General features: G+C 51.8%; 2 protein-coding genes across 3 annotated transcripts; both read left to right on the forward strand.

The window, feature by feature from the left end:
• On the forward strand, positions 523–15,207 carry CACNG8 (calcium voltage-gated channel auxiliary subunit gamma 8; the record flags this gene model as incomplete). The annotated part of the gene is made up of 4 exons (XM_018063231.1): positions 523–988; positions 11,077–11,160; positions 12,311–12,451; positions 14,199–15,207. Coding segments are annotated over 4 exons (1,458 nt in total), but the record flags the coding sequence as incomplete, so codon positions are not given.
• Positions 22,510–36,881, forward strand: CACNG6 (calcium voltage-gated channel auxiliary subunit gamma 6). Of its 2 annotated transcripts, XM_018063038.1 has the most exons (4): positions 22,510–22,926; positions 27,395–27,469; positions 29,184–29,321; positions 36,164–36,881. In XM_018063038.1, exons 1-4 carry the CDS (start codon positions 22,593–22,595, stop codon positions 36,400–36,402), a joined length of 786 nt encoding a protein of 261 aa, XP_017918527.1. In that variant the 5' UTR covers positions 22,510–22,592; the 3' UTR covers positions 36,403–36,881. The 2 variants fall into 2 exon arrangements, with proteins under 2 accessions (XP_017918527.1, XP_017918529.1); XM_018063040.1 differs by lacking the exon at positions 29,184–29,321.

The following is a 54,095-nucleotide window of genomic DNA, read 5'->3' on the forward strand; positions in this document are numbered from 1 at the left end:
AGTAGAGGCCATGGTAGGTGAAGAGGTGGGCCTTGCAGGGGCAGACAGAGAAGGGGGAGAACTTTATGAGAACATTTTGTAAGAAATGAGGAGCAGGACAGGGGTTCCTTGGGAGGAGGAGGCTCTGGGGGCTGGGAGTGAGGGATGGTTTCCCTGTGTGTGTGTGTGTGTGTGTGTATTGGGGGTGGGGGACAGTGAGACCAGGGGGCGGAGTCAGGGGGGCCTGGAAGAGTGTCCTACCCACTGGCAGGGATGCAGGGATGGGGGGTGGCTTTTTCTCAGAAGGAGGTTAGTGGGAAGACTATTGGACACAGGGAAATGTTTTTCAGAGCGAGGGAGGCAGAGGTAAGCATCGTGGAAGGCGTTTCTTCAACCTAGGAAACAGTAGGGGTATATATATACATATTTAGCGTGGGGAGGGGTGCAGGTGCGGCCGTATCCAGGCGAGCCCCTGTCTAATCCTTCTCTCGCCTTACCCCTGCCCTCCACTCGCAGGCGACCATGGCGGCCCTCTGACCCCGTCCCCGGCCTGCAGCCTCCTCCTCGCCGGCCCCCTCCCCAGCCGCCCCCCTCCCCGGCCCTCCGCCTCGGGGGGGGCCCCCACTTCTGCCTGCGCTGTGCCCCCCACCAGCCGCCGGCACGGCCCCGCCCCCGCTGCCCCGGTGGTGGCCCGCGGCCCCCCGGCTGCCCGTGGTCAAGCTGGAGTCGCTGAAGCGCTGGAACGAGGAGCGGGGCCTCTGGTGCGAGAAGGGGGTGCAGGTGCTGCTGACGACGGTGGGCGCCTTCGCGGCCTTCGGCCTCATGACCATCGCCATCAGCACCGACTACTGGCTCTACACGCGCGCCTTCATCTGCAACACCACCAACCTCACGGCGGGCGCCGGCGGCGACGACGGGCCCCCCCAGCGCGGGGGCGGCGGCGCCGCGGAGAAGAAGGACCCCGGCGGCCTCACGCACTCGGGCCTCTGGAGGATCTGCTGCCTGGAAGGTAGGGCCCCGCGCCCCCGCCCCCAAGCCTCCCGGGTCTCCCGCGGCCTCCACCCTGGGTGGCCCTTCGTGCCCCGCTGCTCCTGCCTGGCCGCCGCCCCCCGCCACGCCTCACCCTCGGCCCCCCACCCTTCCCACCCTCCTCTGGGTCCTGACCCTCGCCTGAACCCCGCCCCCGGCTCGCCTCTCCATCACTCAGCAGGGCCCCTTGAGCCTTTTCCTCTTCCCTCCCTTCGCGGGGAAAGCGCCCCCTCCTCTCGCCCTCCCACCCCTCCGGGGGTCCGGCCTCCCTCTACCAGGGGACCCCCTCAGCCTGGACCCCAACGCTGGCACCCTCTGCCTTCCCGCCCTCCTGCCCTCTCACCCCTGATCTCGAGGCTGCTCCTCCTTGCCCGTGGCATCGTTGCTCCCCGCGTCCTGGCTCTGAGCGCCCCGACCTCGGATGACCCCGTTTCCAGCGCCTTCCTCATCCCCTTTGACCCTCTGGCCCCACGTGGGCTGTTTGTCCCCTCAAACATCATGCCCCGTGGACCGGAACTCGTGGTTCTCCTCCTCTTTGCTTTTGGGGGCTTGTCTTCCGGGAGTCTTGTCCTGGCTTCCTCTCCCCGCCTCCGCCTCTGGTCCTTGTCTTTCCTGGCCCTTTGTGGGGCTCTGCTTCCCATTGTGTCCACTCAGCCTCCCTTTGGCCTCTTCCTCTCGCAGCGGAGGCACTGCCTCTTCCAGTCTCCGTCTCCGCTCTTTCTCTGGTCCTGCTCTTTCCCTCTTGCAGCCTCCCTCCCAGCTGGTTGCCCCTGCCTCCCACCTACCCCGACTGTCCCCCTGGGCCAGCCCTCTTCCTCTTAGCAACCCCTCCGTCCCATTCTCAGCTTTGCCATTTCTTTCCACATGGCATGGAGGTGCTGGGGCGCAGGACACCTGAGTCCCAGTCCTCTCGTGCGTCGGTCCCCGCTCCCCTGTGTGGCCACTACCTGCTCACCTCCCCAGCCTCCCCAGCCCTGGTCTGCAACGCGAAGAAGGAACCAGCCAATCCCCAATTTCCCCCTACAGGACCCAAAAGATCACAATTTGTCACTTCTCTGTTTTTAATCCTTCTGTTTTCCCCATCATTTCCTCCTCCGTTTTGCTGGGTGCTCTCAATAGGCCAGAAATGTTATTCTCTTATTTAATCCCCTGGCGGGGGCAGGATGCTATCCTCTGGTTGGGGATGAGGAAACTGAGGCTCAGAGAAGTTAAGCCACTCGCCCAAGGTCACCCAGCTGTGGCTGGGGGCAGAGCCAAGAGAACTCGGGTCTGAAGGATGGGATTTACAGATATGCTTTGTCTGGCGTGTGGAGCGTTTAAAACCGAAACCACAATCGGAATCGGTTGCCAACATTTAAAAATAGGGAGGCTGCACGTTGAGAATCCGATCTCCAGCTTCTTTTGAACTAGTGGGAGATCTGATGACATGGGGCTGGCATTGTTCAGCAGTCCTGGTCGGCCAGGTCCCAGTAGCAGCTGCTTCTTCAGATCACGCACGTGGGTCTCCTTTTCCCCAGTCACCTCTGCTCCCTATTGCCTCACACCCATCCAATTTCCCCATGATGTTACTCTCTTCCTCGTGCGGGCATCTGACTTCATCTTCATTCCCTGGTCTGACCGAGCATCAGGCACAGAGCCGTGTGTGGGGTCTTGCCTCTTGGAACCCCCAGGACAATGTACTGTGAATCATAATATTTCCATGTTTTCATCCCCTCCTTCAAAAGCACTGTTTATTGAGTTTCTACTATGTGCCAGGCACCATTCTTGATACTGGAGCTACAGCTCAGTGCAAGGAAAAACAGCAACAACAAAGATTCCTGTTGTTATGTGTCTTACATTCTAGAAGGAGAGACAGATGATAAGAGAGATGAGTAAATACAACATCTAGGGTGTTAGATGGAGCTGAGTGCTAAGGAGGAAAAAGAGCAAAGGAGGGGATAGGAAGTGTTAGGGGCAAGAGTGTGAAGCTTTAGAAACTGGAGATAAAGGAGACCGAGCGGCTGACATCCGAAGGGTGGGCTGAATGGACCCAGAGATGGAGCCATGTGGCTTCTGGAGGGAAATGCTTTAGGCTGTAGAACCCGGCTCATCAATAGGAATGTGCCTCGTGTCTGACTGCCAGGGGAGGCCCACCACCCGGCCAGGGCAGAGCTGGTGAAGGAGGAACGCGGTAGGAGGTGCCAGCAAGGTGCACGAACTTTCAGGTCCTGGGATGTGATCTGCTTTTCCCGTCATAGGCTCCTGGGCAGAGGAGTGATAGGAGCTGGCTGAAAGGTTAAGGGGATCGCTGTGCTGTGTCTCTGAGAGGGAGGTGGGAGGGAAAAGGGAAAACAGGAGCTGGCTTATCTGGGGTGGGAGACGTAGAATTAGGGTTTGAATTGAGAGCACTTTCTGCAGCTACAGCGGGCAGGCGGGAACTGCTGATGGGGACAGTGGCGGAATGTGAGAGAAAGGAGTCTGGATGTCTTGAAAGCAGGGTTTTCCAACCTCAGCCTTGTTGACCTTTTGGGGGATGGATAATTCCGCATTGCAGTGGCTGGTGGTGGGTGGCAGGTGGAAGGAAGGTCCTCTGTGTTGTAGGAGGTTTAGCAATATTCCCGGGCTCTGCCTCCAAAGACCAGCAGCATCCATCAGCGTGGCCACCAAAATCGCCAGCTGTCTCTGGACTAGGAATAAAACTGCCCCTAGTGAGAATCACTGCTCGAAGTCTATGGCCTGAGCCCCGGACAGTGTGGTAGGGGTGGAGGCAGGGGGTGTTTATCAGTTGAAACAGTTCGTATTTTATGTATTTGTCTTACTTTCTCTCAGTTGTTTAGTCGCTCAGTCACGCCCGACTCTTTGTAACCCCATGGTCTGTAGCCCACCAGGCTCCTCTGTCCATGGGATTCTCCAGGCAAGAATACTGGAGTGGGTAGTCTTTCCCTTCTTTCTCTAGGGGATCTTCAGGACCCAGGGATTGAACCCGTGTCTCCCGCATTGGTGGGCAGATTCTTTACCATCTGAGCCGCCAGGGAAGCCCCAATATATCGTAAGGAGGGCCATCATGAGCTCAGGTTTGGAAATGTTAAATTGGGGGTGCCTGCTGGTCATAATGTCTAAGACAGGAGTCCGCATAGGAGAGGCCCCACAAAGCGCCGCACAGTCGATCTTTTAGGCTTCGTGGGGCGTGTGATCTCTGTCATCGCTACTCCTAAAAACAACCAGAGACAGTGCGTGAGTGGATGAGTGTGGCTGGGTTCCAATTAAACTTCCTTTACGGGCACTGACATTTGAATTCTATATCATTTTCTCATACCACGAGAGTCTTCCTTGACAGTTTTTCAATCTTTTTTTTTTTTTTTTTAAATAAGTAAAACCTACTCTTCACTGGGTTTGGCCGTTGGGCCGTAGTTTGCTAACCTCCCCCGCCCCCGATCTAAGACATTAGCGATAAGACATATGAGGCCAGAGTTCAGGAGGCTGTCTGGGCTGGGGGGGCGGTGGGTCATGGCATGTGGATGGATGAGCAGAGGTGGAAACACACACAAAGAGTAGCTGAAGGGCCAATGACTGAGCTGGTCCAGTATTCAAAGACAATCAGACAGATGAGAAGAGCCAGTGAAGGGAGCTAAGAAAGGGGAGACCACAGAGGTTGGGGGGAAATAACGGGCTAAGTGGGGTCCCCAGAGACAAAGGAAGTGACTTAAGGACGGGTTAAAGGCAGGTCGGCTTTATTGTTACTTGATCGTCATTCGTGTGCCACTGGAGTCTCACGGTAACCCTGTGCACTCTTTACGACCAAAAGCTTAGGGCTCAGGGAAGGGAAGCAACTTTCCCAAGGTCACACAGCTAACAGGCCATCGAGTCCGCGCTGGAGTCTGCGTCTGTTTTGTTTCCTAAGTCAGCACATCCACCAGCCTCCATCCTATCCAAGGATCCAGGAGTGTAGAAACTGTTCCCCCGGGGCCACGGTCCCCAGAAGGTGCTGTCCCCCAGGGAATTCTTGGGTCTTATCCTGTCTCCTTCCAAGTGTCTCTGAGAAACGCAGTAGGAAGTGGTATTGGAGACCCAGACTCTGGAACAGAACTCACTGGGTTACCTCCTGCCTGCCAGGCACTGAAACGTGACCTTGAGCCATATGTTCAACATCCCTGCTTCTTTTCACCATCAGTGAGATGGTGAATAACCCCTAGGTGTTATAATAACCCCTAGCCTACAGGGCTACAGAGGGAGCCCAGTGAGTTATTCCATTCAGAAGGCCAGTAGACACAGCGTAAAGGCTAGACTGTGTGGCTTCTATCCTGTTCTTATTATTAGGAATTTGGGTGACCCATCCCTGAATCTCCCCTCCTCGATAACCAGGGAGTCCCATCCCGCCAACCAGCACTGCCCAACAGAAACATCACACAAGCTGCCTCTCTCTAACTTAAATGTTTCTGTGCTGTGTGCTTTGCTGACTCGCTCAGTCATGTCCGACTCTTTGCCACCCCGTGGACTGTAGCTTTCTACTAGTAACATTAAAGGGCTTCCCTAGTGGTTCAGTGGTAAAGAATCTGCCTGCCAATGTAGGAGACGTGGGTTCAGTCCCTGGGGTGGGAAAATCCTCTAGAGAAGAAAACGGCAACACACGCTAGTATTCTTGACTGGAGAAGCCCGCAGACAGAGGATCCTGGCGGTCTACAGTCCACGGGGTCGCAAAGAGTCGGACACGACTGAGTGATTCAACAACACTAAGTGACATTAAAACAAGTAAAAAGGGAAGGTTCAACGGATCTAATTTAATAAATGCAATTATACAATATAGTATATTAATATAAAGGTTAGTAATCAATTTTATTTAACCAAGCAGAGCCAAAATATTATTTTAGTATGTGAGTAATATAACAAATATTAATGAAATATGATGCTTTCTTCTTCAAAATGAATCTGAAATCTGCTGCATATTTTAAGCTCACCCTTCATCTCAACTGCCACCTTTCAGAACCAACCTCCTGGGGCTGGGGGCATCCGGATGGGTGTAGCCCCCCTCTCAGGAATCTCAGCGCCCAGAATTTGGACCTACAGCCCAATTTACTCTAGCAGCCTATTGAAAGCCCCTGTGCTCAGCACTTTGCAGGTCTTATTATCTCATTGAATCCTCCCAATTGCTCCAGGAGGGAAGGTATTATTATCACGAGAGTTTGTCAGAGCAGGAAGCTGATGGCCAGAAAGGGGAAGTGAGTCAGCTACAAGGCCACCCAACATGCGGGGGGCAGTGTGCGTCTGCAAGGGCCTTTACCTCCACGCCCGCCGGGGTCTGTGCTCTGCCGGCCCTTGGGGACGCGCCGGTTTGCATCACCACCATCCCTGCACGCACAGGGCTCCCAGCTCAGGCGGTTGGATAATATGCAGAGGCAAGCTGCATAAGCCCCAGGTTTTCTGCTCTTTAACTCCTGTGTTTCACGGCGTGTGCGTGCTAAGTCGCTTCAGTGTGTCCAGCTCTTTGCGACCCGGTCAACTGTAGCCCACCAGGCTCCTCTTTTCATGGGATTCTCCAGGCCAGGATACTGCAGTGAGTTGCCTTGCCCGCCTCCAGGGGATCTTCCCCACTCACGGATCAAACCTGCTTCTCTTATGTCTCCTGCATTGGCAGCCGGTTCTTTAACCATGGCGCCAGGTGGGAAGCCCCACACGTACGCAGAGTGAGCACTTGTCAAACCTTATCTGGTCATATCACCATCCTCATTTTCCAAGCCAGGAAGCTGAAGCTCAGAGCCACCCAACTGGGAAGTTACCGTCCTGGTATGCAGAGCCAGAGAATACACTTTCAAAGCCTGAGCTTGGGGCTGCCATAACCACTGGGTTCTGCTTCCCTAAAGACACTCCCTTCTGGGAATTCCCTGGCCGTGCAGTGTTCAGGACTCCCTGCTTCTACTGCAGGGGACACCGGTTCGATCCTTGGTTGGGGAACTAAGATCCCACAAGCTGCACAGTGTAGCCCGAACAAATGAACAAGCAGAAAGCTCACCTCTGAGGTCCAAACTCTCCTCCTCATGATTTAACTTCTACATGGGATTGAGCAACTTACGCCTCAGTTTCCTCACCTGTAATGCAGTGAAGTGAAGCAGTGAAGTGAAGTCGCTCAGTCGTGTCCCACTCTTTGCCACCACATGGACTATAGCCTACCATGCTCCTCCATCCGTGGGATTCTACAGGCAAGAATACTGGAGTGGGTTGCCATTTCCTTCTCCAGGAGATCTTCCCAACCCAGGGATCGAACCCGGGTCTCCCACATTGCAGGCAGACGCTTTACCATCTGAGCCACCAGGGAAGCTCAAGAATACTGGAGTGGGTTGCCATTCCCTTCTCCAGGGAATCTTCCTGACCCAGGGATTGAACCCGGGTCTCCCGCATTGTAGGCAGACGCTTTACTGTCTGAGCGACCAGGGAAATTTGCAGGAGTGCTATTATTTCCTGGTATTCTTAGGGTTGGTCATCCATGCTGAGGGTATTGTTCAGTCGCCAAGTTGCGTACGACCCTTTGTGACCCCATGGACTGCAGCATGCCAGACCTCCCCGTCCCTCACCATCTCTCAGAGTTTGCCCAAGTTCAAGTCCATTGAATCAGTGATGCCATCCAGTCCTCTTCTGAGAGTGTTAACAGCTGTCAAATGCTTGGAGTGGTATCTGGTGTGTGGTTAGCCCTCAGTAAGTTTTGTACTAGTTAAGTGGACCTCCCAGGTGATTCAGTGGTTAAGAATCCATCTGTAATGTAGGAGATATGGGTTCCATCCCTGGGTCAGGAAGATCCCCTGGAGAAGGGAATGACAACCCACTCCAGTATTCTTGCCTGGGAAATCCCTTGGACAGAGGAGCCTGGTGGGTACAGTCCATGGGGTCGCAAGGAGTCAGCCATGACTTAGTGATTAAATAACAACAAAGTACTAGTTATTATTACTTACAGCATGACTAGTCTGTGGAGAGAGTCTCCATGCTGTCTACCTTCCATGCTCAATCTCACTGAATTATCATTCATATTTTGAGAAAAGCACTATGATCCCATTCAAGAAAGGGAGAGCTTGAACCCACCTACCAGACCATAGCGGATGTGCTGTTGGGTAAGCATTTGCTCCCACAAGATGTATCTTCATTCATTCATTCAATTGCTTTTTTTTTAAGTGTAGTAAAATGCACATAACATAAAATATATCATCTTAACCCATTTTAAAAGCACAGTTCAGCAGTGTTAAGTATATTTACATTGTGTATCAAGCTCCAAAACACTTTTCATTGTGCAGAATTGAAACTCTACCCATTCTTCCCCACTCCCAGCCCCTGGCAACCATCATTCTTTCTGTCTCTGTGAATTTGACCGCTATAGACACCTCATATGAGTGGGATCATAGTGTTTGTATTCGTGTGACTGACTTATTACACTTTGCATGTCTTCAAGGTTCATCCAGGTTGTGGCATGTCTTAGAATTCCATTGTTTTTAAAAGGCTGGATAATATTCCATTCTATCCATATGCCATACTTTGTTTATCGGTTCATGCGTTGATGGACCCTTAGGTTGCTTTTGGCTGTTGTGAATAATGCTGCTACAAAAATGGATATATTTGTATATTTCTTAGAGACCTTGCTCTCAATTCTTTTTCGTATATACCCAGAGGTGGAATTGCAGCTAAGGTCCCCCACATGCCTCCTGGCCAAATAAACCAAAACCTAAAACTGAAGAATTATGGGATTCCCTGGTGGCTCAGGGGGCAAAGAGTCTGCCTGCAATGTGGGAGACCTGAGTTCAATCCCTGGGTCCGGAAGATCCCCTCGAGAAGAAAATGGCAACCCACTCCAGTATTCTTGCCTGGAAAACCCCATGGACGGAGGGGCCTGGAGGGCTGCAGTCCATGGGGTCGCAAAGACGGAGTGACTTCACTTTCATAGTAATTTTGTTTTTAATTTTTTGAGGCCCCTCCATCCTATTGTCCATAGAAACCAAACCAGTTTACTTTCCCACCAACAGTGCAGACAGGTCCCAATTTCTCCACATCCTCACCAACACTGGTTATTTTCTGTTTTGTTTTGTTTGTTTATAGTAGCCATCTGAATGGGATGGTATCTCATATCTATGAGATAGTATTTCATTGTTGTTTTCACTTGCATTTCCCTAATGATTAGTTTATATGGACCATCTTTTCATGCACTTCTTGCCCATTCAACCATTCTTATATACAAATATCAAGCATTTCCAATGCTCTAGGCATTGTTCTAGATGTTGGGACACCTACAGGCTTAGATTCCAGTGGGAGCAAACTGCTGTGTGTTTGAATTCTGCTTCCACCACCCATCAGCTGTGAATCAATGAACCCTTTGTATGCCTCTATTTCCTCATCTGGACAATGGGTGTATGACGTGGTATCAGTGTTCCCAGCAAAGTGCTAAATCTCTGTACCTGGATTCAACCCTTGTAAAAACCAGGGAGGTACATCCTAGTATCCCCCATGTTATAGGAAAAGGGACAGAAGCAAACTAGTCCAAATAAGGCCAACAAGGATGTGGTGTAAGGACATGATGGATTCAGGCTTCATTATCAAACCGTGCGACTCCAGTTCTTAACGTTCGGCCACTGCACGACACCAATACCATTATCTATTTCATGGGTCTCCTGGGAGCTCCGGGTGAGTTAATCTACCTCAGAAGCACTTAACAAATGTTAGCGCTTAGTGGAATTATTCACTGCCTTATAGTCCTTTCCAATCCTTTCCTTTACCCGCATTTCTTTCCCTGTCATCTTCTGCCTCGAACCTCCCTTTCTGCTATCCTTATGGTTCATAATCTAATTCTTTCAACACTTATTTCTTGACGCCTCCTTTGGTGCCAGGCAATGCTAGAGACACACGAAGGAATCAGACCCCATGCCCCACCACCCCATTCAGGAACTCCCAGCGTGCTGAAGAAGATCATAGAGCAACCCAATGCATGCTTAAAAAAAAAAAAAAAAAAAGAGCGGCTACCCCACCCAGAATGGGTGGGAGGGGTCTCTGTGAGGGAAAACTTCCTCAAGCAGGTGCCCGGGCGCTGCTCTCTTGCAAGGGTTAAGTTCTTCTCCAGGAAGAATGTGAGCTGAGTGTTCCAAAGCACTGGGCAGAGGCCTGGGGATGGGAAGGCGCCTGGAGAATTGAGGAAACGAAGTGTCTTTATACTGATTTATATGCCAGTCTCCAGCTAAGTAAGGATGCATGTTCTGGGAGGGAGGAGTGGGCTGTGACTCCACGACCCCTGGAGGCATACTTCACCCCTAGCTTGCCTTGGCTTGTTCCAACCGCTCCATCGCCTCCCTGAGGACTGCAGGTGCTGGGCGCCAAAAGAAGGGGAAGCCTACTCCCCAAACAGGATTGAAGAGATGACAACCCCAATGACCCACTGGGGCTGCTCTCTCCTCCAGGGGGAGTCAAGGCTTCATAGGGCCTCATGGGAGGTGGCTCAGACGGTAAAGCGTCTGCCTGCAATGCGGGAGATCTGGGTTCGATCCCTGGTTTGGGAAGATCCCCTGGAGAAGGAAATGGCAGTCCGCTCCAGTATTCTTGCCTGGAGAATCCCAAGGACCAAGGAGCCTGGTAGGTTATAGTACATGGGGTCGCAAAGAGTCAGACACGACTAAGTGACTAGCATACACACACACACAGGGGAAATGGAGTCCTTTTCGTCGTCTGTTGCCTCTCCGTTTTCCCACGTGTCTTCAACGGGTTTCGAGTTGAAGGGTCCTTGACATCACTGAAACCAACACCTTCTTTCTTACAGAGGGGGAAACGGAGCCCGGAGAGACTGTACCCGTCCAGGTTACAGGGCAAAGGTCCTTGTGGCCTTTTAGCGAGTGTTGGATGTTTTCCTTTGTCCTTGTTTTAAAACCTGGTTGGGAAACTGAGGCCAGGGAGTTTGAAAGTTTGTCCCAGGTGCGCAGACGTGTTCAGGAGCCAGTATTTCCTGTCTCCCAATCAGCCCAGAAAGAGAAGGGGTTTGAGGAAAAGGGGGGAGGTGTCTTTTCTCACCCAGAGTTCCCCAACTGTTAAGTGCCCACCACCATCACCCCCCTCCCCCCAATTCCCCTCCAGGGTTGAAAAGAGGCGTCTGCGTGAAGATCAACCATTTCCCGGAGGACACGGACTACGACCATGACAGCGCGGAGTATCTGCTCCGTACGTGGGGGTCTGGGGGGGAGTTGGGGGGATGCTGCTGGGCTTGGACACGTGGGAAGGGAGAGGGGGCTGTGCTCCCGCGCTTAGATCGACGCGCCTAGATGAGCTTGTCAGCCAATCCAAGCCAAGATACCGAGATTCTCTGGCCTCCGATTGGGTCACTGGGCCCTCTCCCGCCCCCTCCTCTCACCTCGGGGCGGGCAGACGGGGGGATCCCCAGAGCTGATTGGCTGCCGTGCCGGCCTGGGTACTCCGGGCCGTGACTGGTTGTCCCTCTCCGGGCAGGGATTGGCCAACCGCACACTGGGCCCGAGAGGCAATCTGCGGCGCGGCCTGGCCACTCCCGGGAGCTGGCTGGGGAAGCCCGCGGTGCGATTGGTAGCTACCCCGAGAACGCGGCAAACCCCGAGTTGGGATTGGCTGTGGCCTCAGCCGGGCTCAGAAATCGCAGAATCTGGTTGCCTGGGGTTTGGGGGAGAGTGGAAAGGACTGCAGAGAGAGAGAGAGAGAGAGAGAGAGGAGAAAGGGGGAAAGAGAAGGGAAACCCAGAGCTACGGATGAAGCAAGGCAGAAAAGGGAGGAGAAAAGAGACAGTAGAAAAAGAAGAGAGCGGGAGAGGGAGCGATGGAGAGGGCAGGGGAAGACAGAAGAGAGACAGGTGAAGCCAGGCGGACGAGGGGTGGGAGGGACAGCGGGATTTAGAGATGTGATAGAAGGATCTGGAGAAAGGGGGAAAGGCGCAGAAGGGAGGAAGGGAACGCGCGTGCGAGAAGGAAAGAGAGGGAGGTGGTCCACAAAGGAGATAGAGGCGTTCAGAGGCGGGGTGGGTGGAGTGGAAGAGAGGGAGAATGGTTAGAAAAATTAAAGGGCAGAAAAAATATGCCAGGAGAAACACAGAGGAAGAAAGAAAAGGACGAAGAAAAAGAGAGGTGGGGGGGCCATCAGATCGCGAAAGAGAGAAATCTTAAAGAGGAGAGAAAGTGAGACAAAAAAAAGAACCAGAACACGGGCAGAGGGGAGGAATGGGAGAACCAGCGAGAGAGAAGGGGGACAAGGCACAGAGGAGGCGCGGGGCCCCAGGGGCGCAGGCGGCTGTGACTGACGCCCTGGTTCCCTCCCCACTCCCCGCCCGTCTCCGGTCCCTCTCCAGGGGTCGTCCGGGCCTCCAGCATCTTCCCCATCCTCAGCGCCATCCTGCTGCTGCTCGGGGGCGTGTGCGTGGCGGCCTCCCGCGTCTACAAGTCCAAGAGGAACATCATCCTGGGAGCAGGGATCCTGTTCGTGGCAGCAGGTGAGAGGCAGAGGGAGGGGGCGGCCCACCTGCGCGCGCACGTGTGTCTGTGTGTGTGCGCGCGCGGGCGCGCCTGCAAAGCCACCTTGCCGGGGCGCTCCCTGGGGCCCGGAGCCTTCCTAGGCTCTATCCCAAGCTCCATCGCCACCCGCTGGGCGAGGGAGGTGTAGCCTTCCCGCCGTCTTCTCGGGGAATGAACCCAGCTCAGACAGGTGTCTACCGCGTAATCCGGGATTCCAGGAGTTCAGAATCCAAAGCCGGCGGTCCAGGAGATGGAAGGGAAGGAACCTGGAAGAGGGGGGCTTGAGGCTGAACTGAGGTCTTGAGGATCGGGAGGATCTGGAGGAAGGACCTGAACGCAGTTGGGGAGGAGTCTGCCCTAGGGGGCCGGACCTTGTGGTCTCCGGTGTATCCAAGAAGGGGCGGGTCCTGAGAAAGTTTCCAGGCCAACTCGGTAGTGAGGCACGGCTTTTTAAAGGGGCAAGACCCCCCTACTACTCGATGTGAGTAGTACTGGGCAATTCCGGAATTTAGAGTCTTCTCAAAGCGGTGGAATCCTGAAGAGGAGGAGGGTTCAGCGTAAATAGCAGGGGATGCTTTCAGAGAAGGATGTGACCTGCAGGGGTGGGGCTTGGAGGATTTGAAAGGCGGGGGTAACTACAAACTGGGCCTAGGGAAGTCTGGCCTCGATCCTCAGGGGGCGGGGCTTAGCAAGCTGGAGGTGGGGCTTAGACTAGAAGATTGTCTAGTTCCTAACTTGTGTCCCGCTCTTTCTTGCTCTAATTAGGCTACCAAGAGGAAAGCCTAGAATAGATGATAATCATGAGAGAGTTCAGATCAACCAGAGTTGGGGTCTAGAGAGTCAACGGGATTACCTTATTAACAGACTTAAAACGAGTCGAGGGTGAGGCCAAGATTTATAAAGTTACGGGGGAGTTAGACCAATCAGTATAGGGCCTGGGTCATCTTATCAAGGGCAGAGTTTAGGCCAGCCAGGGAAGGGCCTGGACCATCTGGGCAGGAGTTAAGACTGTCTAGGGCAGGGCTTGGGTTTTCCCGGAGGGATCTGGACCACTAAGGGTGAGCCTGAACCATCTAGGGTGGGCCCTGGACCAACTAGGGCTGCATTTAGATCAGCTAGAGTGAGCTTTAGAACAACAGACTAGGACCTGAATTAGCCAGGGATGATGGACCATCCGAAGCAAGATCTGAGGCCGTTTAAGGTGGGGCCTGAGCCAGCTGGGGAGGAATTTAGGCCATCTGGAAAGGGCTTGGACCATGTCAGGTCGAGCATAGATCAACACAGGTTGGGGCCTAAATGCTCAGTGTGGTATATGGACCATCTGGGGTGGGATCTAGATCATAGTGGGTGGAGCTTAGACCAGAGTGGGGTGACGACTAGACCGTCATGGGTGGAGCTTAGGCCAGAGTAGGACGCGGCCTAGACCCTCAGGGGTGGAGCTTAGACCACTTGGGCGGGGCCTAGGCCACCATGGGTGGAGCTTAGGCCAAAGCAGGGCGAGGCATAGACCATCAGGAGTGAAACAGACCAGAGGGTCAGGGCCTGGGCAAGTCCGGGCTGGGTAGGGACCATTTGAGGAGGGGCCTAGGCCATCTTGGGCGGAGCTTAAGCCAGAGCAGGGCGGGGCCTAGACCATCGGGGCGGAGCCTAGACCGGGGGCGGGGCCCCGGGCGGGGGCGGGGCCAGGGACGGCCTCGAGGCTCCCGTCTGACCGTCCCCGCCCAGGCCTGAGCAACATCATCGGGGTGATCGTGTACATCTCGGCCAACGCGGGCGAGCCGGGCCCGAAGCGGGACGAGGAGAAGAAGAACCACTACTCATACGGCTGGTCCTTCTACTTCGGCGGGCTGTCGTTCATCCTGGCCGAGGTGATCGGCGTGCTGGCCGTCAACATTTACATCGAGCGAAGCCGCGAGGCGCACTGCCAGTCTCGCTCGGACCTGCTCAAGGCCGGCGGGGGCGCGGGCGGCAGTGGCGGGAGCGGCCCCTCGGCCATCCTCCGTCTGCCCAGTTACCGCTTCCGCTACCGCCGCCGCTCCCGCTCTAGCTCCCGCTCCAGCGAGCCGTCGCCTTCGCGGGACGCGTCTCCCGGCGGCGCCGGGGGCCCGGGCTTCGCCTCCACGGACATCTCCATGTACACGCTCAGCCGCGACCCGTCCAAGGGCAGCGTGGCCGCGGGGCTGGCAAGCGCCGGTGCCGGCGGCGGGGCGTACGGCGGGGCGGCCGGGGGCGCGGGGAGCGCGGGGGGAGGCGGCAGCGGTGGCGGCGGGGCGGGCGCGGAGCGGGACCGCGCGGGGGCGCCCGGCTTCCTCACGTTGCACAACGCCTTCCCCAAGGAGGCGGGCGGCGGCGTCACGGTCACGGTCACCGGGCCGCCAGCCGCGCCCGCGCCCGCCCCGCCCGCCCCCGCCGCGCCCGCCCCCGGGACCCTAGCCAAGGAGGCCGGCGCCTCCAACACCAACACGCTCAACAGGAAAACCACGCCCGTGTAGGGGCGCGCCTGGGGGCGCGGAGGGGGGCGTGTCCGGGGCGCGTGCGCGGGCGCGCGTGCAACGAGGCTGCCGGGAGTCGGGGGCGCCCCCCTCCTTCCCCGTGAGCGCGCTGGAGACTGCTCAGCCTTTCCCCGCGCCCCCTCCCCGCCCTATCCCCGCCCACCCGGCTGTGGGGGAACGTCCCCCCACCCTCTGAATCAGGGACCCTGAGGGAGGGGGAAGGGAAGGGAAGGGAGGGGGCCATTGGGAGCGAGCGTTGTGTTTTATTTTTTTGTGGGGTTGGGGGGGAGGGGGGAGGGCTGTGGTGTTTTTTGCAGTTTTGAGATGTTTTCTTTTTAATGTTTTGCTGTGTGCATGTGGGGGCGGGGCGCAGGGAGGGACTCCCAGCCCAGCCCAACTCCTGGAGAGGGGCGCATAACACACGAATATAGAGTTATACCTACAAACTATATATATATGCTCTATATAAAGAGGCAGAAAGACCAAAGGGATGCAGAGAGGCACAATGAGGTGGGATGGGCGTGGGCATTCATTCACTTCTTCGTTCATCATTCCGCAAGGTTTTCAAAAGCACCTGCTGTGTACCAGGATGGTGGCTGGGCAGGAAACATAAACAGGCCCAGAGACAGACTCCGTCATTCATTCCCAGCAATTTATTTGCGTACTTCAGTGCCAAACATTGTGCTGAATGCTGAGTCTACAGAAGGGAGGAAGTCAGACTTCCCCAACGTCTTCACAGAGTTTACATCTTGTGCATGAGACAGGCACTAATCAAAGCATTGCATACACAACAATAAGTTACAGTTGGGGCAAAAGAGAAACCCGAAGTGCTACAAAATCCTCCGGCAGGGAGGCTAACCCAGTTTAAAAGGAAAGGATAAACCAGGTAACAGTGAAAGGATGATAAGAAGCCAGTCAGGTGAAGCTGGAGGGAAGTGTCCTAGCCAGAGAACAACATATGCAAAGGCCCTGGGGCAGGAAAAGCTTCCAGAAAAGGCTAACATGTATATACTGAGCCAGATGGAGGTGGAACAAGATGAGACTGGAGATGTAGACAGGGCCAGACTGCCCCGGGGACTTTGTAGGTTAGGTCAAGAGTTTAGATTTTTTTTTTAATATTTAAAAATTTATTTTAAACTATTTATGGAAAAGGATGAATTTGTTCTCCTGTGGCCAAAACTTGCAAAGTTTGGTGGTGGTTCAGTTGCTAGGTCGTGTCCAGCTCTTGCCACCCCGTGGACTGTAGCCCCCCAGGCCCCTCTGTCCATGGGATTCTCCAGGCAAGAATGCTGGAGTGGGGTGCCATTTTCTTCTCCAGGGAAGAGTTTAAATTTTAACCCGAGGGCAGCGGGGAACCACAGGGTGGCTTTAAACAGGATCATAACATGAACGATGGGAGGCAAGAACTCGGAGATGAGAGTGAGAGGCAGAGACGCGCCGAAATAAGGATCAAATATAGGCACTGACACTTCAGACTCGCAGTGCTGGGAGGGAGCAGATAATCACGCAGACTGAAGCACAAGCCTGGTGCTTGGTGGGCAGGAAAAACACTAGGACTTAGAGATGCATGTTTCACTCATTCACTAATTCAGCCATTCATTCACTCCTTGACATTTCTGGACCAGGCAGTGTGCTAGAATCAGGATCCCCAGGGCTGCTCTCGAGGAGGAGTCAAAAGCCAGACTCCAAGTAGGGTGCAGTAACAGGGACCAGGATGGGCACCTTGACCAGAGAAGAAGAGAGAGTGACCAAGTGTCAGGAGTGGGCAGTCCTCAGGGAAACTTCCTGGAGAACCTCAGGCCCAGCCTGGGTTTCCAAAGGATGAGTAAGGATGGCTTTCACGGCAGAATAACTCAAGTGGGGTGGGGGTGGGGCGGGGGATTGAAAGAGCATGAAGTTCTGGGGTCAGGACTCCTCCTTTTAGGGTGCAAAAGGTCAGGGTAGGGGTGGGCGGTGAGACTAGAGAAACAGCTAGAAGCCAGAGTCTAAATGCGCTAGGGCTCTGGGCTGGTGAGTCTGGACTTTATTCTGAGGGTGCCGGGAAACACAGGAGAGTTTGGAGCAAGTGAAGAGCAGGTTGAGACGGGAGTGTCAGAAGGAACCACCTGGGACATGGGAAAGGAGTGGATAGGATGTCGATGCTGTGAAGTAGATGAGACAGGATGGCAGTTGAGCTGGGAAAGGGCTCGGGGTAGAGAAGGTGGAAGGATGGATTTGAAGGTCACTGAGGACACAGAAGGGAGAGCGCTCACTGCGTTTCCCTTCATTTGCTCAGCAAGTATTTCCCAAGACCCGCCCGCCCCCCCCCCCACTGCCCCCAGCTTCCCTGTGTGGCAGGTTCTGTGTTCAGCAATACTGGGGGGAGCAGGGAGGATTCAGAGTCTGCCCTGTCCTCCAGGGGCTCCCAGCCTGGTGGCAAGACAGACCTGGATACAGATGAGGGGGAAGTGGTTGGTAACGTGCCAGGCTCCACCAGCTTCTCTGCTGATAACCTGGAGCCGCAGAAAGCAGGCAGAACAGAGGAGGGATGGGACGACAACTGGGTATTGGGGATTTCCCTCTGGGGTCCCTGTGGTGGACAAGAAAGACCGATGGGCAGGGGACCAGGGAGGAACTGGACGAGGGCAGTGTTGGAAAGAGATTCTGGGAAACGCGGGGAAAGGAATACAACTCACAGGACAGAGGGGCACTGACTGTACGGATGATAAACAGAGAGGACTGGAAGAGGTGGAATTAAAAGAGACAGATTTGGTAGGAGAAGGGGAGCAGAGCTGGCTAGAGGATATTGGATTCTAGTGTTCACAAGCCAAACATAAAGCAAGGCAGAGGTGGAGCACGGGCAGAAGGGAGAGAGATGGCCGGGGGTGGGGGAGATCAGGGCAACAGAGGCCAAAGCTGAGTGAGTTACAGGGGCAGAGGAAACAAAGACAGCGATCCAGAAAGGAGAGGAGGAGGGCCGAGGAGGGGCTGACACAGCGATGCACAAGTCAGGACAGAGGAGGCTCAGAGAAGCAAATATATATATATATACACGCGTGCGCGCACACACACACACACAGATGGAGGGAGAAAGATGCAGGGATGTGCCCAGAAAGAAAGGTGGGGCTTCAGAAGCACGCTTAGGGTGTAGGGGCCATCCATTTCTTTGGTTTGTTTCAGTATTCAAGAAATAGTTATTGAGTGCCCGCCTCTTCTAGGCCAGTCTAGGTGCAGGGAATGTGCAAGTGAACAGATGGCCAGGCTTGTACTGTCCTGGAACTCACAAGAGAGACACACAAGAAACAATAAGAAATTTCAGTTACGGCAAAGTGTTTCCAAAATGAAGCCGGAAAGAGAATTCCCTGGTGGTCCAGTGGTTAGGATTCCAAGCTTTCAACACCATGGCCGGGGCTCAATCCCTGGTCAGAGAACTGAGATTCCCACAAGCCACAAGGTGTGTCTTAAAAAAAAAAAATGTGAAGCGGGACGTGGTGACTTCAAATGAGGAACCTCAGGAACAACCCACTGCAAAGGTAACAAGGGTTGTGAGAAGGAAAGGCGCTCACCAAACATTCCGGCCAGGCAGTGACGCAGAGTTCTGAGAAAGCTGCCTATTTTCAAGGAGACCCCGTGGAGGGCAGAGGAAGAAGGGTGAGCAAATTAGGCTGAGCTTGGAAGCATGGGCTGGGGACCCGTCGTGTGGGGCCTCGTAGCTCTGGGAGGAAATCTGAATTTTACTCTAGATTCAGTGGGATGAGCATAAGAATGACAGCCCCTATTTTTACTTAAAAATGAAGTAACAGACCCACATTGCTGTGCCGAGAAGAGATTTAGGAGTGAAGGTGGAAGGCAGGAGTTAAGAGGGTGTCATCCTTTTCCAGTTGAGGCTGATGGTGGCCGGGACCAATGTGGAGGAACAGGGCGTGGGATTGTGGAGGCAGGGTCTATGGTGGTGGCTGTGAACTGGATGTAACAGAAGAGGGAAAGAAAAACCAAAGAGAAAGAGAAAGAGGGGAACACTTTTAACTGGATCTGTGAAGCCTGGGCGGTGCTGTTCTGTGCTGCCTGGAAGGGGGTCACTGGGGGAGAAGGGATTATGCAGAAGCCAAGCAACCTCCTTGGGACAAGACAATCTGAGATGCCTATGAGACATCCAAGCCGGGGTATCAGGTAGCCAGTTGGATATTTGAGACTGAAGCTTGGGGGAGAAGTCGTGGTTGGAAATCTAAGTTTTGGAAATGTCAGCAGAGAGGAGACAGCATGATTAAAGCCCCAGGACTGGATGAGGTGACCTAGGAGATGAGTGTGGAGGACACAGAAAGGACCCTGGCCAGGGCCTTAGGGTGGGGGGACATCTCCATGGGGGTAGGAGGGAGGAGGATGTAGTTAAAGAGGCGAAGAGTGACTGTGAATTAGGCAGAGACCTGAAGTTGGCAAATGCTACTGAGAACCAGGAGAGGATTTGTGGAGCAAAGTGGCTATGGGTTAGATAACATGGCCTTGACCTTGACATGCGGTCATTACCATGCAGTGGTGAGGACTGGAGTCCTGCTTGAGGGAGGGGAAGGAAGAGACTCACCGGGGGCTGGGGTGGGAGGGGTGGGGGGTGGGGGTGGGGAGATGGGGGGAGGTGGAGAGAATCGGAGGCGAGGTCATCCTTTTGGTATGACATTGTCAAGAACTTTCCCGCCCAAGAAAGCTCATATCCTTTCTGTGAAAGGAGAAGTAGGAAGGGTGGCAGACCGGCAGATGGAAGGGAGACAAATGCACGCTGAAAGGAGGGAGCCACGGCGAGAATGAACGATGGGGAGACCCGGGGCTTCGAGGGGAGCACAGAGGCAGGGCAGAGATGCTGCAAGAGGGTGTCCGATTTCTCAGAATGGAGACACCGGTGGGTGTCACCCAGCCCAGCTCCCATCTCACGTCGCCGCCAGCACCGAGCACCTTCTCGGGTTCCCCTCTGGGTCCTGCCAAGGCCTGGGAATACCCGCGAGGTGAAGGAAAGAACAAGCTTCACTCATTCATTTAACAAACAGTCCCTGAGGCCTTCCAGGCACCAGGCCGCACAGTCTCAGTGCTGGGAGCTCAGATCCACAGACAGGCAGTACGATCCATCGAATGCAGGGGGAGGTGTGCTCTGAAGTTGGGGGGCTTCCCTTCACCCGTCCCTCTGCTCATTCATTCATACAGATGCACATTTCCTAAGGCTCCCCGTGGGTGCAGTTTGGGCTGCGCGGTGCTGAGGATGGTGAGATGGTTCCTCTGGCACTCGAGCCCTGTCGAAGGCTCGGACACACATGCCCACGATCGGAATCACATCCCAGGGCGATGGGTGCCCCTACAGAAGCGGTACAGGGTGGACAGAGAGGCTGAAGGTGCACGGGGTCGGAGGGAGCCGCCAGCCAGGGGCGAAGGAGCTGGGGAGAGATGGGTCTCACTGGGCGGTCCTCGAGGGGCTGAGTTGGGGGGAGTGGGGTGATGATCCGGCCCTGCTGCCACTCCACACGGCTGTCCCGTCCTGTCCCTGGGGGAGCCGGAACTGCATGGACGGTCCCCCGGGGGTGCCCCGTCTAATAAACTCGGTGAAGAGGACTGCGACTCTGGATCCCTTGCCCCGGGCACCAGCTTCTGCCTGAGGCCTGCCCCTTCTCCCTCCCGGGGAGCCGAGGCCCCCAGCGTGGGGCGCTGTGCTTCCTTCCTTCAAGATGCAAGGGATTGGGGGCCCAGCCCCTCCCCCCTCAGACCCCGGGGTCCAGACCCCCTCCCCTCCCCCCTCAGACCCCGGGGGGGTCTAGGCCCCCAGCCCCTCCCCCCTCAGACCCGGGGGTCCAGACTCCGCCCCTCCCCCCTCAGACCCGAGGGGCCAGACCCCCTCCCCTCCCCCCTCAGACCCCGGGGGTCTAGGCCCCCAGCCCCTCCCCCCTCAGACCCGGGGGTCCAGCCCCCTCGCTCCCTCTCTCAGCCTCGAGTCAAAGTCCCCAGGTTTCTTCTCTTTCAGGGAACCGAGAACCCTGGCCGCAGCTTTCTCCTCCCTCAGACCCAACAGTTGGGTTTCCAGGCGGGCGCGCTCGGTCCCGGTTCCCCGCCCGTTCCCCGCCCGCCGGCCCCCAGGAGACGGGACCCTCCGCTCCCGCCCGCGCCCCTTAAGGAAGCAGACGTCCCCGCGGGCTCCTCTGGGGTCGGGACCCGCCCCCAGCCCCTCCTCCGCGGGCAGCCTTCCTCCTCCCGCCCCTCGTCCCCTTAAAATACCCGGGGTCCCTATGGCAACGGGCGCGGGCAACAGGTGCGGGTGTTATTTACGGGTTGAGCCCGAAATAGCCGGCGAGGGTGCAGGGGGCGGCGGATGGGGCGAGGCCGGGAGTGCGCGGAGCGGCCGGTCCGGCGGGCGGCGGCGCGCGGAGCCGGCGGTTCGGAGGCCTCGCGGAGCTGGGGGCGGCGCGGCGCGGAGGCAGGAGAGCCCGCGGGGTCCCTGCCCGGGAGCCGGGGGTGGGAGGCCCGAGGGAGGCGCCCGGCCTGGAGCGGGCCCGTCCCGGCCGGCCTTGGGAGCCCGGGGGAGGGAGGCGAGCGATCGCAAAGGGACACCCAGCCCGTTCCGGGCCCCAGCCGCTCTTCGAACCGCGGCGGGACGTGGTCCCCACTTCCTGAGCCACAGTGCGGACCACAACCCCTTCATCTGAGCCCCAGTGCGGACCCTGGGCTGCCCTCGCGAGTCTCGGGGTGGCGGGTATCCCTCGGGCCCCTTCTCTGGGCCCCACGGTCCCCTCAGCCCCCGGTCCCCTCGCAGCCCCGGGCAGACCTTTTCCGCTCTCCTCTCTGAATGGCCAGGGAGAACACCCCCGCCCCTCACTTTCCGGAATTCCAGCAGGTCCCCAGCTTCCTTGTTCTGAACCCCAGTCAGGACTTTGCTGATCCCTCTCTGTTAAAGCTGGGGGTGGGAGGCGGTGGTTCCTACTGCCTCTCTCAGACTCAGAAGTAATTCTGACCTCCCATTCGGAACCCCTGCACCCCAGTTTTTCCTCTTCTGAACCCCAGAGGGGACCCAGCTCCTTCTCAGACTCTGAGCCCAAAAGAAGCCAGGAAGCATCCCCCTCCCCCACAGACACAGGACGACCTCAGCTCCCCTTCCTGAGAACCCCAAACTCTGAGCCTTAGGGGGAAGCTCGGATCCTTCCCCCCGCCCCAGGAACACAGTTTCCCTGTGGAAACACAGATTCCTCCCAGTGGGGACCCCAGAGCAGCCCCTCAGAGCTTCCGCAGACCCTCACTTCCTTCTTCTGTAGCCCTCCCACCTCTGCTCCAGGGTACCCAGGTTCTAGCCCTGAGGCTGGGGGAACTTTGCCTTTCTCTGGTCCCATCTTCTTTGCTGAGCTTCTCTGGGTGCCTGCCCCCGGGGAATCTCAGAGGCTTCTCAGCTCAGGATCTAGTATTTTCTCTGTATAGTATATTATCTAGTATATTAAGACTCGGAAGTGACCTCGACTTCCCCACCTGAGGTTCCTGGGGGGACTCAGACCTTCCCTTTTCCGAGCCCCTCACCCCCCCCGCTGCCAGACCCCAGGCGCGCCCCTCCCCCCCCCCGCACCCACCCCCAGGAGCCCGCCTCAGCCCTGCCCTCTCGGGCCCTGAGCCCCACCGCCCGCCAGGCGCGATGATGATGTGGTCCAACTTCTTCCTGCAAGAGGAGAACCGCCGGCGGGGCGCCGCCGCCCGGCGGCGGGCTCGCGGGCAGCCCAACGCCCAGATGACCCCGGAGCGCGAGGGCAAGATCAAGCTGGCGCTGCTGCTGACTTCCGTGGGCGCCACGCTGGCCGTGCTGGCCGTCGGCACCGAGTTCTGGGTGGAGCTCAACACCTACCGGGACAACGGCAGCGCCGTCTGCGACGCGGCGCACTTGGGCCTCTGGAAGATGTGCACCAAGCGACTGTGGCAGGCGGACGTGCCCGCGGGCAGAGACACCTGCGGGCCCGCGGAGCTGCCCGGAGGTGAGGCCGGCGCCCACCCCCGCGCGGGGGCCGGGACCCCCGCAGGCCGCCGAGAGGCCCCAGAGAGAGCCTGCCGCGCCCCTCGCCCCCATCGCCCCCAGGAGAGCGAGCTTGCACCCTCAGAATGCGCCCCCTACCCTGCCAACCTCAGCCTGTGCTTCCGGGAATAACTGCCCCAGGCGCACCCTGTGCGGAGAGGGAGTCTGTATCACCAAACTAGCCTGGGTCTCCAGGCCAGCCCCAGACTATCCCAGGACCTCCAAAGCTCTGCACCTCCAGCACAACCCATGATCCCAGACATTTGTGTGCCCCTGGACCAGTCTGTACCCCCAGAGAACCTATAAGATAGGTAGAAAGGTAGACAATTGTCTGACTCTTTGCGACCCCATGGACTGTAGCACACCAGGCTCCTCTGTCCCTGGGATTTTCCAGGCAAAAATACTGGAGTGGCCATGCCTCCCTCCAGGGGATCTTCCCCACTCAGGGATCCAGCTCGGCTCTCCTGGATTGCAGGCAGATCCTTGACTGTCCAAGCCACCAGGGAAGCCCCAGAGAGCCCGTGTCCCTAGAGAAACCTTGCGTCTCTGCCCACAGCCTGGAGCCTGAGACCCAGATGGTGACTCTGGACACAGTTGGTGCCTCAGACAGCCTGTGTCCCCACAGAAACGCCCCCGCCCCCCTGAGACAGTCTGCTCCCTTAGAGAAAGACTCTGGGTTCCTGGTGTCAGCTTGCTCTTCCCACTCTGGAGACAGCCTGCGGCCCGACCCTGCAGGCCCTGGGGAGACAGCCCGGCTTGACACCTACCCCAGAGTACAATCTGCTGTTCCCTCCTACTGACTCCACCAAGACAGAACTCTCAGGAGACACCTCCCACATCCCAGGGCAGCCCTCCTGCTTCCTGGAAAATCTTTCTCTCCCTGTTTCACCTCATGTCCTCAGACTGGACACTCCAGCCCCCCTCGCTGTCTCTTCCAGACACTCCCACAGCCTTCACCTTTCCAGAGTGGCTCTTTCACCCCCAGCCCTTCCAGAGAGCTATCCCATACCTCTCACTCTCCCAGACGGGCCATGCCATGCCCTAAACTTACACCAGTGGGACACCCTATACCCCCTGGGAACGGAGACGAGATCTCACTCCACCTCTACTGACCCAAGGAAACTACCTGACACCCCTCAGAGCCCATTTAGGATGTCGCATGCTTGATTGCCTGCATGGCATCGCCAGCCCTCCTCTTTCCTCTCCAAAGGATGTCTTATCATCTCGTGTGTGTGTTCCACTGCTTCAGTTGTGTTCAACTCTCTGCAACCCTATGGACAGTAGCCTGCCAGACCCCTCTGTCCATGGAATTCTCCAGGCCAGAATACTGGAGTGGGTTGCCATTCCCTTCTCCAGGGGATATTCCTGACCCAGGGATCAAACCCAGGTCTCCCGCATTGCAGGCAGATTCTTTAAACACACGCTTGATAGCAAAACGGGGTGCCACGCACCCTTGACCTGAGATACCCACACACTCATTGTGCAGATGGGTTCATGCTCACTCCTCAGAGCCTCAAGCAGATGTTCCCAAATTTTTGAGAAATGGGATGCTCTGGTGAAAAAAAAAAAACAGTGTTAGATGTTGTAAATTAAGTATGCTCTAATAAAAAATTTTAATAGAGATAAAGTCAGAAATATGTATTAGATGCTTATGTAGTGCCTGGCTTGGTCCTAAGTATTTCATCTGCATTAACTTATCAATCTTCCTAGCAACCCTGTAAGTAGTTATTATCATCCCCAAAACGAAGAGCAAGAAGTGAATATAAATGGATCTGGACTGCTGTGGTGGTCCAGTGGTTAAGAGTCCACACTGCCAATGCAGGGGGCATGGCTTCCATCCCTGTTTGGGGAACTAAGATCCCACATGCTACTGTGCTGCTGCTAAGTCGCTTCAGTCGTGTCCGACTCTGTGCGACCCCATAGACGGCAGCCCACCAGGCTCCCCGTCCCTGGGATTCTCCAGGCAAAAACACTGGAGTGGGTTGCCATTTCCTTCTCCAGTGCATGAAAGTGAAAAGTGAAAGTGAAGTCGCTCAGTCGTATCCGACTCTTCGCGACCCCATGGACTGCAGCCTACCAGGCTCCTCTGTCTGTGGGATTTTCCAGGCAAGAGTACTGGAGTGGGGTGCCATTGCCTTCTCCACACGCCACTGTAATGCAGCAAAAAAAAAAAAAAAAAAGTATATGCAATTTGAAAAGAACTGAAGTTTTTTTTAAAAAGAAAGAAAGAAATATGAATGGCTCAGTCTAAGCACCCAGGCTAGTCACATGGGGCTTGAACCCTGGTCATCTCATTCTTAACAACTACAATATACTGCATCTCATTAGTCTGTAAATATGCCCCAGAGGTCCTCACTGCACTGGACGGGATGTCCCATCTCCCCTAACTGCATACTCTTGTCCTTCACATCCCTTGATGTCTCTCTAATGATCAGAAAGGGCTTCAGCTTTCTTAAAGGACCATCCCCATTAGCCCACAGTCCTGACCCTTCAGAGGACATCTCCCAGCTTTCAAGGTTTTAGAAATATCCCACCCATCAAAGGACATCCCCAAGCGGGGGTGACCTATATCCCACTCTTTATCCAAATGAGATGTAGCACATCCTCTGAGATAAGAGACAAGATAACCTAAATCATTAGCAGCCAAAACGGGGTACCAGATACCACACACTCTCTCAGAAAGATGTACCACGGCCTCTCACTCTCTAGATGAGACTTTCCGTTTCCCTTGCGGAGGAAGACCACGTTCCTCCCCCAGCCACTACAGATAGCATCCTCGCCCTTTGCTCCACTGCACGAAGCATCTTTTGCTTCTTACTGCTGCAGAATCAGGACTCACTGCCCCCGCCGGGATACGTCATGCCCTTCTCCTTCCGTCTGAGTACCAGGTGGAGTGTCCACATCCAAGTACCACCTGGCTCAGGAGCTTACCTCTTGTCCTTCAGCACCCCTCTTCACTTTGGAAAGTTCCTACCACTTCCCAAGACCACCTGACCTCACTTCTGTCTCCTTTCCCCTCTTGCTCGCAACCTCTCTCCTCCCCTTTTATCACTCTTCTCAGTTGCCCCATCTGTGGAATGAGAAAGCTGATTCTAGGTGTCTTCTATGGGAAATTCTGGCTTTAAAATGCAATTTAGAAAGCATCTCCCCTCCCCCAAAGTGTGGGGTTCCTTAAACTTCAAGTACACGGAGTTAGATGAATCATAGCTTTTCAGCTTGTGTCACAAAATCATTACCAGCCTTAGCTGGTTCTTTCTTGTGCGTTATTTTGCATTAAAAAATTTTTTTCCCTAATTCATCTCTTTAATGCATTGGGTGTATGTTTTAACTTGGAAAATATACAGTGTTATTTTTATAGATGTATTTTAATTTACATAAATGATATCACGCTCTAGTTTTTTTTTTTTTTTTTTTTGCTCAGTGGTGTGTTTCTCACATCTTTCCAGTCTGCTTTCTGTTATTCTAGTTCGTGGCTGCTGCGTGCTGCAGAGGCTTGCCTGGGGAGCATCCATCACGTTTCCTTGACTATTCCCATAGAGATGAGCATCAGGTTGATTATCCTGACTCCATGTTTTTATACACAGTGTTGCAATAAACATCAGGCAATACATATATTTTCCTGCATGTGGTTTTTCTCTGGATGTATACCCAGAAGTAAAATTGCTGGGTTATAGGGTATAAACATACTTCATTTCATAAAGTACTCCAGAGTGCTTTCCAAAAAAGACTAGTACCTGTTACACCCCCAGATGTTTCCTCTTGTCCTTCCAAGTGCTTAATATTATCCTTTTAATATTTGCCAATCCAATTGATCTAAAGTGGCATCTCCCTGCTGATTTAAGTTGCATTTCTTTGATCCCCGGTGAGATGGAGCATCTCTTTATGTTCTTGTGAGTAATCCAGGCTTCTTCTCCTATGAACTGACTATTCATCTCCTTTGCCCATTTTTCAACTGGGTTATCTCTCTTTTCTTGGTGATCAGCAGGAGTGTTTTGTGTAGACAGGAACCCTTTCTGAGATAAAGAATCTCTTCTGAATGTGTTAACCTTCTGCCTGGATCTTGGTGTGCTCTGTTGAATAAAGTGGTTATCCGTTTCTAATCTCATTTGACCCTAAACAAGTTCATATGATAGAGTCAGGGAAGAGACTATTAACTCACTTTACAGAGGAAGAGTCAGAAGCTCAGAAAGGTCAATAGCCCTCTCACGGCCACAGATCTGGACTTCTCAGCTCTGGACTGGAGTCCCAGCTCCTGGATAGCTGTGTGATAGCAGGTGGCTTTCCTTTTCGGGACATCATTTCTCTCTATCAGGGATGCTAGCGTCATATTTCTGGGTTATTGTGAGCTATGCTAAATGTCCAACCCTGAGCTTACACTAGGGGTCTCCATGTCATTACCTCTCTTTTTCTCTCCCCTGCTCCTCCTACAGAAGCAAATTGCACTTACTTTAAATTCTTCACCACGGGAGAGAATGCACACATCTTCCACAGAACCACAAAGAAAGGTAAGAACATTTCACCTGGGAGAGGGGATGGGCTGACCACGCCAAAGGAATTCTTTTCTTTCTTTTTAAACTGACATAGAGTTTGTTTGCAATATTGTGTTGGTTTCAGGGATACAGTGAATTGATTCCATTATTTTTTTTCCGATGATATTCCCTTATTTATTAGAAGGTATTGATTAAGCTTCTCCGTGCTAGACAATAAGTCCTTGTTGGTTATCTACTTTACGTACAGTAGTTTGTATCTGTTAGTGCCAGAGGAGTTCCTGATAGCATCATGCTCTTCTCTGCTTTGCCGCAGGATGGGCTCAAGCTCCTAAGCCTTGGGAGGGCTCACCTTTGGGGAGAGGTGGCTCTTCAGGGCCCTCTGTCCAGCGTTCCTGCCTCAGGTGTGCCTTTCCCACATGCTGTGCTATTCTGGGCACACCCCAGCCCCTCTCTGTGGGAAGTACGATCACATCTCACACGTGTGCATTTCCCACATGCTCAGCACAGCCCTGAGAGTTTCCTTTATAAGACTTCCAGTCCTTTCCATGACTCTGCAGGGCAGGGCCTTTATCTTAATCTGCCAGATGAGAAAACGGAAGCCCATAAAAGATTTCTTTTCCCAGGAAGTGGCAGAGAGGCACAATTTAAACCCAAATAATTCCGACTCCAACTCAGCGCTCTTCTATAAGCCATGCTGTAGACATGGAAATGTTTCTGAATCTGCACTAACTAGTATGGCAGGCGCTGACTAAATGTGGCTGGTGCAACTACGACACTGAGTTTTCCATTTTGTTCCATTTAAATCCATTTCAAATGAAAACACCATCTGTGGTTAGTGGCTACATACTAAACAATGAAACTCTTAAGACTTTACCCTTTCTACCCTAACCACAGTTTCTCCACCACCCCAGCACCTCGGTATCCTCACCAGTAAAGGAACTGTGATCGTGTCATCAACTTTATCTAGTCTTTATAAGGATTTAATGAGATGGTACAGCTAAAACACACAGTATGGTGCCTGCACATAGTAGGTCCTCATTAAACAGTGGTTTCCTATCTTCTCCACTCCTTTCTTCCTTACCTTGGTGCTAAGTGGGCTTGGGCAAGCCATTGTTTCCCCCCCCCGCCCCCGGCCCCAGGATAGTAAAACACTCTCAGGATATGGCTATGGACCAAGTGCTGTGCACCACGCTGTGCACTGGGCACATTACATGTGTGATTTCTAATCCTCACAGTGGACCCAATAAGGACTTTTGTCTTGATTTTTCTGGAAGAGGAAAGTGAGGCTCAGAGAAGTTCTGTGGCTTTAGCAGAATCTCCCAGCTAGGAAGTAGCTAGGGAGAATTCCAACGTGGATCATCCCACTGTAATGTACTGCCTTCTCTGTTGTCTCCCACACACACACACACACACACACACAACCCACTGCCTCAGTCTCCCCACTAGTAAACAAACGGTGACCAGATCATAAATAATAATCGGTAGTTCCCATCTCCTTCTAATCCTGGCTCTGCCCATTCTTGGCTCTGTGACCTTAGGCAAATAACTGACCCTTTCTGAGTCTCAGTTCCTTGAACAGTATAAGGGAAATATTGGACTGGATGGTTTGCTACTTGAAAATTCTTCTCCAGTCCTGAACCTCTCATATTCCTGGTTCTGAGTCCCCAGAGGGGAGTTCTCACCGCTTCCTGCACCCAGGGTCCTCTATGTCCCCTTCTCCTCCTCACAGAGGTGAATCAGGCAGCTGCAGTGATAGCAGTGCTAGGCTTGGCACTTATGGCCCTGGGGTGCCTCTGTATCATCATGGTGCTCAGCAAAGGTGCAGAGTTCCTGCTCCGGGTTGGAGCCGTCTGCTTTGGCCTCTCAGGTGAGGGTTGAGAGCCTGCAGACTAAGGACACTGCATGTTAGGAGATCTGGATTTCAACCCCTCTTGCATGCTGGGAGGCCAGGTCTTCAAGCCCTGTTGCATGGTGGGAAGTCGGGTCTCCAAGCAGCACTGCATGCTGGGAGGTTGGGTCTTAAAGCCCTGTTGCATGCTGGGAAGTTGTGTTTCCAAGTACTGTTGCATGCTGGGAGGTCGAGGGAGGTCTCTGAGCACTGTTGCACGTTGAGAGATCAGGTCTCCAAGCACTGTTGTGTGCTAGGAGTTGGCAGAAGCTCAAGTGCTATAGAACTCTCAGAGATGGGAGAGTTCTAAGTTCTGCTGCTGAATCAAACACTTTTTTTGGATTGGAATCTAGGGTCTCCAAGCACTGTAGCCTGCTCACAGGGTGAGGGAGAGCCCCATGGGCTGTTGCAGGCTGGGAGGCTGAAGAAGTTAAGCACGGTTGCATGCTGGGAAGCGCAAGGGCTATAGTAGTCTTAAATATGAGAAAATTCTAAGCGCTGTTGTTGGCCAAGAATTGAAGGCTCTCTAGACACTCTTTTAGATTTGCACTTGGAGTCTGTAAGAACTGTTGCATTGTTGGAGCTGACGGTCCCCAAAGTCTGCATCTTGTGAAATGTAGCCCTCATTGGATCAGATGCTTTCTAAGGTGGATAGATAGGTCATTCATTATAAAAGTTTCACTTATCTTTCATGGATCTACTGAGCACCTACTATGTTCCAGGCATTAGGCTAAAGGCTGGAGATATAAGATTCATAAGACAGACACTGTGTCTGCCCTCATAAAGCCTAGATTCTGACAGAAATAGACAGTAACCAGCAATTCAACTATAGTTGTGATGAGAGTTATGATAAAGCATATAACGGGTATACACTGGGGTGGGAGGTATGTCAGGGAAAATTTGAGAAAGTGGTATTAAAGCTAATAATCAGATGAGGAACAGAAATTACCCAGAGTATGGTGTTGACGGTAGTGGCAGCCGTGTTGGTGGTGATTGTGTGGTGGTGGTGATGCTGGTAATGTGGTAATAGTGATTATAAACAGGATATGTGAAGTCTGTGAAATATTGGGCAAGTTTGAGGAATAGAATGAAGATCAGAGCATAACGCAGGGCAAAATTTGCACAAATGTACAAGGTAACCTTAATCCACAGATGGTTGGTGAAAAATGAGGCAAGGGAGATACAAATGGTCAAGAGCACACTCAAACAGAAATGATCAATAGTCACATTCTTTTAAAAAAGCATTTATTCACTCACTGGCTGTGTCGGGTCATGGTTGTGGCGCCGGGGATCTTTCACTGCAGCTCATGGACACTCTGGCTGTGGCGTTCAGGCTTAGTTGCTCTGCAGCAAATGGGGTCTTAGTTCCCCAACCAAGAGTCAAATCCATATCCCCTGCATTGCAAGGCAGACACCCAGGGAAGTCCCAGTAATCACATTCTTCTTCTTGTTTTGTGCCTTAGAGAGCTTCCTAAATAAAGGGGAGAAGGTCAGTCACTCCCTTTCCTTTGTTTCATTTATCCATTAGTTCACTTAAATCACTGCTATGCACACAGACCCGTTACACTATGTATACGTGTGAACATGTGTGTCATAGTAAGACTATGCAAGACAGAAGGGTTAACGGAATTATCATCTGGCTAAGGACATAGAAATGATACAGATATCACACAGTTATAAGTGGCAGTAAGTAGAGTCCTGTGAGAGTGCCTAATGAGGGCACTTGGTTTAAAGCAGAATTAGAGAAGGCCTCTTGGAGGAGGTGACTCTTACAACATCAAATTATTCGTAACCAAGCTAGAAAACGTTTGGTGAATTTCAGGTCCTGAAAGACAGCCAGTGAGGTTGGAGCATGGAGAGTGAGGATACCGGTGTAAAAGACAAACCAGGAGGGATTTTCCTGGTGGTCCCGTGGTTAAGATTCCATAATCCCAATGCAGGGGACCCGGGTTTGATCTCTGGTCAGGGAACCGGATCCCACGTGCCACAGCTAAGATTTCACGTGCCACGACTAAAGAGCCCGTATGCCGCAACTGAAGACCCAGCACAGGCAAGTAACTAAGAGATGAGTGACCTTGGGGAAATTGCTCTCCTTCTCTGAGGTTAAATTTCATCTTTATGAATTCATGCATTCAAGTATCTGTTTATCAAGTACCTATTCTGTCCATCCATCCATCTTTGCACTGATCCCTCAGTCATCTCCCTCCCCGCTGCTTTTTCTTCCTTCCTTTTCCCCCCATTTTTCTGCTTCTTCCATTCATATATTCATCTGTCTGTCCACCCATCCATTCATTCAATGATACGGTGTGTCTTTAATATCTCGTAAGTGCTGGATGCTGTGTTAGGTACTACTGGGGACAGAATGAAGACCAGATTAAGATGGTTTCTGCTGTCATGGAATTTTTAGCTCGGTAGGAATTTGGTGTTGGTGTTATTCTTGAACTCATGCCTGTGTTATTCCTGAGGGTGCCACAAAAGTGCGGACATTAAAGTGTTTTATGAAAGTTTCGGGCACAAAAATGCTCTGCAGATCGTACAACCAAATGAAAGTGAAGGGTAGATCTGACTCCGCAGTTATTTTTCTTATACTGGATATCAGGGCAGGTGGGGGTTTCCAGGTCTCTCTAGACCTCAGACATGTTCAGGTTGTATTGTTTTTGTCCATAAAGCATATGTGTCAGGTGCCCTATATTTTAGGGATATGAAACAAACAAGTTCCTGGCCCTCACAGGTTTATACTCTATTGGGAGAGATAGAAACCAGGCAAATAAATTACACTTATACAAATTAATGTATGTCAATAATTACCAATTGTGATTAATGCTATAAATGAAAAGTAAAGGGTATAATGGAAACCTGTAACTGGTTAGACCCAACAGAGTGGTGGTGGTCAGGGAAGGCTTCTCGGAAGAAATGTAACTTAAGTAGGGATGTAGAGAATGAGCATGTGTAATGTAGGCTTAGGGAGGGGTAAGCAGTTGTTCCAAGCACCATAAAGGTCTCCACGCTTGAACAAATTGGGTGCATTCAAGTCCTGAAAGAAATCTTACACCATGCCACTGTAGGGCGGGAAGGGCAGCTTGAGACGAGGCTGAAGAAGTAGGCCGGGTCTGGGTCCCATGGGCCCCTCTAGGTCATATGAGAGAGGCCTTGCTTCTGCCCGGAGCTGCTACCCCTGAGTTCTGTGCACGGCTGGCTTCTTTTCGTCCATCTGGGTCTCAGCTCGAGTGGGGGAGTCCCAGCCACCCCCCTGGATGCCACGCCCCTTCCCATCACTCTGTTTTTGTCTCTTTCCTAGCGTGCATCACGGTCTGAAATTACCCCGTCTTCTCATGTGTTTGCTTTGAGAGTCACAGCCTGGCTGCCCAGGCCAGCAACAGCCCATAAATGTGCTTTGTTTGGCAGGCAGTGTATAGAGGTTTCTCTGAGCCAGTGTTTAAACTCACCCAATATTTTGGGTGAATGCCCCCCAAGAAATAATAATCGGTTTTGAAAATTCCAGCTGTTCTTGGAAAACCAGGAAATCTAGTCCGTTAAGTCCCTGCTTCTGATGAGCTGCCCTTGGCTGAAGCTGGGTCTGGGCCACCCTTTGTCACTGTCCCCACCACACCCACCTGCTCATCTGTTTGTACTTTCTCATTGTCCCCTGGAGGCCTCTGAGTTTTGCAAGCCTGGGCTTGTTTACCATCTGTCTTCTCCAAGTAGAACATAGGTTCTGTGAGGGTCTCCCTTTCTTTTTTCTTTTTGTAATCCAATTGCACTACAACTTGCCTGATCGTCTTTTCATCTTGTAATCTGCCATCACTGTTTTTTCCTTTCAGCTTCATTGGCATGTGAGTGACAAGCATATATTGTGTGCATATATACATATACACACTTATACACGGGCTTCCACAATGGCTCAGACAGTAAAGAATCTGCCTGCAATGCCAGAGACGGGGGTTCAATCCCTGGGTCAGGAAGATCCCCTGGAGGAAGGCATGGCAACCCACTGCAGTGGTCTTGCCTGGAGAATCCCCACGGACAGAGGAGTCTGGTGGGCTACAGTCCAAGGGGTCGTAAAGAGTCAGACACGGCTGAGCACACAACACGGCACATACCTATATATACACACTGCTGTATATAAGGTGTGCACTTGATGTTGTTGGGTTTTCGTTTCTTCGTTTTGTATTTTGGCCACACTGTGTGACTTGCAGGATCTCCGTTCCCTGCCCAGGGATTGAACCTGGACCATGGCAGTGAAAGCGCCAAGTTCTCACCACCACGCCGCCAAGGAGCTCCCCTACCACCCGATGTTTTGATATGTTTTGATACACATGATACAATCGTCATGACAATCTAACTAGCTGACACATTTTCATGACCTCACGTACTAATCGGGTTTTTTTTTTTTTGGTAGCGAGAACATTTAAGGTCTACTCTCTTGGCAAGTTTTATGTATATGGTATAGTAACTGTAATCACCGTGTGCTGTGCCTACTTGCCCAGTCGTGTCTGACTCTTTGCAACCCCATGGACTATACAGTCCTTGGAATTCTCCAGGCCAGAATACCGGAGTGGCTAGCCTTTCCCTTCTCCGGGAGATCCTCCCAACCCAGGGATCGAACTCAGTCTCCCGCATTGCACGTGGATTCTTTACCATCTGAGCCACCAGGGAAGCCTGTGGTCACCTTACTGTACAGCAGACCTCCAGAACTGATTCCTCTTGCCGCTGAATGTCTGAACCCTCTGATTAGCATCTCCTCATTTCCCCCTCCCCTCAGTCCTGGGCAACCACCATTCTGCTCTCTGCGTCAGTGGCTTCAGCTGAGTTAGATTCCGTCATCACTCTTTACTAAAGCCTTGATGGAGTCTCTCTTTTTAAAAATTATTTGTACTCATTTATTTATTTGGCAAAAGGAGAAGGGGGCAGTAAAGGATAAGATGGTTGGATGGCATCACCGACTCAATGGACATGAATTTGAGCAAGCTCCAGGAGATAGTGAAGGACAGGGGAGCCTGGCGTGCTGCAGTCCACGGGGTCGCAAAGAATCGGACACAACTTGGCGGCTGAACAACAATGACAACATTTATTTGGCTGTGACAGGTTTTAGTTGCAGCATGTGAGATCCAGTTTCCTAACCAGAATCCAACTCCAGGCACCCTGCACTGGACCACCAGGGAAGTCCCCTGATGGAGTCTTAATTTGCCTTTTGTGATTCTTGATTCCTTGGTTTGCTTTATTCTTTTTTTTTTTTTTTAAGCAGTGAAAGAGACATAAAAGTTACCATTTGAACCCTTTTTTGAAAACACCTTTATTTTATATTTTGACCATGCAGTGCAGCATGGAGGATCTTATTTCTCTGACCAGAGATCAAACCCATGCCCCCTGAATTGAAAGCGTGAGTCTTAACCATTGAACTACCAGGGAACCCTGCACCATTTTAAGTGCCCCCTTCTGTGGCGTTAAGTTCATTCACACAGTCATGCAACCATCCCCACCACCCCTCTCCAGCACTTTAACATCTTCTCCAGTTAAAACTCTCTCCCCATTAAACACCAACTCTCTGCTCACCCTTTCTCTCTCCCGGCACCCACCTTTTACCCTGTCTTTGTGAATTTGGGTCTTGTTCTTTCTCTCCGGCTTCTGAAATTGTGCCTGCTAGAGAGCAGGTGCTTAGTAAGTGATCCTTGAAGGGATGCTAGTGAAAGCGCAGAATATGTCTCGGGTTGAGGGGGGGCGGCTCTGGTAGGCTCCAGTCCTTGATATCTCAGCACAGAAGGAATTCAGTGAGAGGCGAAGTGATGGATAAGAAGAGATCTATTAGAATAGCACGCTTGTAAGTGGGCAGGTGAGAGGGTGCCGTGCTGGGCATTTAGTGGGCTGCAGTTTTATAAACAAGAGTGAAGTGGGGAGGGGAAGAGGATCCCCTGCTGTCTCATTCTTAAGTCCGCATCCAGCTTCCATCATCAGCAGCTCCTCTGTGTCAGGCGGGGAGTTTTCTTGTCCCTACACGGTCAAACCCTGGGTTGGGATGATCCCCTGGAGGAGGGCATGGCAACCCCCTCCAGGATTCTTGCCTGGAGAATCCCATGGACAGAGGAGCCTGGCAGGCTCAAGTCCATGGAGCTGCAAAGAGTCAGACACGACTGAGCGACGCGCACACACACACACACACACACACAGTCAAGCTAGGACAGTAACAGTGCAATGGAAATGAGCAAAAGGGTGGTAACACAAAATAACTAAGATAAGGAAAATCCTCTCAGGTTTCAGCATGGCGTCCCCTTTTCCTTATATCTTTGTTTTAGTGCGCATGCCCGGAGAAGCGTGTCCTAGGGGTCATTCACTTACTGAGCCCACTGGGCAGGATGTGGGGCTCATGCCATCACTGTTTCGTTGTGTGAGGGCAGGTCTGATTGCTAAGCAAGCTGTTTGGTTATGGTTCTGTGGTTAAGCAAACCTGCGTTTTTTTGGCGGGGGGGTGCCATACAGCGCACAAGGATCTTAGTTCCCTGACCAGGGATTGAACCCCAGCTTCCTGCAGTGGCAGCATGGAGTCCTAACCACTGGCTCGCCAAGGAATTCCCTGGCATGTCTTCTGGAATGGTCATTAACTTACAGGGGTCTCCTGAACATTTTCCTTTACTCCTGACCCCCTGGCGGGATTGCCTATTTAAATCACCTCCTTTGTCCCTTCGCTCCACCCCGTCACCAGGAGGGGCCTCTCAGGTTTCCGGCTTGAGGAAGCATGTTTGGGGGGCTGTACTGGGGTAGGTGCTCAGACCTCAGTGGGGGACCCCCGGGGCCTGAGGACCACATCTGTTCTTCTCTCCCCACAGGCCTGCTGGTCCTCGTCAGCCTGGAGGTCTTCCGGCATTCCGTGCGAGCCTTGATGCAGAGGGTCAGCCCCGAGCCCCCCGCGGCCCCGGCCCTGACCTACGAGTACTCCTGGTCCCTGGGCTGTGGCGTGGGGGCCGGCCTGATCCTGATGCTGGGAGGTGGCTGCTTTCTGCTGCTCACCCTGCCTCCCGGACCCTGGAGTCCCCTCTGTCCCAAGTGGGGCCAGCGGGCCCCCTAGCGCCACCGCCCTGCATTCTCTCAGCAGCTTCCCAACGCCACTCCGCCCTCCCCACCATCCCCTTTGCATCTTTCACTCCGTGCCCCAGAGAGACTGTGTTCTCTGGACTCTGGGGCCCACGCTGTTTGCACAAACCTGCCCCTCCCCCTCGTAAATACCTTTTTCCTCTGTAAATATGTTTTTTTTTCCTCTCCATGGCTGGATTTGGGTTGCTTGGGGGTGGGGCGGGGAGAGGATTTTTTTGCAAACGAGGGTCCCCAGGGAAGACTGCTGGGGACCTGATGGGGTAACTAGCGGGTGGGGGTGGGGGTGGGTGGGCGAGGTCAGGGGGTCTTAGGAGGGAATTGGACCTTCTCATTGCCCAGATTGGGATGTATTCAGCTGTGGGAGAGACTTCTTCTGGGAAGAGGGGGGAGGGGAGAATCTCTGGGTCTGACCTGGCTGCGGTCTGATTTGGGATTAAAGGTTTGGAAATTTAACAACTTTGGAGTCTGCTGTGATGTGGGTTGTGTATTCCAGGGTAGGGTAAAGGGGTCACTGTGCTCTTCAGAAAACCTCTGCCTGCTGCTCAGTCAGCCCCAAAGTCACGTGTCAATGAACCCATAGTGAGCAATGGAAAACCCAGTATGGAACACAGACACTGTCGCGGGTTGAATGGGGACCCTGCGGGAAGTATGTGTGGGGTCGGAACCACCAGGACCTCAGAATGTGACCGCGTTTGGAGACGGAGCCTTGCGGAGGTGATCCAGTGAACAAGGGGTCACTAGTCCGAGCCCCAGTCCAGCAGGTGCTTGCGATCAGTCACTCAGTGGTGCCTGACTCCCTGCGACCCCGAGGCCCGTAGCCCGCCAGGCTCCTCCGTCCTTGGGCTTCTCCAGGCAAGAACACTGGAGTGGGTGGCCATGCCCTCCTCCAGGGAATCTTCCTGACACAGGATCTAACCCAGGTCTCCCGCACGGCAGGCAGCTTCTTTACCACTGAGCCTCCTGGAGAGTCGCCTGGTGTCCTCGTGTGGGGAGGAGACTAGGACTCTGAGGGTGGACAGCGGGCAGGCGAGGTGAAGACGACCATCTCCAAGCCTAGGAGGGCTGCCTGTAAGAGACGCCCGCCTCAGCCCTGCAGACGCCCTGACCTCAGGCCTCCGGTCTCCAGCACCCCGAGACAGAGCATTTCAGGGTCTAAGCCCGCAGTCTGGGGGCTTTGTCAGGGCCGCCCCAGCAAGCTGGCACACCCGTCAGTGCCTGGCAGGGGGCTTCAGCTGTAACAAACGCCCACAAATGTACAAGTGGCTTTGGAAGTGGGGATGGGCAGCAGCTGGAGGTGCTTTGAGGTGCATTCTAGAATCAGCCTAAATTGCCTTGATGAGACCGTTGGTAGGAATACTATGTGAAAGGAATTCTGAGGAGGACTCGGGAAGAGGGGAAGAGAGCTGTGGAGAAAGCGTCCACCATCTCAGAGAACACTCGGATCATCACGAGCGGAATGTTGGTGGAAGACGGTCCCCCGCAGCTCTCAGGGAGCAGGCCAGGAGACCCAGTATCACGTTCAAGCCCTTCAGCCCAAGGGCCCAGCCTCTTCCCAGGAGGACCAGTGTGCGCCTTTCAACTCAGAAATCTCAACTCAAGAATGAAGAATGAATTCTTCAATTAGGTAGGAATCGCTGAAGCGGAGCTCAGAGGCCAAAGTCTCTTAAGTTTAAGTTTAAAAATATTTAAATGTGGAATATGTGCTGGCTTATGACTACAAATGTTTAAATATTGTGAGTGTGAGTCTCCTAAGTGCCTCTGTATTTGAGAATAAATTATAATGTGATTATCTATAATATATGTATTCCATAAAACATTATATATGATTTAAAGTATTTACTATAAGTTCAGTTAAATATATTAACAGTATATATTTCATATGTATGCTACTGCTGCTGCTGCTGCTAAGTCACTTCAGTCGTGTCCAACTCTGTGCGACCCCACAGACGGCAGCCCACCAGGCTTCCCCGTCCCTGGGAGTCTCCAGGCAAGAACACTGGAGTGGGTTGCCATTTCCTTCTCCAATGCAGGAAAGTGAAAAGTGAAAGTGAAGTCGCTCAGTCATGTCCAACCCTCGGTGACCCCATGGACTGCAGCCTTCCAGGCTCCTCTGTCCATGGGATATTCCAGGCAAGAGTACTGGAGTGGGTTGATAAATATATATAATTACAGTAATATTGTAAATTAAATATTTTAATATAAACAGAAAATAATGTAATATAAAATTCTAACAATATAAAATTATATATAATATATACCAGTATTATATATGATTATATCATAATAAGCAGATTGTTATATTAATATTATGGATATCATGACATATTTTATATTCATATAAGTGTTTATATAATTATAGATTATAAATACAATTGTGTTATATAATACATAATTAAAACATAATTTTAGATAAATATATTAATATTCTGTCATATAAATAGAGCATTCAGAAGATACATATATGTAACATTATTTCCACAACAGAATGTATTATATAAATAATGTAATATATATGTAACATAGTAACTTATATGAATATATTACTTATATTTGTAAAGTTATTTATACAATATAACCTATATATATAATACCTATATATATGACATGATATTTATACGATGTAGTCTATACACATATAACACATATATATACCATGATAATTAAACTGCATAAGTCTTACAATGTTCATAATGTTGTTATGACTTGTCCCAGGGCTGGAAGCCGCTTCTTCAACAAGGAGATCACTTGTCATCCGGGAGGGGCAGGGTAGCTCTTTCTGGTCTGACTGCTGCTGCGCCCTGCTCTCTCGGATAGTTCTCCGCATTCCTTATGCACTGAACTCAGGCAGTGCTAAGGGTACTGGGTGCAGAGCCGGGCAGGTGCGGCCCCTTCCTGTTGGAGGAGCAGCAGAAGCGCTGGGCTGTGGCCGAGAGTGGGGGCGCCGGGCCCCGACTGTCCGGTGTGGTACCTGGCCCCCCTTCACGGCTGGAACAGCTTGCTCACCCTCTGTGTCTCAGCTCCTGCACGCTCGTGTCCGTGCGTGTCTCCTAGAGTGCCTGTGAGGAGAGAACGCCGCAGTCATCCCTGCAAAGCCCCTGGAAGACCGCCTGGCTTGGGGTCACAACTCCATCAGTCTTGCCGTTACTACTGTCTATCGAGTGGCACTTCGGCTGGGCGTACAGTAGAGAGCCAAAAGGGACCCCCGTTGGGCTGACAGTCCAGCGATGGAAACAGACATTAATCACGTAATCACACTAATGAATGTGTAATTATAAACTGAGATAAGTGCTGGGAAAAGAGATCATGAATAGTGGGGTTTTTTTCCTACTTGATGATGTGCCCAGAGAGCTCAGGGAAGCCCAGAGAAGTCTGCCCTCAGGGCGGAGTCTTCAGGTCTCGGCGAATGACTGTCCAGTGGGCTCTGCACCCTCTTCACCCTCTTCCCACCTGGGGTCTTTCTTTGTGGCTTTTCCAAAAGTGAGAGAAGGAAAGAGACAAGTACCTGGGGTCACATTATACTGTGGGATAATTTATCAAACCCTTCACTTGCCTCTGATCATCACCTCATCTGCTTTGAAATGAAGGGAAATAGAAGTTTCTTGAAGTCTACCACCTTTTCTGTCCTTTTTGTTTACATTTGTTTATGCTGACTTTTGGGAACACAATTTCAAGCTTCCAGAGACGTTGCAAGAATCAAAATAGTGTCTGTGTGTGCTCAGTCGTGTCTGACTCTTGGCAACCCCATGGACCATAGCCCGCCAGGGTCTTCTGTCCATGGGATTCTCCAGGCAAGAATGCTGGAGTAGGTTGCCATTTTCTCCTCCAGGGGATCTCCTCGCCCCAGGGATTGAAGCTGCGTCTCTTGTATCTCCTGCTTTAGCAGATGGAGTCTTTACCACTGCACCACCTGGGAAGACCCCTAGAGACAAATACTCTTTACTCAGATTCGCCTGTTGCTAGCATTTTACCCTACGTCCAAATGTGTGGGGTTTGTGTGTGTTGGGGGGGGAGTGATTTTTTTTTATTCAGCAAGCATTTATTTTTAAATGGGAAGTGCACTATATATGTGCTGACTTATGAATACAAATAAATGAAAAGTCTGATTCTCTTAAATGCAGACTTAATATTCCATAGAAAGAATTAAAATTAAAAAAACGCCTACTAGGGGGACTTCCCTGGCAGTCCAGTGGTTAGAACTCTGTGCTCCCGCACCAGAGGGCACAGGTTTGATCCCTGGTCAAGGAACTGTTGGAGAAGGCAAGGGCACCCCACTCCAGTGCTCTTGCCTGGAAAATCCCATGGACGGAGGAGCCTGGTAGGCTGCGGTCTATGGGGTCGCTATGAGTCGGACACGACTAAGCGTCTTCACTTTCCCTTTTCACTTTCATGCACTGGAGAAGGAAATGGCAACCCACTCCAGTGTTCTTGCCTGGAGAATCCCAGGGACGGGGGAGCCTGGCGGGCTGCCATCTGTGGGGTCGCACAGAGTTGGACACGACTGAAGTGACTTAGCAGCAGCAGCAGCAAGGAACTGCTCATCTCAGAACCCAGGCTGAGAAAAAGAGCTAATCTCTTGGAAACTGCTGGTATTTCCTCACTAACATCCCCTCTTCAAGGCACAAGTCTCATAGGTGAACAAGCACAACTTGACTTTTGACTAAATCATTTCTTGACTTTTCTTTATAGTTTGACAAGCCAAAATTCTATTATTTTTTAAAAGGTGTTGTTTCATTTTACTTAGGTTTGAACTTTATGTAAATGGAATAATTTTATATGTATTTCTCTGTGTAATTGTCTGGTGTTTTTTTTTTTAGATCCAAAGAAGAGGATTCAAACTCATGGTCAGAAGGCTTTATAAGCCCCACAGAAGCATTTTATTTAGCCTTCAGAATGTTTACAAAGTTTTTTATTTACAACCAACTGCAGTTGCAAAACCCTCTGTCGGGGGGCGGTGGAGGAGGGGGAGATTCCAGAGTTCCAAAAAGCAAGACTTGCATTTGCCAAGGCAGGCAAGTATTTACATACCATTTACATTGTATTTACAACTCTTTACATAATATTTACACCGTGTCAGGTAATAATAAGTAATCTAAGGATTATTTAAAGGATAAGGGAGGATTTGGGTAGGTTATGTGTGAATACCGTGCCGTGCAGTTTGAACGAGAGACTTGCGCGTCCGTGCACTTCGGTGTCCGTGGTGGGTCCAGGCCCTCTCAGACAGTGGTGAGTAAAGAGGAGGACCCCGCCCCAGTCTCATGAAGCAGCCTGGCTTCCTGGCTGTGCGTGCTCAGGCAAGTCGCTTCGCTTCATTGTGCCCAGTCTTCTCATCTGATAAGTAGGGCTAATGGTGTTACCTACTTCATGGGGCTGTTGGCAAGATTAGTGAGTGAATCCATGTAAAGTTTTTTGTTGTTATTTTTGGTCACATGGCTTGTGGGATCTTAGTTCTCTGGCAGTGAAAGTGCAGAGTCTTACCCACTGGACCTCCCTCCTGGGAATCCCTTCCTTGTAAAGTTTTGAAGATCCCTGGAGAAGGAAATGGCAACCCACTCCAGTATTCTTGCCTGGAGAATCCCATGGATGGAGGAGCCTGGAGGGCTACAGTCCACCGGGTCGCAAAGAGTCGGACACGACTGAGCGACTTCACTTTCACTTTTCTCAGATAGTAAGTGCTCAATAGTTGTTAACTTTTTCCTTTTTTTAGTATTTTGGCCACGGTGCACAACAGATAGGATCTCAGTTCCCTGACTGGGTACCGAACCTGCATCCCGTAGAGTGGAAGCGCAGAGTCCTAACCGCTGGACCACTAGGGAAGTCCCAATAGGTGTTAACCGTTGACGGTGGTAATGCATAGTACTGTATATAAGTGTGTAAGCGGTAGCTTTTTTCGTGTCATAGTCCATCGTTTAATCTCTCTTTGCGCACCTCGTCCTCTGAGGGTTCTTGCAGGCTCCAGACTCTAACTTTAGCCACGATTGGACGGGGCCCACTGATCCGTGAGAGCTGAGCGCTGCGGACATAGTAGAGGGTTTCCTAGCAACAGAGGAGTTCGGGTGGACAGCCGCAAATCCCTGAGTGGTTCCCTAAGAGGAGGAATGTAGGCTCGGTTGAATCTATTTGAGGCAAAACAGGAGGAGATTGGCAAGGGCCAACCGGAGTGTCGGCTTCTGAGGACGTCGCAGTCCTGCTCCCAGAGCTGGACACGGCCCATCACGCTCTCCTTTCTTCTGCCTCTCACCCTCTCTGCTTCTCCCTTTCTCTCCTCCTCCCTCCTCCTTCCCTCTTCCCTCTCCTTCTTCCTCTTCCCTTACTATTATCACTGGAAATAGTAACAGCTAAACGTGCACTGAGTGCCTCGCCCGTGCCAGGCACTATCCCTAGCATTCTGCATGAACGCATCTAAGCCGCACCACCCTGGGAGATGCTCCTCCTATTATCCCACTGAGCAGATGAGGAAAACCGAGGCACGGCCAGTTCAAGGGAGCCCAGCTGAGAATGGCCAGAACCACACCTCAGGGTTATCCAGAGATTCTTGTCGTCTCAAGCAGGCATTGCTGGAGACCTGGCATGAATGCTAACCCTAAATGGAGAGTCTGACCTTCAGGAACCTCCTCTGGGGCCCCTCCCTGCCTTGCCCAGCGCTTCTGGCATCACAGGACCCTGAGTTGCCACCACTTCCTCACAATGTAATTCCTGGTCTGATGGGGAAGAGAACCTCGGGACCTTGCAAGAGTGAGGCTGTACAAGAACCAGAGCCAGTTCAACTTCCTGATGATTCTGGACAATTATGAGAGCCAGTATTCCCTACCCTTAGTATCCCCTGCTCCTTAGCCTTTCCCTCTGCTTGCTGGTAAGCCCCAAAGGCCCAGGCATGAATGATTCACCTGAACCAGTCATCACAGCTTCCATATCCTTTTCAATGTCTAGGAGTGGCTCAAACGAACACATGTACGCACATTCACAGCAGCACTATTCACAAGAGCCAAAGGTGGAAACACCCCTAATACCCATCGACTAACGAATGGGTAGTCCGAATGTGGTCTGGTCATAGAGTGGAATGTCATACAGTTGTAAAAAGACTGAGGTGCTCATACACGCTTCCATATGGGCTACAGACACATGATGCTCAGAGAAAGCAGCAGACACAAAGGCACCCATAGCGTCCAGTTCCAGTCATTTATTTGTTTATGGTTTTGGCTGTACTGGGTCTTTGTTGCATGATGCTGGCTTCCCTAGTTGTAGAGTGGGCTCAGTTGCCCCGTAGCATGTGGGGTCTTAGTTCCCTGACCAGGGGTCAAACCCAAGCCGCTGGCATGGGAAGGCTGATTCTTAACCACTGGGCCAGCGGGGAAGTCCCCCATATGGTTCCAGTTAGATGAAATACCCAGAATAAGTCGATCCACAGAGACAAAAACCCAGAGTGGTTGCCAGAGCTGGGGGAAGGGGAGAATTGGGCATGCTCGCTTAATGGTTCTGTGGTTTCCTTTTGCGGTGATGAAAAATATCTGGGGCTAGATAGCGGTGATGGCTGCATAGCATTGCAAATGTTCTTCTAGCATCACTGGCTTGTAGGTTTTTAAATGGCTGAAGTGGTGGATTTTATGAGTGATTCTACCACAATAAGAATAAAGTCTGAGGATAGGCTAAGGGCAGTACGGCCAGGGTGAGATAGAAAGAAGGCAGCCGGGGTTCTGGGGTGGACATCACTCCCTGCTGAGAACACAGAAGGCAAGTTGGGATGGTACTTTACTCTCGAGTGTGTTTGTGCCAGGAAAAGATGCTCGGAGCTGCCCCAGACATGATGCAATCTGGAGGCCGCAAGCCAAACATTGAGGATGTCAGGGCAGTAAAACAGAAAGGGCTTGGTCCTCATGGGCACACTCGAGCGTTGGTACAAAACCTTCCTGTTGGGCAAGATGATTAAAGATCTTCGTTGCTCAAGCCAGCATTAGGTAATCAGTTCCTTGCCACTGAGCTTATCTTAGCTGATGGAATGATCCTGCCAAGGGACGGGACTTGGTGAGGAACCAAAGCCCATGAGGATGCCTCTGAGAAGACTCTTTAATTTGCCACACTCCTCTTTTGATAGCTTAGAGTCTTATTAGAGAGGGGAGAGGCTCAGAGAGGGGTGAAAGTGTGAGACGCCTCCTTTCAGGGCAGGGCACTTGAACGGGCAGAAGTTGACTGGGGGACTAGGGTCTTCTCTAGGGCTCTGTAGCTGGAGAGACCATGTGTCCCAACAGTTACCTTTTGCAGGTGGAAGAAGGTAGATGCTTTCATATCCTCCTCATCTCCCCAGGTGCCAGTTTCCTTCCAGCATCCCTGATCACACTCTTCTTGTCTCCTTGGATGAGCCCTGAGATGGAGACATAGGGGCAAGTGAATATCCGGTTTCTTACTTCCTGTCTGACTGTAGACCCTCAGCGGGTGCCATTCCTCGGCTCAGCACCTGGAGGGAAGATCGGTGATGCCGAGTGTCCCCAGCGCCATCCTTAGCAGAACCTGTAGGTCGGCTCACTCGACCCCCATGCACAGCTCTTATCTCCTTGATAGTTCTCTATTGTAGAAACTAGAAAGTGCAAGTAAGAAAAGGGTTAGGAAAGCTGCAGGCCCTTCCCTGGCAGTCCAGTGGCTAGGACTCTGCACTTCTGCTGCAGAGGGCACAAGTTCAATCCTTGGTAGGGGGAGTTCCTCAAGTTCAGCAATGTGGCAGAAGAAGAAAAAAATGCAAAGAAGGGAAGATCAGAATTACTGGAGTGTGTGGCAGATTTCAGTAAGATAGTGTGTAAACTTCTGATTGCTAACTGATAGGGACAGAATGAAGAAACAAAATAGCTGATTAAATAGTTTATCCCACTCGGGGATTGTAGGTAGGAAAGATATGGGAGATCCCTGGAAGTTAATGATGACTCCAGAAAGCAGGTTTGCTTAGCCAAGCAGGTCGAAGCCATTCAACAGAAGGAGGAGACCTGCCCCTACCAATAAACAGGGGTGGCCTGAGCCCCACATCCTGCCCTGTGAGCTCGGGAACTTAATGATCCGTGGGACATGCTCTCTGCACACATAAACAAACAACAAACTATAATTTGTGGACCTAGCTTCACCATGTTGGAGAAGGCAATGGCACCCCACTCCAGTACTCTCGCCTGGAAAATCCCATGGATGGAGGAGCCTGGTAGGCTGCAGTCCATGGGGTCGAAAAGAGTCGGACATGACTGAGCGATTTCACTTTCACTTTTCACTTTCATGCACCGGAGAAGGAAATGGCAACCCACTCCAGTGTTCTTGCCTGGAGAATCCCAGGGGGACAGGGAGCCTGGTGGGCTGCCGTCTGTGGGGTCGCACAGAGTCAGACACGACTGAAGCGACTTAGCAGCAGCAGCAGCTTCACCATGGAGGAACAAGAATACTCCCCTGCTCAACCTGAAGTAGGCTGATGATGGAAACGTCACACCTACTCAAGAAAGACAAGGAAGGTCTTCTGCCCCTCCCCACTTTTCCTTTGATTATAAAACTGAAGCCCAGAAAGTTCTTGGGGGCAACACCCCTTTGTCTGGCTGCTTGAAAGCCCCACACGCGTCCTAGTCTAATAAATCTCTTCTTACCTACCTCTTGGCTCTCACTGAATTCTTCTCTGCACCGAGACAGGAAGGACTATGGTACCAGAGCTCTTCGGAGCCCCCCTGAAATGACAGCAGTCGGCCACTGTGCTGTAGCAGAGACAAACTCAGTGACTCAAAGCAGCGCAGATTTACCATCTTCCAGTTCTAGAGGGCATCAGTCCAAAGTGGGTCCCGCTGGGCTAAGATCACAGTGTTGGCAGGCTGTGATCCCTCCTGGAGGCTCAAGCGGAGAATCCACTCCTCGCCTTTTCTCAGCTTTTCTGGAGACGGCTGGCACCCCTTGCCTCCTAAAAACCAAGTCACTCTGAAACCTCTTGATGTCATATCTCCTTCTCTGGCTCCGACACACCTGCCTCTGTCTTACAAGGACCCCTGCGACTGCCACGGGCCCTTTGGGATCATCCAGAACAATGGTCTCATCTCGGGATTCTTCACCAATCACGGCTGCAGAGTCCCATTTACCACGCGAAGGTCATGTATTCACAGGTTCTGGCGAAAAGGCGGTGGACAGCTTTGAGGGACTCTTCTGCCTACCACCAGTAGGAAGAGTGAGTCCCATTAAGAGGGAATATGTTCGTGTAAACTCCCGTGCACAGTGCACAGTGAGGTCAAACACACCAGAACGTCGGAGTTTAGAGCAGAGAAAGGTTAACTACAGGGTCAGGCAAGGAGAAGGGGTGGCTCATGCCCTAAAAAGCCCTGAGCCTTGAAAGGGCTTCAGCAAAGCTTTTTGTTTATTCAAGTTACAATACTTTGAGAAAGATCTTTAGCTGCTTTGGTGGTGGTTTAAGTGCTAAGTCGTGTCCAACTCTTGCAACCCCATGGACTGCAGTCTACAGAACTGTGGTTGCTTTCCACAGCAGTAAAAATTAGCATGCTCAATTGTGTCTGACTCTTTGTGACCCCAGGGACTGTAGCCCGCCAGGCTCCTCGGTCCATGGGATTTTCCAGACAAGAATCCTGGAGTGGGTTCAGCAAAGCTTTTTAAAAAGCCAGGTGAGGGGGGTGGGCCACGGGGTGTGTGACCAGCTCCTGCACAATTCTCTGACTGGCTGATGGTGAGGTCACAGGGCGGTGTCGCCGGGGTTCACTTTATTAGTCCTCGGGTTCCAGGAGGCCTGGAGTTCTGTGCTCATGGCCATCAAGCAATGAACATCTTCCAGTTGGCGGAGGGTTTTCACATCTGCAAAACAGCTCGGGAAGTGTACGTCAAGGACTGTTATCTGGGAACTTCAGAGTGGAGCTGAAGCAGAGGTTATGGGGGAAAGCCTGTCTTCGCCTCCCCGCACACAAGGTCCCACAGCTCACTCGTTGGTTACAATATCTGAGCAAAGACTTGAAGGAAGTGAGAAAGTTATTAAGAGTTATGCCTTTATCTGGAGGCCGGGCATTTTAGAAAGAGGAAACAGCCGCTTCAAAGACCTGAGGCGGAAAACACCTTGTGTGTTTGAGGAGTACACCTGGGAAGAAGTGTGGTTGGAGAAAAAGTAGGAGATGAGGTTATAAGAAAGAAAGTGGGGAATGGGGCTTCTTAAGATGCCTTTTATTCATTCTGAGGACTTAGGGCTGCTCTTTTTCTTTGAGTAAAATAGGAAGCTGTTTCAAAATTCGGGGTGTGCTCTGACTCAGGTTTTAACACAAAGTTGCCCTGGGACTTCCACGGTGGTCCAGTGGTTGAGAATCTACCTTCTGACACAGGTGACGAGGGGTCAATCCCTGATCAGGGAACTAAGATCCCACCTGCTTTGGGGGCAGTTAAGCCCCCCTGCTGCAACTAAGACCCGTTGCAGCCAAAAATAAATTTTAAAAATAGGGTTGGCCAATTAAATACAGGCTTCCCAGTTAATTCTGAATTTCAGATAAACAAATAATTGTGTTTTTTTTAGTGTTAAGTATCTCCCTGAAACTGCGAGAGACACGCTTATGCTAAAAAATGTTTGTTGTTGTTGATCTGAAATTTCAATTTAACTGGGTATTCTGAGTTTTAATTTGCTAAATCTGGCAACTCTATTTTTAAAGACTCTCTCTGCTGTGTTGAGACCACGTGGTTGAGGTGGTGAGTGAGGCAGAAACAGGGTAATCATTTCGGAGGCCATCGTGATAATCTGGGTGAGGAATTTCGGTGGCTCAGGCTGGAGGATACCTGTAGAGGCTGAAGACTACCCTACCCTCACCCCGCCCAGCCCTGCCCTTCCCCTTGCTTTAATGGCTGTTGCCCAATCTTAGTGAAGAGGAGGAAACACACAGCAGGATCCAACAAGGGCAGCTGTAATAAGAAATGTTCCCTGCCCACTCATTTTCAGGTGCAAGGAAAAACACTGAAATGTGAGATGTGAAAAGTCGCAGGATAAGACGGGCTTCAGAATTTGCATAGCCCCCTTATTGCTGTTACGGATGCATTTCTCACGCTGCACTTCTTTTGCCCCTTAGATAAAAATGCAAATTTCTCAGCGTGGCTTGCCCTGGCCCTCTTCTCGTGCTAAGCTCCTTTTTTAAGAAAAATATTTCTGTTGTAGTTGATTTACCATGTTGTGCCAGTTTCTATGTTGTAGCCACAAGTTTCCGGGAAACAAACTCACTCAGAAGGCCAATGCAGGTAGTGGAGTGCAATTTATTACGCCGGCGGGCCCAAGGCAGAGTCTCCTCTTAGCCAAGGACCCCGACCAGTTTTTGTGAAAACCTTATATACCTTAAGTGTTCTTGCTCAAACCCACCTCCCCAAATTCCCTAAAACTAGTCTGGACAAAGTAAAAGAGAGACACGATCAAAGTTAACCCATGATTCATGTGTCACAAGATAGATAAACAGTGGACATTTATCAATAGGCCTGTGGTCATATCCCAATAAACATAATGGAATTGACCCCTTTGCTCTGCTACAGAGATAACTAGCATATTCTTTTAGGCAACGGAGAGTCCAAGTACAAGTCCTGGGGCTCTTTTATCCGGGGGTCTGCCGCTTCTATAGACGCCGGGCACAAAGTTCAGAGTCCACTGGGAGGGTGACCGTGTGTGCAGCCCAAAGTTCACAGCCTGGCCTAGGATGGAGTCCAGCTCTGCCTGTTTCCTCCCTCATCTGCTGCACAGCAAAGTGACCCAGCCATACATATATGTGGACTTCTCGGGTGGCGCTGGTGGTGAAGAGCCTTCCTACCAGTGCAGCAGATGAGAGAGACGCAGGGTTGACCCCTGGGTCAAGAAGATCCCCTGGAGGAGAAAACGGCAACCCAGTCCAGTATTCTTGTCTGGAGAACCTCATGGACAGAAGAGCCTGGTGGACTATGGTTCATGGGGTTGCAAAGAGTCGGACGTGACTGGAGGCAACTTAGCACACACACATACGCATATCCCGTCTTCTCTTGTGTTAGGTTCTGAGCTCTCTGCTCCAGCCACACTGGCTGGACCTAGAATGTACCAAGCACTAGAATTTTAGGACTAGGATGGGCCAAGAACTAGAAGTTTAGGACTGGAATGTGACAAGCTCGCCTCTGCCTCAGGGCCTTTGCACTGACTGTATCTTCTGCCTGAGATGTTATCCCACTTACATTTCTCATGGCTAGATAGATCACGGGCTTTTTTTTTTTTTGCTGTGTTGGGTCTCCATTGTGATGTGTAGGCTCCAGAGCGCGCAGGCTCAATAGTTGCCGTGTGCAGGTTTAGCTGCCCCATGGCACATGAGATCTTAATTCCCAGACCAGGAACAAAACCCACATCCCCTACACTGGCAGGCGGATTCTTAACCCCTGGACCACCGGGGAAGTCCCAGTTCACAGCCTTTAATTCTCAGTCGAAACAGATTTTCTTCAAAGCCCTCCTTGAACTTCCCCGGTAGCCCCCGCTCGCAACTAGAAAAACCCAATGAGCAGCAAGGAAAAGCCAGTGCAGGCAGAAATAAAATTAATCAATTAATTAGTTTTAAAAAGAAACAGCACACCCACGCAATTAAAAGAAGAAATTACTCAAGCTCCCCACCTTTGTTAACATTTTGATGGAGTTCGCCTTACATTTTCATGTGCATTTATTCATGAGTGCATTTTTTAAAGAAGCTTTTTTTTTCATTTTTAAAGTTTTTATTAAGTTTCTTTTGTTGTTGGTACCACATTGTTTCAGTTTTACATTCCAGGTTTTTGACTGTGAGGCATGTGGGGTCTTAGCTCCCCAACCAGGGATCGAACCTGCACCCCTTTCCTTGAGAGGAAGGAGTCTTAGCCACTGGACCACAAGGGAAGTCCCAATTCATGAATTCTTGTGTGTGTGGCCCTTGCGCAATATTTGCAAGGTGTTTGCACACAACAACAATAGCAGAACCGAACATTCAAGCAGAATCATTATAAACTCAGTTTCTGCTCAAAGACTACAGGTGTCAGTGAGGCCAGAATCCAAAGCAGGACCATCCATTTATGACTTAAGCTAAAAAGCCGATTTCCCCACCCTTGGTTCCTTGTCCACCTGGTGGTAAAATTATGAGACTTTTTTTTCTTTTTTTTTCTGACCGAAGAGACTCCGCACGCGTGCACCAGGGGCATGTGGGCTCTCAGTTCCTGACTGGGCTCGGAAGCCACACTCCCCATGTTGGGAGCCCAGAGTCTCAACCCCTGGATCACCAGGGAAGCCCCTAGAAGAGTTGCCTTGTCTTGCTTTCACGTGTTCGTTTACAAGAGCTCTTGGCAGAGCTGGGGGTCCCATTCGCTCTTCAGCATTCGAGTGTGGTGAGGTTGATGGTTACTCATTTCAAGCTTCAAGCGGGGAAAAGCTTCCCCTGGGTCATTCAGAGCACTGAATACTGGAAGAGGCTCAGAACCCAGAGAAGAATGGGATCTCGCTCATGTCTGAACTATCTCAGGAGCTCCAGAGTGTGCTAACGGCCTGGAAAGCGTTCACGGGGAACAGCCGCCTGGAGAAGAGGGAAGGGAAGGGAAGAGGCGGCGAGGGGAAGGAGAGAGATTATAAACTGGGGGTCTTATAACCTTCACAGGAGCGCCACCTGGAGGTGAGAGGTGAACCCTGCAGAGACAGGCTGGAAACGCAACGGCGGACGCCCCCCGCAACCGCCCCCGCCAAGACCGAGGGTTTCCTCCCTGGAGGAGACGCACCTACAGACGTCAGACGAGGAAACTGCAGCCTCGAGAGAGAGTGAGGAGGAAGAGGAGCAGAAGCTCCAGGTAGGGACGTAAAGAAAAAGCGGACCATGCCCGCGGGAGCTGCAGGCAACTTGCCAAATGCATTGCAGTGACTGAACTGACACCAATTTTTTCCTTGCATGTGAGTTAAAAAAAAAAAAAAAAAGGACTGAAAGTCTTTATCATCTAAGATGACTGTAAAAGTCATGAGATCTGTTTTAGATGTCTCTCAATGGCGACCCACTCCACATTCTTGCCCGGAGAATCCCAGGGACCGAGGAGCCTGGTGGACTGCACAGAGTTGGACTTAGCAGCAGCAGCAGCAAGGACGCAGATAAAAAAATTAGACCCGTGAGGTGGGTGCTGTAGGGGAACAAGAGCAAGAGGGGAAAGCTGTTCTCTGAGTCAGTGTGATTGTCACACCTACATCTTTACAAGGCCGTGCACTTACAACTGTTCCCTGATAGCTTGGTTGGCAAAGAATCCTCCTGCAAGGCAGGGGACCCGGCTTTGATCCCCGGGTTGGGAAGATCCCCTGGAGAAGGGAACGGCTCCCCACTCTAGATTTCTGGCCTGGAGAATCCCATGGACTATGGGGTGACAAAGAGTCAGATACAACTGAGCAACCATCACTTGCACGCTTACAACCAGGGTGACCAACTCCGATTTGCCCGGCAATTTCTCAGTTTTAACCCTGAAATTTTCATGTCCTAGGAAACGTCTCATTCCCACCCCGACTCCTCCACCCACCCCCTGCCCCCGCAACCTGTTCCAGGAAACCTGGGTTGGCTAATCCTGCTATTTACAACTCTTTGTCTCTATGATGAGGTCACAGAGCCCTGGAGACTTTTTTTTTTAATTCTGACTCAGATTTTTACCTTTTTAGTTTTGATAGATAGGAAGTGGATTTTTTCAGATATAGAGAGAAGCACACGCCAGAGTGTGGGCCATCGCAGAGGGTGAGTGCCAGATTTTTTATTTCTTTAACTGAAGTAAATTTGGGCTTCCCAGGTGGCCCTTAGTGGGAAAGAACCCACCTGCCAATTCAGGAGACGTAAGAGACATGGGTTCCATCTCTGACTCAGGAAGATCTGGAGGAGGGCACGGCAACCCCCTCCAGTATTCTTGCCTGGAGAATCCCATGCGTGGAGGAGCCTGGAGGGCTACCGTCCATGGATTTGCAGAGTCGGACACGACTGAAGTGACTGAGCACGCATGCGTAGTTGATTTACAATATTGTGTCAGGTTCAGGAATACAGGAGAGTGATTCGGTTTTTTTTTTTTTTTTTCCAGATTATATTTCATTGTTCCTGCATCCCTGTGTGTTTGCTCAGCCAGATCCGACTCTGCGACCCCATGGACTGTAACCCACCAGGCTCCTCTCTCCATGGGATTTTCCAGGCAAGAATACTGGAATGGGTTGCCTTTCCCTTCTTCAGGGGATCTTCGCAACCCAGGGGTTGAACCAAAGTCTCCTGCACTGCAGGCAGGTTCTTTACCGTCTGAGCTACCAGGGAAGCCCATATTCTATTGCAGTTTATTATAAAATATTGAGTATAATTCTCTGTGCGTGCACGCTAAGTCGCTTCAGGCCTGTCCAACTCTGCTACCCTGTGGACTATAGCCTGCCAGGCTTCTCCAGGCAGGAACACTGGAGTGGGTTCCCATGCCCTCCTCCGGCGGATCTTCCCTACCCACGGATCGAACTCGCGTCCCTCTTGCTTCTTCTGCCTTGACAGATTCTTTACTGCCCTCACCACCTGGAGAGCCTCACGGTTCCCTGGGTTCCACAGGAAATCCTTATTGCTTATCAGTTTTGTGTACACTAGCTTATTTTTTTTTTATGTGGACCATTTTTAAAACCTTGATTGAATTTGTTGCAATATGGCTTCTATTTTATGTTTTGGGTGTTTTGGCACCAAGGCACGTGGTATCTTAGCTCCCCGACCACAGATGGAACCTGTGCCCCCTGAATCTTGGCCTCTTCTCCAGCGTGTCCCACACGGAAGACGCGAGTTAAGAAAGCAAAACTGGACTACACTTGCTACGGCATTTGTGATCCCGGAAAATAAAAGGTCAGGGATCACTCCATTTAAATTAAAGACTGGTGGCTCAGATGGTAAAGAAAGTGCCTGCAGTTCAGGAGACTCAGATTCGATCCCTGGGTGGGGAAGACGCCCTGGAGAAGGGAACGGTCACCCACTCCAGCATTCTGGCCTGGAGAATCCCGTGAATAAGGAGACTAGTGGGCCACAGTCCAGAGTCTGGGTCTCAGAGTCAGACATGACTGAATGACTAAGCACACACGGAAATTTAAGGAGGATGAATACCAGAGCAGATGTCCGTAAAAGATGTCTATTATGGTCACTGATTTCTTCTTGTTTTAATCGGAGGGTAATTGCTTTACAATGTTGTGTTGGTTTCTGCTGCCCAGCAAAGTGAATCAGCCACAAGTACGAATATATCCCCTCCCTCGGCAACCTGCCTCCCACCCCCTGCTCCAGGGTCACTGATTTTAATAATATTTGTCAAGATTCTCTGATCAGAACAACAGTCCCTTCTCAGACTAGCTGAGATGCAAAGGACTGTTCTGGGTTGTTTGGGTTTTTCTTGGTTTCGGTGTTGGCTCAGAAGGCTCCCAGAATGGTTGAACAAGAAAGCAGTAAGGAGGGAAGCAATGTTGAGTTCTGAAAGCCATCCGAAGCCAGATACATAATTGAAGACACAATCGCTCCGTCTCCTTTTTCCAAAGTTCTCTGAGTCATCTTCATGTTTCTCGTTAGAGACGGGCTTCCTCCACATGCTGAGACAGATGGTCCCCCAGAGCTCCCAGGTTTCAGAGAGGATGGCTTTGGGGGCAAGAGGAACACGATTGTCCCTGCTGTGACTTCAGCACCTGGGCACCCAGGGGCTGGGTGGCTCGGT

This window comes from Capra hircus, chromosome 18, assembly GCF_001704415.2.
Source record: "Capra hircus breed San Clemente chromosome 18, ASM170441v1, whole genome shotgun sequence".
Taxonomy (NCBI): Eukaryota; Metazoa; Chordata; class Mammalia; order Artiodactyla; family Bovidae; genus Capra; species Capra hircus.

What these genes read in the sequence shown, in the direction of transcription:
- CACNG6 (XM_018063038.1), top strand. Translation starts at nt 22,593, where the DNA reads ATGATGATGTGGTCCAACTTCTTCCTGCAAGAGGAGAACCGCCGGCGG. An exon ending in GCCCGCGGAGCTGCCCGGAG is followed by an intron (nt 22,927 to 27,394) that starts GTGAGGCCGGCG and finishes CTCCTCCTACAG; the next exon opens with AAGCAAATTGCACTTACTTT. An exon ending in CGTCTGCTTTGGCCTCTCAG is followed by an intron (nt 29,322 to 36,163) that starts GTGAGGGTTGAG and finishes CTCTCCCCACAG; the next exon opens with GCCTGCTGGTCCTCGTCAGC.